This window comes from Lampris incognitus, chromosome 15 (assembly GCF_029633865.1).
Source record: "Lampris incognitus isolate fLamInc1 chromosome 15, fLamInc1.hap2, whole genome shotgun sequence".
In the NCBI taxonomy this organism is placed as follows: domain Eukaryota; kingdom Metazoa; phylum Chordata; class Actinopteri; order Lampriformes; family Lampridae; genus Lampris; species Lampris incognitus.
The window spans coordinates 30603602-30675690 of NC_079225.1; positions in this window are offsets into that span (position 1 = coordinate 30603602).

A 72089-nucleotide genomic window follows, 5' to 3' on the forward strand; every position below is an offset into this window, starting at 1 on the left:
ACATGGGCTAACCCACAGAGGGCCCATGTGGGCTTATTGTGGGCAAGCCCCTCATGGGCAAAACAACTGTGGGCCACGCATGGGCTAACCACATAGTGCCCACATAGGTGCCTCAAAGGGCAAAACTACTGTGGGCCCCGCATGGGCTAACCCACAGAGGGCCCACATAGGGCAAAACTGCTCTGGGCCCCTTATGGGCTGACCCACACAGGGCCCATGTGGGCTTATTGTGGGCAAGCCCCTCATGGGCAAAACAACTGTGGGCCACACATGGGCTAACCACATAGGGCCCACATAGGTGCCTCAAAGGACAAGACTGCTGTGGGCCCCGCATGGGCTAACCACATAGGGCCCACATAGGTGCCTCAAAGGGCAAAACACTCGGGCCCCTTATCGGCTGACCCACAGAGGGCCCATGTGGGATTAGTGTGGGCAAGCCCCTCATGAGCTAACCCACAGAAGGCACATGTGGGCTTACTGTGGGCAAGCCCCACATAGGGCAAAACTGCTCTGGGCCGCATGGGCTAGCCACGTAGGGCCCACATAGGTGCCTCAAAGGGCAAAACTGTGGGATTAGTGTGGGCTTGCCCACATGGGCTAACCCACAGAGGGCCCATGTGGGCTTATTGTGGGCAAGCCCCTCATGGGCAAAACAACTGTGGGCCACGCATGGGCTAACCACGTAGGGCCCACATAGGTGCCTCAAAGGGCAAAACTGCTGTGGGCCCCGCATGGGCTAACTACATAGGGCCCACATAGGTGCCTCAAAGGGCAAGACTGCTGTGGGCCCTGCATGGGCTAACCACATAGGGCCCACATAGGTGCCTCAAAGGGCAAAACACTCGGGCCCCTTATCGGCTGACCCACAGAGGGCCCATGTGGGATTAGTGTGGGCAAGCCCCTCATGAGCTAACCCACAGAAGGCACATGTGGGCTTACTGTGGGCAAGCCCCACATAGGGCAAAACTGCTCTGGGCCGCATGGGCTAGCCACGTAGGGCCCACATAGGTGCCTCAAAGGGCAAAACTACTGTGGGCCCCGCATGGGCTAACCCAGAGAGGGCCCACATAGGGCAAAACTGCTCTGGGCCCTTATGGGCTTACCCACAGAGGGCCCATGTGGGCTTATTGTGGGCAAGCCCCTCATGGGCAAAACAAATGTGGGCCACGCATGGGCTAACCACGTAGGGCCCACATAGGTGCCTCAAAGGGCAAAACTACTGTGGGCCCCGCATGGGCTAACCACGTAGGGCCCACATAGGTGCCTCAAAGGGCAAAACTACTGTGGGCCCCGCATGGGCTAACCCACAGAGGGCCCACATAGGGCAAAACTGCTCTGGGCCCCTTATGGGCTGACCCACAGAGGGGCCATGTGGGCTTATTGTGGGCAAGCCCCTCATGGGCAAAACAACTGTGGGCCACGCATGGGCTAACCCACAGAGGGCCCACATAGGTGCCTCAATGGGCAAAACTGCTGTGGGCCCCGCATGGGCTAACCACGTAGGGCCCACATAGGTGCCTCAAAGGGCAAAACTGCTGTGGGCCCCGCATGGGCTAACCACATAGGGCCCACATAGGTGCCTCAAAGGGCAAGACTGCTGTGGGCCCCGCATGGGCTAACCACATAGGGCCCACATAGGTGCCTCAAAGGGCAAAACACTCGGGCCCCTTATCGGCTGACCCACAGAGGGCCCATGTGGGATTAGTGTGGGCAAGCCCCTCATGAGCTAACCCACAGAAGGCACATGTGGGCTTACTGTGGGCAAGCCCCACATAGGGCAAAACTGCTCTGGCCCGCATGGGCTAGCCACGTAGGGCCCACATAGGTGCCTCAAAGGGCAAAACTACTGTGGGCCCCGCATGGGCTAACCCAGAGAGGGCCCACATAGGGCAAAACTGCTCTGGGCCCTTATGGGCTTACCCACAGAGGGCCCATGTGGGCTTATTGTGGGCAAGCCCCTCATGGGCAAAACAACTGTGGGCCACGCATGGGCTAACCACATAGGGCCCACATAGGTGCCTCAAAGGGCAAAGCTACTGTGGGCCCCGCATGGGCTAACCCACAGAGGGCTCACATAGGGCAAAACTTTTCTGGGCTGCATGGGCTAACCACGTAGGGCCCACATAGGTGCCTCAAAGGGCAAAACTACTGTTGGCCCCGCATGGGCTAACCACGTAGGGCCCACATAGGTGCCTCAAAGGGCAAAACTACTGTGGGCCCCGCATGGGCTAACCCACAGAGGGCCCACATAGGGCAAAACTGCTCTGGGCCCCTTATGGGCTGACCCACAGAGGGGCCATGTGGGCTTATTGTGGGCAAGCCCCTCATGGGCAAAACAACTGTGGGCCACGCATGGGCTAACCCACAGAGGGCCCACATAAGTGCCTCAAAGAGCAAAACTGCTGTGGGCCCCGCATGGGCTAACCACGTAGGGCCCACATAGGTGCCTCAAAGGGCAAAACTGCTGTGGGCCCCGCATGGGCTAACCACATAGGGCCCACATAGGTGCCTCAAAAGGCAAAACTGCTGTGGGCCCCGCATGGGCTAACCACATAGGGCCCACATAGGTGCCTCAAAGGGCAAAACTGCTGTGGGCCCCGCATGAGCTGACCCATGGGCTGACCCATGGGCTGACCACATAGGGCCCACAGAGGGCAAAACTGCCTTGGGCCCCGCATGGGCTAACCCACAGAGGAACCATTTTGGCTTACTGTGGGCAAGACCGCAGTTGGGCTTACCTCAAAGGGCAAAACTACTGTGGGCCCCGCATGGGCTAACCACGTAGAGCCCACATAGGTGCCTCAAACGGCAAAACTGCTGTGGGCCCCGCATGGGCTAACCATGTAGGGCCCAGTAAGCCCAAATAGGTGCCTCAAAGGGCAAAACTGCTGTGGGCCCCGCATGGGCTGACCCACAGAGGGCCCATGTGGGCTTATTGTGGGCAAGCCCCTCATGGGCAAAACTACTGTGGGCCCCGCATGGGCTAACCACATACGGCCCACATAGGTGCCTCAAAGGGCAAAACTGCTGTGGGCCCCGCATGGGCTAACCACATAGGGCCCACATAGGTGCCTCAAAGGGCAAAACTACTGTGGGCCCCGCATGGGCTAACCCACAGAGGGCCCACATAGGGCAAAACTGCTCTGGGCCCCTTATGGGCTGACCCACAGAGGGCCCATGTGGGATTAGTGTGGGCAAGCCCCTCATGAGCTAACCCACAGAGGGCCCATGTGGGATCAGTGTGGGCTTGCCCACATGGGCTAACCCACAGAGGGCCCATGTTGGCTTACTGTGGGGGCTTGCCTCAAAGGGCAATACTACTGTGGGCCCCGCATGGGCTAACCACATAGGGCCCACATAGGTGCCTCAAAGGGCAAAACTGCTGTGGGCCCCGCATGGGCTTACCACATAGGGCCCACATAGGTGCCTCAAAGGGCAAAACTGCTGTGGGCCCCGCATGAGCTGACCCATGGGCTGACCCATGGGCTGACCACATAGGGCCCACATAGGGCAAAACTGCTTTGGGCCCATGTGGGCTTATTGTGGGCAAGCCCCTCATTGGCAAAACTACTGTGGGCCCCGCATGGGCTAACCACATACGGCCCACATAGGTGCCTCAAAGGGCAAAACTGCTGTGGGCCCCGCATGGGCTAACCCACAGAGGGCCCACATAGGGCAAAACTGCTGTGGGCCCCGCATGGGCTAACCCACAGAGGAACCATGTTGGCTTATTGTGGGCAAGACCGCAGTTGGGCTTGCCTCAAAGGGCAAAACTACTGTGGGCCCCGCATGGGCTAACCACATAGGGCCAACATAGGTGCCTCAAAGGGCAAAACTGCTCTTTGCCCCTTATGGGCTGACCCACCCATGTGGGATTAGTGTGGGCAAGCCCCTCATGGGCTAACCCACAGAGGGCCCATGTTGGCTTACTGTGGGGGCTTGCCTCAAAGGGCAAAACTACTGTGTGCCCCGCATGGGCTAACCCACAGAGGAACCATGTTGGCTTCCTGTGGGCAAGACCACAGTTGGGCTTGCCTCAAAGGGCAAAACTGCTGTGGGCCCCGCATGGGCTAACCACGTAGGGCCCACATAGGTGCCTCAAACGGCAAAACTACTTTGGGCCCCGCATGGGCTAACCACGTAGGGCCCACATAGGTGCCTCAAAGGGCAAAACTGCTGTGGGCCCCGCATGGGCTAACCCACAGAGGGCCCACATAGGGCAAAACTGCTGTGGGCCCCGCATGGGCTAACCCACAGAGGAACCATGTTGGCTTATTGTGGGCAAGACCACAGTTGGGCTTGCCTCAAAGGGCAAAACTGCTGTGGGCCCCGCATGGGCTAACCACGTAGGGCCCACATAGGTGCCTCAAACGGCAAAACTACTTTGGGCCCCGCATGGGCTAACCACGTAGGGCCCACATAGGTGCCTCAAAGGGCAAAACTGCTGTGGGCCCCGCATGGGCTAACCCACAGAGGGCCCACATAGGGCAAAACTGCTGTGGGCCCCGCATGGGCTAACCCACAGAGGAACCATGTTGGCTTATTGTGGGCAAGACCGCAGTTGGGCTTGCCTCAAAGGGCAAAACTACTGTGGGCCCCGCATGGGCTAACCACATAGGGCCAACATAGGTGCCTCAAAGGGCAAAACTGCTCTTTGCCCCTTATGGGCTGACCCACCCATGTGGGATTAGTGTGGGCAAGCCCCTCATGGGCTAACCCACAGAGGGCCCATGTTGGCTTACTGTGGGGGCTTGCCTCAAAGGGCAAAACTACTGTGTGCCCCGCATGGGCTAACCCACAGAGGAACCATGTTGGCTTCCTGTGGGCAAGACCACAGTTGGGCTTGCCTCAAAGGGCAAAACTGCTGTGGGCCCCGCATGGGCTAACCACGTAGGGCCCACATAGGTGCCTCAAACGGCAAAACTACTTTGGGCCCCGCATGGGCTAACCACGTAGGGCCCACATAGGTGCCTCAAAGGGCAAAACTGCTGTGGGCCCCGCATGGGCTAACCCACAGAGGGCCCACATAGGGCAAAACTGCTGTGGGCCCCGCATGGGCTAACCCACAGAGGAACCATGTTGGCTTATTGTGGGCAAGACCACAGTTGGGCTTGCCTCAAAGGGCAAAACTGCTGTGGGCCCCGCATGGGCTAACCACGTAGGGCCCACATAGGTGCCTCAAACGGCAAAACTACTTTGGGCCCCGCATGGGCTAACCACGTAGGGCCCACATAGGTGCCTCAAAGGGCAAAACTGCTGTGGGCCCCGCATGGGCTAACCCACAGAGGGCCCACATAGGGCAAAACTGCTGTGGGCCCCGCATGGGCTAACCCACAGAGGAACCATGTTGGCTTATTGTGGGCAAGACCGCAGTTGGGCTTGCCTCAAAGGGCAAAACTACTGTGGGCCCCGCATGGGCTAACCACATAGGGCCAACATAGGTGCCTCAAAGGGCAAAACTGCTCTTTGCCCCTTATGGGCTGACCCACCCATGTGGGATTAGTGTGGGCAAGCCCCTCATGGGCTAACCCACAGAGGGCCCATGTTGGCTTACTGTGGGGGCTTGCCTCAAAGGGCAAAACTACTGTGTGCCCCGCATGGGCTAACCCACAGAGGAACCATGTTGGCTTCCTGTGGGCAAGACCACAGTTGGGCTTGCCTCAAAGGGCAAAACTGCTGTGGGCCCCGCATGGGCTAACCACGTAGGGCCCACATAGGTGCCTCAAACGGCAAAACTACTTTGGGCCCCGCATGGGCTAACCCACAGAGGAACCATGTTGGCATACTGTGGGCAAGACCACAGTTGGGCTTGCCTCAAAGGGCAAAACTGCTGTGGGCCCCGCATTGGCCAACCACGTAGGGCCCACATAGGTGCCTCAAAGGGCAAAACTGCTGTGGGCCCCGCATGGGCTAACCCACAGAGGAACCATGTTGGCTTCCTGTGGGCAAGCCCACAGTTGGGCTTGCCTCAAAGGGCAAAACTGCTGTGGGCCCCACATGGGCTAACCACGTAGGGCCCACATAGGTGCCTCAAAGGGCAAAACTGCTGTGGGCCCCGCATGGGCTAACCATGTAGGGCCCAGTAAGCCCAAATAGGTGCCTCAAAGGGCAAAACTGCTTTGGGCCCCGCATGGGCTAACCCACAGAGGAACCATGTTGGCATACTTTGGGCAAGACCACAGTTGGGCTTCCAAGGACAAAACTGCTGTGGGCCCCGCATGCGCTAACCCACAGAGGAACCATGTTGGCTTCCTGTGGGCAAGACCACAGTTGGGCTTGCCTCAAAGGGCAAAACTGCTGTGGGCCCCGCATGGGCTAACCATGTAGGGCCCAGTAAGCCCAAATAGGTGCCTCAAAGGGCAAAACTGCTTTGGGCCCCGCATGGGCTAACCCACAGAGGAACCATGTTGGCATACTGTGGGCAAGACCACAGTTGGGCTTCAAAGGGCAAAACTGCTGTGGGCCCCGCATGGGCTAACCCACAGAGGAACCATGTTGGCTTCCTGTGTGCAAGACCACAGTTGGGCTTGCCTCAAAGGGCAAAACTGCTTTGGGCCCCACATGGGCTAACCACGTAGGGCCCACATAGGTGCCTCAAAGGGCAAAACTGCTGTGGGGCCCGCATGGGCTAACCATGTAGGGCCCAGTAAGCCCAAATAGGTGCCTCAAAGGGCAAAACTGCTGTGGGCCCCGCATGAGCTGACCCACAGAGGGCGCATGTGGGTTTATTGTGGGCAAGCCCCTCATGGGCAAAACTACTGTGCGCCCCGCATGGGCTAACCCACAGAGGGCCCACATAGGGCAAAACTGCTGTGGGCCCCGCATGGGCTAACCCAGCTTTTCTCAAACTGTATGCCGCGGCACCCTGGTATGCCGTCTGACAGCGTCAGGGCTGTCGTGAAAACATTTGCAAATCTAACATTTTTCATATCAATTATCAAAAATTAAAATACTAATTTATTTTACAAAATGTTACTGAATAAATATGTAGCGCTATCTATCCTTTTTAACTGTCAAGGACAACGCTCCTGAGTTCTCTATACAACTCGGTATCCAATAAACTATTGAAGTATGTTAACTTCGCTTTTTATGTGTTTAAAGTATGTTCTAAAGGCTCTAAATGTCTTACAGTGTCATCTGGTAACTCCAACTAAAATGTTGACTACCCCTTTAAGGCGCTCAAATATGGCATATGACCTTTTTAAGGCAATCTAACATGGTCTAGACACCACAGGAATAAACACACATGAATAATCCACACTCACACAGGTACATAGAATTATATATACAAATGTATTATGATTAATAATTATTAGAATGAATGAAAGTGATAAGCCTCAATGGCTAATGAGCCTCTGCATTCAGATATAAACAAATTAATCAGACTAACACATTAGCATACAGCTCAATAACCCTATAACTAAGCCGGCAATAAAATAAAAGAAAGTCAACCCCCAGTTGCAGGCCTGTTTCTTTATCGGGTACGTTGGGACCCTAAACAGCCCTCTTCGCTCCCCTTGGAAGCCCGCACATCCAGCTTGTACTCACAAAGAATGAATGCTCCTCTTCGTCTCGCGTTTCCCACCGCAGCAAATATCAGGCCGGCAGCCCTCCTAGCTAACTGGCTAGTTAGCCGTTAGCCGTTAGCACCATCTCACGGTCGAACCGTGCGCTCGCCTTGGCAGACCACCACGGCAACAGACGACTCCTTCTGCGTTCCTCGATGGTCGCATGAACCCACCACTACACTGTACTGATAACGTTACTTCGCTAAACTAGAAGACGGCCCGACTCACTGTGGGGAGAGCCCCTCACCGCATCCAGTCCATTCGCCCATCTTGCTGTGCTAACAACGGACACCGACTGGCTAGCTCGCTCTGTAATGTCGCTGGGTCCCCATATGGGACTGACGAGTAGTCAGTTTGTCTCCCAAATCCACACAAACCGTTCCCGGGATGGGTCTCGGTCAGACACCCGCACACATCACTGTTCACTAAACTCCAATTACATTTCCCTCGCCGCAAAATAGCATATAACAACTCGACATCAAACTGCTCCGTTTCGCTCACACAAGGGACGAGAGACCTCCTCCTCCCCGTCCAGTCTGCTCGTGCTGACGTTTTCCGCTGCCCTCTCAACCAATCACAACAATGGTAAGTTTCCACTAAAGCAAATGCATTTCACATTGGTAAACAACTGTTTTGCAGAACAATATCAACAATATAATATAATCATATTCAAAAGGTATACAAAATAACAAACATAGGCCAAACTCTTATCTAATAGTGCAATGTAATATATCTAAGGCCTATAATTTAACCACAGGGTTGCAAATGAATGGATGAATAAATAAATGGATAAATAAATTCATTTCAGATAAATAAATAGCCTACATACTCATGAGAAACTGTCTCGCGTGCCCATTTCCCCTCCCACGTTACATACGGGTCTGTGCAGTGCGCGGTCACGTAAGGTCAGGGCATCGTTGTTATCATTTTACACGTCCTGACATTTTGATGCCGCTAAAACCCAAAACCAAGCCATGGATCGTTTCCTCAAAAGAAAAGTCCCACCAGAAGCTCCAACAGATGGGGATACTTCAACAGACACTGACAGTGAACCGGAGCCTTCTTCTAGCAACAACCGGCTTTTATCCTCCAGTTCGGAGTCGTCTGCACCCGTCGTACCACCGGGAGATGCTAATGTTAGTAAGGGCAAGGCTACTAGCAAGGGCAAGGCTAAAAAGACAAAGACAAAGATTTTGCGATACCACGACAGCTACATTGCACTTGGCTTCATTAGTACCGATGATGCATGCCCTCTCCCGCTCTGCCTCGTATGTGGAAAGACACTGGCAAACCAAACTATGGTTCCCAACAAACTCAAACGACATCTGAAGCAAAAACACCCACACCTTAAAAACAAGGGGAAGGAGTATTTTGTTCGCCTTAAAACCCAGCAATCGCGGCAAGAGAAAGTCATGTGTAAAGCTGCCAAAGTATCCGAGAAGGCTCTGGAGGCCAGCTACCTCGTAGCAGAAATAGTAGCGAAAGCCAAGAAGCCCCACACAATCGCAGAGTCCGTCATAATACCTGCTTGCACGGCAATCGTTACCAAAATGCTTGGCCCACAAGCTGCCAAAGAAGTAGCCAAGGTCCCGCTGTCAGACTGCACAATAGCGAGGCGAATCAATAGCATGTCTGCCGATATTGAAGATGTCGTTTTGGATAAAATCAAGGCCAGTGGACATTTCTCCTTACAACTCGACGAGTCAACTGATGTGAGCGGGCACGCTCAGCTTTTAGCAAATGTTCGCTTTGTTGATGGGGGCCGTATTAGAGAGAAGTTTTTATTTTGCAAACTGATCCCCAACAACACTACAGGAGAAGAAATCTTCCGTGTGACAACTGAGTATCTTGACAAGGGTGGTTTGAGCTGGAAGAACTGTATCAGTATTTGCACCGATGGCGCGGCTGCAATGACGGGCAGTGCCAAAGGTTTCATTACCAGGCCCAAAGCGCAAAATCCTGATATACGAACAACCCACTGCTTCCTTCACCGAGAGGCACTTGTTGCTAAGACGCTACCAAAAGAACTTTCTGACGTACTGAACAAAGCAGTGGACATGGTTAATTACATCAACGCGCGCCCGTTAAAGAGCCGCCTTTTTTCCATTCTTTGCGAGGAAATGGGAGCAGAGCATCAAAGCTTGTTGTTACACACGGCTGTCCGCTGGCTTTCACGGGGTAAAGTTTTGACCCGAGTGTACGAGTTAAGAGAAGAATTGAGGGCCTCCGTGATAGACGAGAAACCTGCATTTGCAGAGCTACTCGCAGACGAGCAGTGGTGCGCAAAACTCGCGTATATGGCTGACATATTTAAGCACATAAACGAGCTGAATATCAAAATGCAAGGTAGACATGAAACCCTCCTATCCTCATCTGACAAACTACGCGGCTTCAGGTCCAAGCTCACACTCTGGCGTTCCTTTGTAGACCAGGGCAGGCTGGATATGTTTCCCCTGTGCAATATGCATACAAACAACACCACATTGTCACGCGTAATAGCCCAGCATCTGACCACTCTTGACGAGCGATTCAATCACTATTTTCCCTCTGAGTCATATGCTGAGTTTGAGTGGGTCCGTGATCCTTGGAGTGCGCGTGCAATGGAAAGTGCAAAGGACTGCTCACTTCCAATACAGGAACAACTGATGGAGATCAGGGAAGATCGCACTTTGAAAATGAGATTTTGTGATGTGGAACTGGACAGCTTTTGGATATCAGTGGGAAACGAGTACCCATTGGCTTCAAGATGCGCTGTTGCTATTCTACTACCCTTCTCCACAACCTATCTATGTGAACTGAGTTTTTCAAGCCTGACGTACATCAAGAACAGGTACAGGGAGTGTCTAAGGACTGTGGACCAGGATCTACGTGTCTGCCTCTCATCCATCCCTGCCAGGATAGGGCAGCTTTGTGCGTCTTCCCAGGCCCATGTCTCTTATTGATGGTGAGTCACGCCCCCTCTCGGCCTCTCTCTCTCCCCTATGCACTCCTGGCTCTCAGTTGTGGCATATTTGTGCGTGAGTGTGTGTTCATGTGCACATGTAGGCCTATCTCACTTTTTAAATGCGGGTTGTGTGTGTGTGTGTGTGTGTGTGTGTGTGTGTGTGTGTGTGTGTGTGTGTGTGTGTGTGTGTACAGAGGCTGGATGGAAGAGTACAGATGGGAGTGTTCCTGCCATTTCTTTGTGTGAAGTTCCTGTCACTTCATTATGCTGGGAAGGGGGATGGCAGTTTGAAGGACTTATTTTGACACTTTATTTTTTATTCTGGAGGGATGTTATCTCTTTACCCACCTTATTATCTGTCTGCCCATCTGTTCATTGATACACGCCGTCCCCTAAAAATAAAAAAGGATATTTGCACTAATAGCGGGATGCAGTGTCGTTTTTAGCTATATTTTTACACTGGGGTGCCTTGAGATTTTAGGCACTTAAAAAGGGTGCCTTGGCTGAAAAAAGTTTGAGAAACACTGGTCTAGTATATAAAGGAGCTTTTGGTATGCATGTTTGAAAACGAAGCACTTACCCCTACACTAACTCATATTATGACGGGTCGAATAAGATAAAGGGCCACGAGTCACTAGGCCAAAGCTGTACTAACAGAGTATGGCTGGCGGGTTCAGGATGGGTAATGGCGGGGAAATGGTGAAAAATCCATCATGGATCATTCTGGTGGCTCAGTGGACGATTTTCGAAAGCTATGTAACAGCATTTAGAAATTGTTCAATTTTGCAGCATCCGGGTGGTGTGGTGGGCTATACCGTTGCCTACCAAAACCAGGATCGCCGGTTGAAATCCCCGTGTTGCCTCCCGCTTGGTAGGGCGTCCCTACAGACACAATTGGCCGTGTCTGCGGGTGGGAAGCCGGATGTGGGTATTTCTGCACTAGCGCCTCCTCTGGTCGGTCGGGGCGCCTGTTCGGGGGGGGGGGACTGGGGGGAATAGCGTGATCCTCCCACGCGCTACGTCCCCCTGGCGAAACTCCTCACTGTCAGGTGAAAAGAAGCGGCTGCAGGCTCCACATGTATCAGAGGACACATGTGGAGCCTGCAGCCCTGCCCGGATCGGCGGGGGGGGGGGGGCAGCGACCAGGACGGCTCGAAAGAGTGGGGTAATTGGTCAAGTACAATTGGGGAGAAAATGGAGGGGGAGAAATTGTTCAATTTTGACCTTTGGTCAGCGGGCTCTGTTTGGACCAGCTGGGGTAAAGTGACAAAGTCAATTTCACCTTCTTGTCCCTTTTTTAATCCTGCTTTTTCATGGCTCTGTGCTGAACCGTTGCAAAAAGACACCCACCCACGTGCACACACGTGCGCTCGTGAATGCAGCTTACTGAAATCAAACAAGTTACTTCGCAGGACCAGGTGGGGAGAACAGACAAGGAAGTAGAACATCAGGAAATAACATTCATGTACATTTCACTAAAATAAAAACGCTGCTCCAGAAGAAACTGCCTTGAAGTCTTCCTGCAGGAGCACAAACATTGTTGTTTTTCCAAAGCCAAAGCGAGCCCTGTTTATGACAAACAGAAAAGTAATATGTCTTATCTGCAGCGATAACTATCTTACAATACCACGGATGTATTATAGGCCATTGACGACACGACAATATCGCTCAAAATATTCATCGTGTCGCAACGCCTCACGAAAACCACCAAACAAATAAATCAGCAGGGCGCCGCCTGTGTCAGGATGCGTTGAGGAAAGACCGGGAGTATGGACAAGTTAATGAGAGAGCAAGGACTGATCGCCGGTGCTCTTGACATCTGCACCAGACGGGGTTCACGCAAACCGTTACTGACAGAAATGCTTGGATGACGGATAGATGACATACGCGCACGCGCGCGCGCACTCCCAACCCTCACACACATACACACAAACCCCGGCTCGCACAGTACAACACACACTACACCCAGACCAGAACATGTCTGCAAAAACGTGACGTGATTTCACATTTGTTGTGAAACAAAGTCGTGCGCCACCTTGTGGCAGCAGGAAGAAGAGTTTGTTGTCTCCTGAGAAACCGCGCCGTTAATTGGTTTCGTTTCTACCTTCCAGTGGAGAGACACAAGCTGACAACTCCATGTGTTACCACTTGTTGTCATGCAGGAAACCTGTATAAACTACCGGCGGGGGCATTAGCGTCAGTTTGCCAGGTTTGCTGTGATAATAGTGGTTACGGGATTCAAACTCAACTCACACGAAGAAGAAAACAAAACGTGCCATGATTGGTGCATGGAAAGTGAATGTTAAACAGGACTGACAAGCACGAGTCAAGGAAAGTAATGCAAGACAGGGGGGGTATTTTACACAGCTTTTAATGGGAGGCACAAAACACGTTGATACCTAAATCGGTGAGTAAATGTCATCGTAATTGAATGCTGGCCAAGTACAGTCACCCAAACTCCCTTTTTAACGAATAGTTTCTCAAAATACGTTCAGTATAACCAACCAAATGCAGCTGTTTGAAGTGCTGGAAATCTAATTTTCAACTGCATGAAAGTGAAGATGCAAAACGCATGCAGTTTTTCAAAGATGAATATGTCCTCTAGTGACTAGAGGACATATTCATCTTTGAAATTATATTAGTTTGAGTGGATTAACGATAAAAAAGATATAAACTAATTTCACTCAGCACAGCTTCCTTTAAAGGAAGACTCTTTGCTCTCTTTTCGTTGGGGTTTTGCCATCGACATTAACCCTTCTTGGGTGTAAGTGATAGTACCCCCCCAGTACCACCCCCCTTCTCCCCAGTTGAATTTGGTCAAATACCCCACTCTTCCGAGCTGCCCCGGTCGCTGCTCCACTCCCTCTGCCGATCCGGGGAGGGCTGCAGACTACCACATGCCTCCTCCGATACATGTGGAGTCGCCAGCCGCTTCTTTTCACCTGACAGTGAAGCGTTTCACCAGGGGGACGTAGCGCGTGGGAGGGTCACGCTATTCCCCCTAGTTCCCCCTCCCCCCCTGAACAGGCGCCCCGACCGACCAGAGCAGGCGCTAGTGCAGCCACCAGGACACATACCCACATCCGGCTTCCCACCTGCAGGCACGGCCAGTTGTGTCTGTAGGGACGCCCGACCAAGCCGGAGGTCACGTTCCAACCGGCGACCCCTGTGTTGCTGGCCAACTGACTCGACCGCTACGCCACACGGACGTATGTAAGTGATATTTCTAACTACACACTCTAGAAAACACATCTAAATGGGTCTCTCGGTTTCCATCTGCATTATGTTGTGTGTGTGAGGTGAAATCCAGGTTCATTTTGTGAGCCCGGCCAGTGAGAGCTGTGTTCATGCAGTCTGTGACCTTCATAGTGGCCATGCCCACTCTCTTACGGACTTGGCAGCAGATTAATGACTTGATCGCACCTTCATTAATCACTTTGAATCATATGCCATTAATGGAGGTTCGTGTTATGGGACTCCGAGTCGGAAAATTAGAACACTGGGCCTTTATTTATTTATTTATTTGGTTAGTTAGTTAGTTAGTTAGTTAGTTAGTTAGTTAGTTAGTTAGTTAGTTATTCCAAAATCACCCCAGAATCACTTTGCTGCAACCGCGGGTGAGAAGTACAGGGGATGCACAGGAATTTGTCCTTGTTAAACTGGTATCGACACATCTAGACACACTATAGGGCTGACAAACACGGAGCAGAGCAAAACACAACATAACATAACAAGCTTTATGATGCAGAGCAGACAAGAAAACACAGTACCGTCTGACCAGAGAAACTAAAACACACACTCACTGCTGCAGCCTAGGTATAGCAGGTAGAAGCAATGACATAATCTCATGTGCAAAACTCAATCTGGCTAATATACAGCAAAAGCATACCTAGCAAAAGAACAATAACGATGGGTTGCATTTATATAGTGCTTTGTCTAGACACCCAGAGCGCTTCACATTGAAGAGGGGAAACTCACCTCAACCAGTGTGTAGCCCCCACCATCTTCTCCTGGATCGCCACCCTGCCGTGGTGGAGAAGCTTGCGTATACCTATGATCCCAAGAGCAATGCCGTCCAGAGACTGGCTCCTGGTAGGGTCACCCGAGGGGGAGGTTCCACACAAAGTGCGATCCAACAAAGATCCAGCAAAAACCTCAACAGTGGAACTGGCGGAAGATGTCTCCAGGTCACAACGGCAGTGAAGGCGGATGACGGCTGCAACAGAGGGTGGTCCCCAGTCGTCTTGGTTCTCTGTGCCATTGGATTCTGGACGCCCCTTGCCAAAGACCGTGTGGTGGCTGCAGGCGCATCAGCCACTCCACGTAAAAAGCTACCACGCGCAGGCATCCTCCCATTATGCGGCTCCGGGATCAGCCTCTACACCCACCTGAGGCCCCAGAGAGATCCAGGTGATACTTGACCCCAAGTGACCGCCGATGAGCACCCATCTAGGTGATGCATGGCGGCAATTTTGCACCAGAATACTCATCGCACATCAGCTTGAGGCGGAGAGGGAGGAATAATTGAGCCAATTACATGGGGGGGGGGGTGATTAGTCGGGCCAGATGGAGAGAGCCAGTTTGGGAATTTTGCCAGGACACGAGGGGAGCCCCTACTCTTTGTGATAAGCGCCATGGGATCTTTAATGATAACAGTGAGTCAGGACCTCGGTTTAATGTCTCATCCGAAGGATGGCATTTCCTGCAGCACAGTCTCCCTGTCAGTGCACTGGGGCATTGGGAGTTTCCTTTTTCTTTTTTCTTTTATGAGGACCAGAGGGAAGACTGCGCCCTGCTGGCCCAGCAACACCACTTCCAGCAGCAACTCAGTTTTCCCGGGAGGTCTCCCATCCAAATACTAGCCAAGCCCACACCTGCTAAGCTTCTTAGTGTCATTCAGCAGAACCGGGGTACATGTTGGCATGGCTGCTCGCGATGACGCAAAACACAACTGGCTGGATTAATGGTCTGACATTCAGGCACGTGTCAGCCATGGAAGGAGGTGGTTTCCTGGCCTTCCGGTGTCTTTCTCCTGGAAAGTTTTGCACCAGCTGCACATTTAATCCCAAATCCTTGGAACATCCTGCCTTCTCTACTTGAACTCTCGCTGGCTCCGACGAGCTGATAGATAGATGGATGCCTGCGCAACTTTAGTTGAGCCTTTTTTCCTTTTTTTTTACTGTTGTCTTTTTCTCGTCTGCTTCCATTAATTTATCGCGGATATTACAGGGGGGGAAAATCTGCAGGCAGTGAGATAAAATGATAGTTGCCGTCATAGATGTTGTTTGTTCTGCCCTCTGCCCCCCTGAGCCCAATTACTGTTGTTTACAGCCTTCAGATTTTGTCACATACCGAGTACAGCAAAGGGCACGAGTAAGAAATGCAGTGTTGTGCAGAGACATTGGCACCCACAGTGAGGGAGGGGCGAAAACAACCTGTAAGATAAACAGCAACGCAAGCGTCGCCAGAAGCCTATCACGTACAGTCGTAAAACTGCTCTGTTTTATGTGAATGCAGTTAGTCTGTGGAGACCAGCATGTGGTCCCAACTAAGCCCTTCATAGTCCTCCAGGATGCTCGTGAGCGCTTATGCATGGCTCTCAAGTCTCGGTCGATCCAGTAGGATGGGGATGGCATCAGAAATAATACAATATCCAGGTGGCGTGGCGGTCTATTCCGTTGCCTACCAACAAGGGGATCGCCTGTTTGAATCCCCGTGTTACCTCCGGCTTGGTTGCCCCCCCCTTACAGACACAGTTGGCCGTGTCTTCGGGTGGGAAGCCGGATGTGGGTATGTGTCCTGGTCACTGCTCTAGCGCCTTCCCCGATCGGTTGGGGCGCCTGTTCGGGGGGAGGAGGGGGAACTGGGGGGGGATAGCGTGATCCTCCCACGTGCTACGTCCCCCTGGCGAAACTCCTCACTGTCAGGTGAAAAGAAGCGGCTGGCGGATCCACATGTATTGCAGGAGGCATGTGGTAGTTTGCAGCCCTCCGCGGATCGGCAGAGGGGGTGGAGCAGCGACCGGGACGGCTCGGAAGAGTGGGGTAGTTGGACAAGTACAATTGGAGAGGAAAAGGGGGGGGATAATAAATGGATGGGTCCTATGTGAGGTAACAGGTAATGAGTGACTCGGGGAGGGAGGGGGGCAAAAGACGTTTGGGCTTGTGGTAAATCAACAAGGTTTTCTGTATTTTTCCACTAGGACTTGCACGGGTCGTGGGATTCATTGGGCGACAGTGGCTCAGGAGGTGAAGCAGGTCGTCTAGCTGCAGGGTCGCCGGTTCGATCGCCAGCTCCTCCTTGCAAAAATGTCGAGGTGCCCTTGAGCAAGATACCTACCTGCCCCCGATGAAATGGTTGTTACCTTGCATGGTTGACACCGCCGTCGGTGTGTGCGCGCGTGCGTGGGTAAATGTGAGGCATTCATTGAATGCAAAGCGCTTTGAGTGGCTATTGCAGCAAGTCCAGCGACGACAAGTGCCATATGAATGCAATCCATTTACCATTTGAGACTGTCTATTCACTGCGCTGCAGACAAGAGGAGTTGTTTACCTGCCAAGTTTGGAGAGTCTCAGGGCGACTCCTCCACTCTCGCCGTGTTTTCTCTCTTTCGCTCATACAACCGAAGTAACTCTCCAGTGTTTGCAGCTTTCTTTCATTTTAGCTAACAGGAGTCTATTGTCAAGCTTGTTTCGAGTTTAAGTACCACATTTATGAGTGCAACAGATGATGGAGGCCTCTTACACAATTTTTTGTGATTCTAATTAGATTCAGTGCACCCTCCACTTGGAATATGATTGTACATACTGTAACGTGCATGGATAAGTACACACGTTGGCCGCTGGCTGACAGGTCGGAACCTTTAGTCCAATGGTTAACGTTGTCGCTTGCGGAGTGGGACACAAGGGTTCGCGTCCCGGCTGTGGCCGTTCCCGGGTTGCTTTCCGAGGTCGCTACAATACTCAGAACAAGAAAGAAACAGTGATATGAATTTGTATTGCTTCGTCAAACCTTTATTGTAGCTTTTTGATCTGTAAAACGCAAATAAATTAAAAAATATATATTTCAGGCATTTTCAGCTCTTTTGTCAGCTGTTTTTTCTGTTTGTCTGGCCCAACAACCTCGGAATATGACCTCAGTCTGTGGTTTTTGTGTGTCTGATTCATAGCGTTTTTTTAACAGTTTTCTCCTTTTCGTGTAAAGTCTGTTGAGACGCATCGTTTCTGATTAATACACCTAATTAATACACCCTGGCTTGTACAAAATAGATGTCCTATGTAATATCAGCTCTGTAGGAGAGCACAGAGAAACCTGACCCCATCACATCGCCTTCATTGCAGATAAAGACACAAAGCAATTTTGCTGATTATCTGAGGAAAATTGTGTATTGTTAATCATTACTCTTTCATAAGGCTGCCGCTAATTGAAGTCATTCTGTATCTCACCTCTCTCTCTCTCTCTCTCTCTCTCTCTCTCTCTCTCTCTCTCTCTCTCTCTCTCTCTCTCTCTCTCTCTCTCTCTCTCTCTCTCTCTCTCTCTCTCTCTCCACCCTCCTCTGGCGGAAGTGCGAGTGAGCGTGCTGAGCAGACGTGTGAGCGTTTTCTATCTTTTTGCTATCTTTGTTTTTCCTTGTAAATATTGTACATAGTGCGTATTGTAGGGTCACTGGTTTGGTGTGTGTGTGTACAGGGAGGTTTAAGGGGTTTTCAAAGAACCACACCCAAGGATGTAGGGTAGCACTCACCAATGTGAAAAAGGGGGACAGTGCCTCCTTTCCACCAGTTTATTTTGGCCAGCAAAATAAATGCCCATCGTAGTGTTTAAGGGGTTCTGTTTGTGTGTGTTTGCAGTCGGCCAGCGTTTGCTGGTCGGCGTGCTTAACGCCGGTATGGAGTTTACCAAACTCACGAGGGAACATGGCTTTAAAGTGTCGCCTGCTTTCCTTTGCTCGGTGGAGGATTGCACTTTGCAGTCGGAGAGGTTGTGGGTTACAGCAGCATTACATCTGCTGCTAGAATGAACGGCGCCGGGGTGATTCTTGTCTGCCAAAACACAATCCTCCACCTGTATTGTTTCGTACTACTGCCGGATGAAGGGGGCGACTACATTACCCATAATGCACTAACCGGATGTAGCTAAAGTGGTGGTCTGCCCCAACGAGTGTGTAACTAGCAGGACGAAATTAAACGAGCAGAAGACTCAAACTCCCTGACAGCTGAGTGCACCTGGCATTATTCTTTATTAGACGGACAGTCACAATTGACCTTTCGCAAAGTACCGCCCCAGGACGGTGCTTGTCCAATCCTACCTTAGCAACGGTCCGTCAAGCTTTCAAACACACAAAATGCTGAAACGGTGTGCCTATGGGATCTGCAAATCGGATACTAGATATCTGAAAAGTTTGGAGGGGGTGTAATTTTCTTTCCCTTCCCGAACCCCAGAACGCAAGAAGCGCAATGTCGGCAATAGATTTCGCAGTATAGCAGACCCCACGGCCAGCTTAATCCATCCAAAATCAACAAAAATACCTGTCTGCTCCAAGCTAAGCTTGCTACTAACTATTATTGATAGCTAATACAGCTAACGTATTATTACTGTTACTTTTACCCACACAATGCGCTGATTTCTTCCTTCATGTTTTTGGTGTTTTTCGGCTACTTCCTAGATAGTTCTGAAACGCTTGACGGGCATAGCAACAGTAACCAAGGGGGGCGGGACTTTGCGAAAGGTCAATACCGCCGAACAAGGAAAGCCAGGCGACACTCTGAAAGTGGTTGAAGCAGGCGTTGTTATTAATGCCAGCTTCGCCGCTCACCACACCGTCGACAAGAATCACGATTTCAAACATTCCGCCGTTTATGTCCCATGACGTTGTGACGAGAGAGCTGTCGACACGAGGAAGAAGAGTTTCATGATCAGGAAACTCTCGTCTGGCTGCAAGTCGCCGCTGGTGCGACGTGTAGTTTCACACAGACGACAGGTTCAAATGATCTTGAATAAAGCAGACAAAGAACTGGATGTGGCTTTTAAGGTGACGGTAGATGGTTTTGATTATGTGATTTTTGTCAACTCTGGGACTTTGAAGTGTTTTGGCTGTGGAGGAGAGGGTCATTTGGTTCGGGCATGTCGTGAGAAACACTCATCTAATGACAAAACGCAGAGTGAAGAAGCGAGAGGAAACAGGAGTCAAACCAGGCAGAGCAGCGAAGAGACAACAGAAAAGGGACCAGAGTCCAGACTATACTGACAACACTGAACCACCCTAACGGAGTGAAAAGTCTAAAAAGAAGAATCTAAATGATGAAAAAGAGGCACAAAGTGAACAGGCAGTGGCATCAAACACTACAGGTAGAGCTGCAAAGGCGTAGTGTTGAGTAGCGATGAGGATTTGATGGGGGAAGAAACAATCCTGCAAGGTTCCTGTACTGAAGAGAAAGCAGTCAGCTAAAACGAGTGGCTCTCAAGCAAAAGAAAGAAAAACAATAGCAGGGGGGAGAAGCAGGCAGCAGGAGGAACAACTGTCTGAGGTTGAGTTGAGTATGGAGGAGGAGGAGGAGGGAGGTGGCTGTGGTATAGACAGCCAGGTAGGTACCAGTACTAAAGAGAAAGCAGCAGGAGGTACAACAGTCTGAAGATGAGCTTAAGGAGGATTGTGGTGCAGACAGCCAGACTCACACTACCTCCCAGTTGTCAGGCTTAACAAAGCAAGAGTACTATGATTCATGCCAAATTAAGAAATTCTTGCAACAGACAAAAAAATTGACTGTCAAAATTGGGGATTTTTTTTGCAGATAAAGAATTGTTTATGTATTATGTTAAATCCAAGATGAGAAAAAAAAGAAGAAGAAAGGGGCTACACCGATCAAGAGATGTACAGGTTAAAGAAAATGGTTCTGAAAATCAAACAAGAAATACAGCATGAAGAGTCAGAAGCAGTATAAGACAAATCATTTGCCGTTCTGGTTAATGTTCTTTTATCATGTGTTTTTTTTTCTCACATCAGTCTCTATTGCCAACTTCCAAGTCTCTACACTTAATCGAAATGGAGCAAGAGAGGTGAGAAAGAGCATGTCTTTTTGAACTTGCAAAGGTAAAGCTCATTGACGTCATGTTTGTCCAGGAAACACATAGTGGTATCATGAATGACTCTGACTGGAAAGGAGTGGGATGGTGAAGTAATTTTAAGTCATTTGAGTAAATGTTGTGGAGGAGTGCTGCTCCTCATTTCTAAAAACTTTTTTCCACAATCATGTGGCAGAGGAAATAGTGAAAAGTAGATTCATGGTAGTTACTTTACTTTGGTTTTTGTAATTGTATGTGCTCCAAATGTAGGGCCTGGCGGAGTTAAGTTTTTAACTGACCTCAGTGTGGTTTTAAATCAGTGTGGACCTGAAGAGGTTTTATTTCTGGGAGGGGATTTTAACTGCACAGAAAATTATGATATAGACAGGAATCATACTGAACCCCATGCTGCCTCCAGACGTGCAATCAAGCAGTTGATAGTAACTCATAGTTTGGTTAATGTGTGGAGAGAGATGCATGAGGAAGTTAGGCAGTACACCTGGTTTCAAAGTAGAGAAAAGTCTTTTACTATGGCACAATTAGATCGTTTTTATTCTTTAAGGCATAATTTTAGTATTTTTAAAGAATGCAGGATTATGTCCGTAGGTTTTTCAGATCACTTAATGGTGACATGCAATGTTTTTATTGCAAAAGTAAAACAAAAGTCTGCTTACTGGCATTTTAACACTGCTGTGTTACTAGATGCACATTTAAAGAAACTTTTATATTTTTTTGGAATATTTTCAAAACTAGGAAAAGGGGGTTTACATCATTGAAGCAGTGGTGGGATTATGGGAAGGTGCAGATTAAGCAGCTTTGCCAACAGTACACTCTCAATGTCTCTCGTGACATTACCAACTCTATGAGGGATCTAGGGATTGAAATAGTGGAGCTGCATAATTCTGCAGGGTCCAAAAGAAACCGAGATTGTGTTGAAGACCTCAAGTCTAAAAAAGCCTTGCTGGCTGACTTGCTGGGCGTTAAGGCACATGGAGTGTTGGTCTGGTCTCGCTTTCAGAGGGCCACTCTGATGGACTCACCTTCAAAGTTTTCTTCAGCCTAGAAAAGAAGAATGGACAAAGCAGGTTCATCCATGCTCTGAAATCAACAACAGGACACCTGCTGACTAAGGCCAGTGAGATCCAGAAGAGAGCTGTGGAATTTTACTCTCTTCTGTACGGCAGTGAGTACACCAAGGCTGAGGGGACATTTGATTCCTTCTGCAGTGGGCTGCCCAGAATCTCAGAGGAGACCAACAAGGAGTTGGAGGGTCCTCTGACTACAGAGGAGCTGCCTACAGCACTGCAGAGCATGGGGGGGGGGGGCTAGGATTGATGGACTCCCGCTGGAGTTCTACAAGGCTTTCAGGACCGAACTGTGTGACAACATCAATGAAGTCTTCACTGAATGCTTTAATGACTTGTTGTTGCCCCAGAGCTGTAGAAGAGCCGTTCTTACATTGTTGCTGAAAAAACTTGACCTACAAGATATAAAGAACTGGCGCCCGGTCTCTTTTTCTGTGTGCGGATTACAAGCTGCTTTCCAGAGTCCTGTCTAACAGACTGAAGAAGGTGATGGATCAGGTCATCCATCAGACCCAAACCTACTGTGTGCCCGGCAGGTCCATTGTTGACAACGTGTCACTAATTTGGGATGTTTTGGAAGTCTCTGGTTCATTGGGCTTTGATGCTGGTCTGGTTTTGATGGCTCAGGAAAAGGCTTTTGACCAGGTCGAGCACCAATACCTTTGGAAAGTGTTAGAAAGGTTTGGCCTCAACCCTGGACTTATTGACAAGATTAAGGTTTTGTACGAAGATATTGAGGATGTACTGAAAATTAATGGTGTTTTGTGTAAACCTTTCAAAGCATCTAGAGGTATACAACAAGGCTGCTCAATGTCGGCATGCTCGTTTTCAGTCGAACCCTAGTTGCTCAATTTTCGCTCTTATATTGATGGTCTATGTTTACCTGATTTTAACACAGGAATTGTTTTATCTGTGTATGCAGGTGATATAGTTGTCATTGTAAAGAATCAAGATGATATAAAATTGATTGGAAAAATTGTGATATGTTTTGGGAATCTCTCAGCCGCTAAAGTAAATTGGGCAAAAAGTGAAGCCTTAGTGGTTGGAAAGTGGTCTGCTGGTCTCCCTCAGCTGCCAGGGGGGCTGAATTGGAAGAGGGGAGGTTTCAAGTACCTAGGAATGTTTCAAGGTGATGACCAGACTGTTGAGAAAAACTGGGAGGGGTTGGTGGAAAATGTGGAGGGGAGATTACAAAAGTGGAGATGGCTGTTTCCACAGATATCTTACAGAGGAAGAGTTTTAGTTGTTAATAATTTGGCAGCCTCCACCCTCTGGCACAAGCTAACATGTATGGAACCCCCCACCGGATTGCTAAAAAAAAGTACGGTCTATTCTGGTGAACTTTTTTTGGGATAAACTGCACTGGGTACCTCAGCATGTGCTATACCTACCAAAAGAGTTGGGAGGGCAGGGTTTAGTGAGTCTAGAGAGCAGAGTAACAGCTTTTAGATTATAGTTCATACAGCGTTACCTCACAAGGACTGATGATGTGCTGTGGAGACCTCTCATGAGCATTATTTTAAAGAAGGTACAGCGTTTGGGTTTAGACACCTTTTTTTTTAACAGACTGTGTTTTTAAGCGTGTGCATGACCTGCCACCTTTCTATCAATGATTGTTTAAAGCCTTGACTTTTTAAGTGGTGCAGACTGGAGCCTACAGCATCTCTTGTTTTGTCTCCTGGAAGAGCCTGTAATCCATGGGGCCAGGCTGGATGTTCAGGATGACAGCAAACCAGGTCTCAGTCGGAGGCTATACTCAGCTGGAACTGATAAATGAAGCACATAATGGATGCTGCAGGTCTGAAGCTTCTTGACACAGAGGCAATGGCTTCACTGCTGGGTTTGAGGTCAAGCAGACATACTAGAGATATTCTGAATGCATGGAGTAAAAGACTCACCAGTGAGGAACTGGACATGCTGCAGGACTATGCTGTTGGAACTGACATCCTGATAATGGAGATCCTTTCCCTGAGTTGGATCTCCAAATGGACCAGACTGGACTAACGGGACCTTTGCTGGTCTCAAATTTGGCTAGTAAAATTGACCTTTACATGTTAGATGGAAAAGTCTTGTGCAAGTGTTATGTTGTAGCCATGAACAAAAGAATGCTGAATGAGAGAAAGGACACTATGGCGAACAATGTTAAAAGTGGCAGATGATTGTAGGCCAGCGTGGAGGGTGCTATAGAAAGCCCCACTGAACAAAAGGTCAGGTGACTTGCAGTGGAGGATCCTGCAGGGAGTGCTGGCAGTTAATAGTTTCATGTCTAAAATCAATCCAACTGTTTCTGTTAAGTGTCCTTTCTGTCAGTCGCCAGAGACGATTTCTCATTGTTACGTGGAATGTGAAAGACTTCAGGTGCTTTTTGAAGCTTCTACAAACCATATTCTCACACTAGTGAAAAATGGAATGAAACTGTTTTTATCTTTGGCGCTGGGCACAAGAGAAAGGATGCAGAAAAATGGCAATTTTTAAATTTTGTAGTGGGACAAGCTAAGTTATCGATTTATAAAAGTAGGTAAAGTCAAATTAATGATGGTTCAGAGGAAGACTTCCTTCTTTTGTTCATCGCAAGGGTGAAGGCAAGAGTTCAAGTGGATTTCAGTTTCTTTACCCTAATGAACAACTTAGATGAGTTTATTACATGGTGGTGTTTCACCACAGCCATTTGCTCAGTCAATGAGGGGCAGTTGGTATTTAATTCTGTTTTTGCATAATATTTTTTGAACCCTTTGGGAGTATGTGACTTGAACCACTTTTTAAAAAAGACCTCTTTGGATGATTTAATGTAAAGGAGTTGCTTATGTTGATGTTGTGAAATGGATATGTCATTAATGAAGTTTTGTTTTATGTAAAATAAAGAGTTGTTTAAAATTCAGTTCTCTCCATCTCTCTCTCCCTCTCTGTCTCTCTCTGTCTCTCTCTTGCTGTCTTTCTCTCACTGCCTCTCTCTCTTGCCGTCTTTCTCTCTCTCGCTGTCCAAATTCAATTTGCTTTATTGGCATGACTATAACAAAATACAGCTTTGCCAAATCATTATAAAAAATAATGAATGATAACAAATATACATACAGAAAGAAAACAATAATATACACATATAATACATAAATAAAAAGAAGGTAACTAAAACTGAGGCCTGATGTAGATCAGCAGGTCATTCTGATTCCCTCGTGCTGGCAGGCGGGGATGAACTGTCCTGCAAGAACCCAACTTTCTTTCATTTCCCCCGGTATAAGTTGTAGTTTTTCGTTATCGGATTGAATAAAATGTGAATGTTTATTGCTGAATTTTGGGAAAAATTGTTCCTTGGTAAGTTTACATTTTGGGCACTGTGTGAGGAAGTGCTGCTCTGTGTCTACAGCAGTTCATCCACACTGTTGGCATAGTCACTCCTCTTTCAGCCACCATGTTTTTTTTTATATCTGCCTGTTTCTATGGCCAGGCTATGAGCACTCAATCTGTACTTTGTTAACATGTTTCTGTGTTTACAGAAATCTCAAATCAAATCAAATTAAAAAAAAAATCTCTCCCCTCTGTCTCCCTCACTCTCTCCCTCTCTCAAACTGCCTCTGTCCCTTTAGAGTATTACTGTGAGAAGGGTTAGCCTAGCATCATATCATCTAACAGAATATGTTAAATGAAATCAAATACTCCATATGGAAAACACTTTTAGAAAAACATGATCCAAACGTGCAAAATTAATGGGAGAATCTTTTTTTATTTTATTTTCCATCTATTAAAGCTACTGGGTTTTTTGGGGTTATTTCTTGGTACACAGCATCACTCATTACCACATACATCTCTGAGGCTATGGGGAACGTTGTGAAGACTACTGACATATCTGGAATACAGAATTTGACCCCCGGTACTGTCCACTACTCGTCCCACCTAGTCTGAAATGTTCGTGTAATTGCAGATACATAAGAATGGTGTGCAGGTAAGGTTTTTTTTTTTTTTTTTTTTTAGTATAGTGTGTAAGTATTAAATGCTCTCTGGCAACCTAACAATTGTAATCTACTATGTTGCGGAACTAAGTTGTCTAACGTTTAACCCCATTATTCCATTACATTTAATAATGTGATGTAGATATTTACCATAATAACAAAGGAATAGCTTTTACGCAGAATTTAAATGGATAAAGCTATGGATCTTCCATCTTCACACCACCCGAAGCGAAGAAGAGGATATCAGATGTGCAGATACCACCTCATTTATCTTTGCCTCGAGGAGTAATTGCCCCAAAACTGAAACACCAATCAATACGCTTAGAAAGATGTTCTGCTGAACCTCTACTTTTGTCTTTGGTTTTCAAATACATTTTATGTGTTAACTTCTTTCTGTGTTTCAGCGGGAGCATAACTAATAGGTTTGTGTTCCCCTGGTACATACTTATCCATTTACACAACTGATCTCAAGCTGATAGTAGAACTTATATACTACGTTATGGGCTATTGCTGTTTCAAGGGTCTCATGACAAAGCACATGCGTCCACTAATTACCCTTAATAAAGACAGCAAACTGCCTTTGCAAGACGCACATTGGATGATACCACTGTAATGCAATTACTTGTGAATCTTGGTCTTTATTCATGCCCCGCAATGGATCCCTTTCAAAGTCCCATTACAACAACAAATATTTCTATCTGGTGATACATTTGGATGGTAATTGGTAATATGATCAATTTAGTTTTTAGTGATGACAAAGAACTCTTTAGTAACTAGGAATTATTATCGAATACATCTTATATGTAAAGATGTGCAGAGCAAACTGACTGTTAGGCTTTTGATTTGTCCGCTAACCCACCAAAGGGCTTGTAAGCACAGTGACCGTTGCCTTTATCTGACATATACATTACTATGTAACGCCCTTCATTGTGTCTACACAATTTGCATGTAGAGATGTAGTTGTGAATGTAGATGTCATGTATGCAACGCTCCATTGCACGCTGAAGGGCCTGTTGCTGGTGTAAGTCCAGGGGCAGGGGAGATTTAGTACTCCCGGGCCACAACCACGACAGTTAAGACGTCAGAAAAATTATGAATGGTTTTTCACTTCTCTTAAAAATCGTATATGCTCACTCACTGTGCTGTATGCCAGAAAGCTGAATCAGTCTACACCCACCTACAGGCCAGGGGCCACTCTTTCAAAGGATGGGGATGTGCACATGCTTGATAAGAATCTTCCAAGTATAGTAGTTCCCGGTAAATTACTGGGTTAACCTTTCAAGCACCGTTAGTGATTTTTCACTATTCACACATGCAGCTACAGTCAGGAACATTTCCACCTATGCATCGTTTTCACACATGCCATGGCAATGCCGGAATAGGTAGGGCAATTTTCAACTATCAATTGCGCGGACTGAGAGGAGCTTCCCTATTTCTGAGGGTTGGTGCTAGAATGCATCGTCCGGAGGGAGGTGGGAAGGAACTCCGCTGCACCTCATCAAATGCTCATAGCGGAAACACGGATTATGTTGCTAGCTAGCGTTAGCTTTATAGTTATTTAGCTGTATGTTTTTTGCAATCTACATTGACATAGAGTTGGTTAGTAAAGGTGCAAGGGCCGAAGGCCCGAGCTGCATCTAAGGAGCGAGGCCGCAGGCTCAGGACCCTGGACGAGCGAACGTACATGAGGGCCGAAGGCCCGAGCTGCGTCTAACGTCAATCTACTGATTCCCGCTGTTCCTAAACTGAACTAGCCCCTACCCAAGCCCCTACCCAGTCCTGAGCCTGCGGCCTCGCTCCTTAGATGCAGCTCGGGCCTTCGGCCCTCTCACCTTTACTAACCAACTCTATGTCAATGTAGATTGTAAAAAACACACAGCTAAATAACTATAAAGTTAGCTAGCAACATGATCCGTGATTCCGCTGTGAGCGTTTGATGAGGTGCAGCGGAGTTCCCTGCCACCTCCCTCCGGACGATGCATTCTAGCGCCAACCGTCCAGTTTCCAGCCGCTGTTATCAAATTACACGCGAGGCAAGGCAACCGTCGCGGATTACAATACGTCCTCAGCGGGGCCTTGTGATTGGTTCGTTCGCTCCACATGAACGCGTCTTTGGTCAGACGGACACGACCCGTGCACTTGCCTGCAATAAACGTGTACGTGAGTACGAGCAAACGGCGCATAAGGTGGCAGACTACAGGGATGAAATGTATCCGTCAATAACTGTTGTCTCCAGATGAACTGATTCAACCTTCTTTGAGCTTCCCTGCAATGTTACTGCTTTCATTCACAACACGGCCTTACTGGCATGTTCTCTCAAATGTTTCATGGTGTTGAGGTGGGAAATTGATTTCCCTGAATATTGATCCCTGCTCCCTGTCACACATGACCCCATGCAGGGAGCGTCACTGAACATTTCAGGAAGAGACCGCGTGAAAGGTATAGCCCCCCCTCTTGGTTCTGGGATGGTTGTTCCATATGACATATGCCTTTCACACATGCAGTCTTTCCCTGAAATGTTGAGGGAGGCTTCCTGCATGGGGTCTGCACGGCCCGAGAGGAGTTCCCTTATTTCTGGAACTATGTTTGAAAGACGCTTAAGGGTACACCTGTCGCCATCTTATAATACTGTGATTGCAACTATCCCCCAATCCTCTGTGAGTACGACACATGGCCATTGTAACTCTAGTTAATGGTCATGGCACTTTGCATCTGAAACCGATGGTTATGCAGCTGTATTGTTTATAAGGGCGGGGATACCTGCAGTCAGCTGAGACTGACGAAGTCGCTCAGATGAGTGATGAAACGGTTTTCCCACTAAACGTTGTGTCCAGATGATCTGACTCAGCTTGATGGTTTCCTTACCTGGATTATTGAGCACGCATAAAGACAGGTGAGGCTTTTGTTTGCCTAATTTAGCAGCAATAATCAAGCATGCGTGAAAAGGGCGGGGGAGACAAAGGGTGAGTTGGAAAACCAATGCAATGGAATAAACACCGATGCGTTTGTTTGGTTGTTTGTTTGTTGTTGTTTTTTTGGGGGGTAAGAAATGTTAAGGATGAGTTATCGTTTGAACACAAACGGGACTTTTATCCACCTATTAGGACGATTTTTATGGGTGAATAGGTATGCAAAGCGTTTAGCCACCAGCGGGGCAGAAGATCTGTTTTAATACGACACCTTCAAGTTACCTTAAATCACATTCATCCCACTGAAGGAAATAATATGCACACCTTTCTAAGTCCATCTCCACTAGAAAGAGTGAATCCTTCGACCCGTGTTTGTGGCATATGAAGTATCTTCCATAATAAAACGTCCATCCACCCATTATCCGAACTGCTTATCCTGCTCTCAGGGTGGCGGGGATGCTGGGGCCTATCCCAGCAGTATAGGTGGCCGGCGGGGAGACACCCTGTCCATGATAAAAAATCATTTGTGTAAATGATAAGTCAGTATAGTAATACTCATGGGGAGCCACATGCATGGAGTTTTTTTCTTCTTCTTCTTTCCAACCCAACCGATGAACCGGCTGATTTAACCTTGAGCCAGACAGGGAGGATTAATTAGTGAAATCAGCTGGTGTGGCGTTGGATCGGAAAGGAAACCTGCACGCACATGGCCCTCCGTGGCTTATACTGGGTATCACTGTGTTAGACAAATGTCACTGTTGGGCCCTACCATGGAAACGAGGCCAATAATCACATTATCCGGGGTCATATGTAAGGACGGGCAACAGCAGGTCCTCAATCCGGTCCTCAGGTTAACAGCAAGTACTGCTGGTTTTCCTGTTCAGTCAGATCAATTACAGTCACGTGTCGTTCCAGGTGTAGATCCTCCTCCCTGACTGGAGGTCGTAATAACTGAGCACAGTAGACAACTGGCGGTGCTGGCGTTAACCCGAGGGCCGGACTGGACCGAGAACCGCTCGCCTTCTAAGTACACGGACGAGGTGTATGCAAATGCGCGGAGTGGCCGGTGGAAGGCGCTGTAGGGCTTGCATGGGAACAACAAAGTAAAAGGGGAGGAGCAGCGTCGGGAGTAAAGTAGCCACACGGTGTGTCGGTCCTACTAGGCATTCGCTTACATCCCTAAAGCCGCCGGTGCGCAGCGGGTAGAGACAGAGGCGCTCAGCGGTGTTTACCAAGTCCCGTCCCTTCCATCCGCCGGCCGGAGCTGCGCACAGACCGGACGCGCCACAGCTGACAGGCAGCCTGCGCTACCAGGCAGTGTGGCACATGTCGCCGTGAAATGCCACGGCAGTCTTTGCAGGATAAAGACAGCGTTTATATATAAAGCGTCGTAGCGAAACAAGGACAAACGCCGGGGGACAGAAAGCGAGCGACTCTGGAGGTAAGTCAAGAGAGAGAGAGAGTCGCTGTGGGTGGAACAGCATGTAATGATGTCGGTTTAGTTTTGACATGCCTCGTTGCGTAAGGTCTGAGTTGTTACGCTACACGCTGGCACCTGTTCCGTCTTGGATAGGGTGAATGAATGAGAGGAGGATGGATCATCAGTGCCACTGCTTTGCCACCCCTTAGCTGAGGACCAGAGCCTACCAAATGGAGTGCGGCTCCGGCGTTGTGCGCAAGCGCTCCGGCTGGATGGAGGGGGGGGGGACTTCCTGCATTAGAGTCGTTGATAGGGAGATTATTACTAATAGTTTTATTACTTTGGCAAAAAATATAATTTACCCTCATGGATGCGTTCAACCGAATACACAACAGCGAAGAACTGAACTGCGCAAAACCAGTGCGTCACTGACTATATTACGCGCACCGATTTATTGCTACATGGAAGATGCTGTGTTTGTTGCACAACCTCTGCAAAAAAAAAATGATTTTTTTTTGGATGCGAGTATTTTAATGTTAGGCTATCACAGGCTACGTGCATCACTTCAAACTTCATCCAAGTAATCCCAACAAGACGACCCATCACATGTCCCATGTGTCTTCTCAGCGGTGCTCTGTTGTGTTGCTGCTTCTTTGGAGAAAGTTCCTGATGCAAGTCATTTCATATGAAATCAATCCGTCTTTAAATGCTGGGCACGTTTTAGTGACAACTTTAGTCTATGCTTGGCCAGCAGAAATAGAATGACACTGACAGGAGAATGAAGCTGGTAATGGCCACTGTCTCGGCACTACATTATCTAATCTATAGTCCACATTAAGGTTGATTTATATTACCCATGTAATGTCTGGATCTGTGAGTTGGCACAAGACGCTTGGGTCAATCCATCCTGCCCTAAACACCATTGCTGCATTGATTTGGTTATGAGCCCACAGTGCATGTAAAGTGCATGATATATTAATTAGTGCTGGTATTTCAGATTTCAGCGGTATCATATCGGGATAGAATTTGGATATTGTCATGCCAAGATGTATAATTTTGTTGTCTAGCTTGCTGAGAACGAGAATCTGTTATCCCACGTTTCACAAAATGAGGTCTGGATTATTTTGAGGGAGTATTGTTTGAAAGCTACTTTTGGATTGATATTACACAGTTATATGTTACATTACCAGAGTTCAATGTGATAACCTCAGTTGGGATTCTTAAACATGGTGCAGATTGCAAGCAGATATCGTGGTGAATATCGATATCATGTCAAATTGCATATGATTATCCTGAGCATGATATTTTCCATATCTCCCAGCACGAATTCAGTTGCCGACTTAAGAATGTTTCTTGCCTTTAAGCCAATGTACCCTAGTGTCTCTGCTCGTATCATCAATCAGCACATGCCGGTCTGGAGCGAGACGCACTCCCATCAATGACATTGGTAAACCTACCAGGCTATCATGAATCAAGGATGGGATTAAGGGCTTTAGTCCACACAGCGAGCGTTGGACTTGATGAGGTGAGACTATGCGTTTGTCTCAGAGCTGGGGTTATTCGGCAGTTTGAGGTAGGGGTGAATCAGTGTAGGTACAATAACCCGTTGCTGTGGGTGGATGATTTATGCATCAGCAGTAGCACAGAGTCTCGTATGCACGTCTCCATCCGAGGCCTGAGCACTCCTGCCTCACCTCAGACGAAGTGCAGGCAGCTACCCTGCTTCCTCTAGTTACAAGCTTATTGGAGATAAACTCGATCGGGGCTAATCCCCCTCCGTGAGACATGAATTAGAGTGGCCAGGAAAGGGGTTTTGTCTTCAGGAATTAATCTAGAAATTGCCCTGAGGTATTTACCCTCCTAACTCATATTGTCATGGTCAGTAAATAAGAATAGCTCTCGGGTGCTCATGTCACGTTTCGTAACGTCACACACATTTCCCCAAACAAAGTCAAATTTTCTCTCAGTTAAGGGATTCAATGCACATCGGGAGAGCCGGGCTTCAGCCGGCGTGCTCGGTTTCTGTATTATTCTAGATGAAAGCTAGGTGAACCGTGGCTGTGTTTGAGTGAAGTGAGTGGATTCGCCCATAGTGATGGGGTATATGCGCCATAGTACAGAGGATTTCCAAATACAAGAGCTGTGTCAGGCTTCCTCACAATGCGGCCGCACAAACCGAACAGCATCTTTTTGTCTCTAAAGGAAGGAACACGTCGGTGACCATACTTCAAATGCAAAGTCCATTAGCATTGTTTGTGCAATTTCTCTTGTCGTGCACCATGTGTCAGTGCATGCCCTTTTTTTTTGTTGCAGAGTTTATATCATGCACACCAAGTCACTAAAGCACAATCCAATTTCATGTAGTTATTTGTGTGCTGATTAAACTGCTTTAAATCTAATTTGGATAGTATTTAGGGCCTTGAGCACAGCAGTAGACACTGGGAAGGCAATTTGGAGTAGCTTAATACCATCAAAAGCAAAAACATGTAAAAGAAAAAATAGTGGATTTTTTTTCTTTTTTAAAAGCTTTTTTTGTCTAATGCCTGAACCCCATTAATGTGTCAGTGAAAGGACACAGTGAGTTTGAGAGAGTGGGGGGTCGGGGCATTTTTTTTTTGTAATTATACTCCAAAGACTCATTATGGCAGTACAATGATTTTTAAACGTTATTTCTATTTAATTCTTGAAGGACTTGAAGTCATCCGTAGACCTTTGCACTGTTGAATCTTTGCACTCGGGTTGCACAGCTGTTTCCATCCCTCAAAAGTACAATATGCACCACTTTACTGATGGGGGATAACAACATAGTGGTGCACAGTTTACTCATGTTGGCACCAAAATACTTTAGTTAAGACGCGTTGTTGAGAATTAGACTGCTTAGTTTACTTACTACCGTTTTAGTTTGAACAGCTAGGGGCCAGAAAATGTTTCGTGCATGCATGCATGAGTACCAGGGTAGCTTTAGTGCAGTGATCAATTTCCTGAAGCCCCTTATATTTTTAGGCAGGTGGTAATTAGGTTAAATTGAGAGAATAATTAAATATAATACACCCAAACGTTAATCATGCAATTTCCTCACATGCAGACAAACGTCATAGCAGCTTCTCTGTCTATTTTATAAATTCTTTGCATGTAGTGTGTATTCTCTACCAAATGTCAAACTTGTCACCTTTTGTGTTTTTCTGTCACACTCATACATTTCTTTATGTGTGGTTGGTTATAGCCTACGTTTCCAGATCCTTGAGAAACACTCATCACGTGCTTAGCTAAAGAAGCCTCGGATGACCCTAATGCAAAAAGAATTGACAAAGAAAAAAAACGTTTTTTTTAATTTCATTTCATCTTTACATGTATTTGCAACGTGAAGATGGTGCTGGTACTTGAGACCACCCCAGTGAAACTCGACTGTGTGGCTTGGCTGGCTCGTACCTCCCACACGAACATCAGCAAATTGATCCATGGCTAATGGTCAAGTCGAGTCAATTTTTATTTGTATTGCCCAATATCACAAGTTACAAATGTGCCTCAGGGGGCTTTACAACAACACAACATCCTGTCCTTAGACCCTCACATCGGATAAGCAACAACTCCCTAAAAAAAAAACAACCTTTAACAGGGAGGAAAAAATGGGAAGAAACCTCGGGGAGAGCAACAGAGGGGGGATCTCTCTCCCAAGATGGATGTTGTGTGGACAGAATAAAACACAATTTACACAATGCAACATTGCATGATACTAAATGCACTGGGGAGGAACATGAGCAGCTGCAACGTGTTTCATAAATTTTGCTGGATCAATAACAACGACCACATTGTTTTTACGCCACGTGGCTATAACGCCGCCCAACTATTTTAAATGGCCCGTGATCGTTCGGCTCATTTGACGCCTGTCGCTTAATTTTGCTAATGCATCTACGGCCATAACCAGAGAATCAAACAATGGATTCCAGTTTAACCTAGCTCCTCAAATATTCTCCTCGACTGCCGGTTTTCACGTGCCTTCACTTTCTAAACATGCCAAATCAACCCCCCCCCCAGTTATATCCCCCTGCCCTATCTGCTGTTGTTTTTTTGTGTGCTTGTGTCCAGTAAGAACTAATTGTATTCCGTCAGTAAGAGATCAGTTCCAGCGTTCCTAATGGGAAATAATAGCTTATTACACAAGTGCTGTGTGTAGGGTGTTAATTTGGCCACGCCTGTTAATACGCCAGCGCTTCTCAGACGTTATTCTGTGGTGCAGAGAGCATCTCTCAAACTGCGGGGGAAAGAAGACGGAGGCTAGATTGCGAACACCCGTTCTCAAGGGTTTCGAGCGGTCGCGTCCGAATGCAAATCCAAATGCCGCAGCGTGTTGATGCCTCTTTAGCTGGTGTCAGTTCAAGTCTGGTCTTGCATCAGATCGTTTTACTACCTCTCACAACTGAAGTGATGGTGTTAACAGACGGTGTGTGATCTGTGTGTGCGCGGCTATCACATTAATTTGTAAAGCACTTTGCTATGAATTATGTAAGATGAACCCGTCCCTCATCTGTTGTTAAAATATAAATCAGGGGTGTTGATCGTGGTGAAATTATGAATGATGATCGCAGTTTACAGAGGAGAACAGTTGCACTGGGGATGATATTTTCTCAGTGCAACGACGGCCTCTTTGTGATGGGTAAAATCCCCCCCCCCCCCGTTTTTCTCCCCAATTGTATTCAGTCAGTACCTACCCCACTCTTCCGAGCCGTCCTGGTCGCTGCTCCACCCCCTCTGCCAATCTGGGGAGGGCTGCAGACTACCACATGTCTCCTCCGATACATGTGGAGTCCCCAGCCGCTTCTTTTCACCTGACAGGAGTTTCGCCAGGGGGACATAGGGCGTGGGAGGATCACGCTATTCCCCCCAGTTCCCCCTCCCCTCTGAACAGGCGCCACGACCGACCAGAGGAGGCGCTAGTGCAGCAACCAGGACACATACCCACATCCAGCCTCCCACCCGCAGACATGGCCAATTGTGTTTGTAGGGATGCCTGACCAAGCCGGAGGTAACACAGGGATTCGAACCGGCGATCCTTGTGTTGGTAGGCAGCAGAATAGACCGCTACACTAGCCGGACGCCCCGTGGTGGGTAAAATCTTAATTTAATTTCTGATGTTACTGAATCAACGTCAGCCTATTGCCCACGGTGCCTGATGTGTCTCATAGAGTTTCAGCTGCAGTGATTAATGTGCTGCTGAATATTCCCCGTCACAAAGGCCATGAACGGACACCATGGTTCCCAAGCTCTTTAGAAACCTGTGAACTATAAAAGGCTTTCTCTCTTCAGCTGCCCTCCTGAACGCAGTCGCTCAAGGGGTATCGGGACACTGGTATCGTATCACTAAAAGCCTGCAGGTTCACTGCTCAGAGACCGGAAGGATCTCCATATGTATGCACAAAGCCCTGCACCCCAGAAAACCTTGGAGACTGCTCCAGCAGCTTACATTCAAAAGCTAGCCGACTACTTTGAAAGCAAGTTTTGTAATTTGAAATGCCTGCTTGAAAATGAAATATCAAGAACTTGAATTCATTTAAAAATGTAGTTAAAGAAAATCATGGGTGTGTTCAGTCTGCTTAGGTTTAGTAGTTTTGTTTCATGCTGTGGAACACACACACACACACACACACACACACACACTAATTAATGTATTCCTAAATTCACACAAATTCATAGTTTAGGATTTTAAGACAGTTAAGCTAATGCTTAATCCATCTGTTGCACCAGGATTCGGAAACACATCATGACGTTGATTTTATTTGATGGGATACTTGACTCCATTTGTTCTACTCAGGGCTAATACATGACTTAACCAACCACTGAGGTGAATCACTGATGCTTATTGCCCCAGATAGTTTGCTTACAGAAAAAGAGAAATACGTCAATAGGATAAAGACAAATTCACCGCGTTAATAGAACAGGCATATCAAAGAAGGTTGAATCAGTTCATCTGGATACAGTGTTTATTGCCAGATACGTTTCATCACTCATCCAAGTGACGTCTTCAGCTGAGCCTTGAATTACCTGAATTATTGAGCATGCGTCAAGACAGAACAGGCATAGAAAACATGGCCGATGATGTTCTTTGTAAAGAGCATACTTTAGCGTAAATCCATCTGTATCAGCAGGCCCTATTGTGCACCGACGTGCTCTAGTTGTCTTGGGCCGTGCCTTTTCTCTAAGCATTGTTGTGACATTAATAATTTTCTGTGCAGTCCATCAGCTCTCGCATCCAGGAAGCAGAGCCAAGGCTACGGTGCCCAACAATATGCTAGGACTCGTCAGGCCTTGAAGCGAGCAAGCCGACACAAAGAGCCAGGGCCAAGGGCCACACTTACCATACAAGGACCCCATTCCAACTTCACCCATAGCCCCCGCCCATCGGCGTTTCATCTCATTTTTGGAAATATTTGGTTTAATGCCAAAACCTCCAGCTGGCCTATTTGAGCGGGGAAATTTAGAGCCATTACCATACTTTGTAATACCAACACAAACCGCTCTGATTCACTTGACATGTTTGGGGATGGGTTTGGTTTGGAATGGGCCCCATGAAGCGTCGTGTCCAGGCCCTCATTTGAAATGGCCCCGCTGTGCAGTGAGTGGCTCCGTAGGGGGCAGGTTAAGCCTGTTAGCCCTGATGATGACACAGCAGATTTGCTCCATGTAGGGGGTAGAGTTTAGAGAGACGTGCACATGGAAAATCTCTCCTACCTTTTGGCTCCTTCTGGCTCATCACAGCAACCACTGCCGCAATGTTTGGTTGTTTATGCGGACTCCCGTTAAGTCGGGCGGCTGTTGTAATTCTGCTCAGTGACTGTTTGACAGCCACAGCTCCCCTGGCACCTTTTATAGACTGCAGTTGCTTTAATAAGGTGTATTTTATTAGCTTATCTGTACCTTGGAATAAACATCATCTATTATGAAATACATAAAATTTATTCCAGGTATATGTGGGCTTTTAAAGAGAGAATGCACCGTCATTGTTCGGGAGTGCGCTGGCCCTTCAGAGGATATGGGTGTGTGATGTAATAATTTGTTTGAAATTGAATAATTGAGTCTGCCTTGAGGAGATGGGGGGGGGGGGGGGGCTTGAAGAGAGGCCTGGTGCAATGGTTCTGAGGTGGAGCGTCACACATATACCAGCTCCAGACCTTCTCAAGAAACAAATTTTACCAGACTCAAGTTGCTTAAACTTACTTCCCTCAACCTCTCTTTTCAAAAAGCACAAGACATTGCAAAAAAATTTAATAATTGAAGTGTGCCATTTTCATGCTATTGGTGGCGTTATACATAAGGAGATTTTGGGTGATGTGCTGCAGCGCTTACAAAGTGGTTTTGCAGCGAGCCAATGAACGGGTGTTGTTAGCATTTCGCCATTTTATCTTTGCAGGGTTTGTTGTTTGGTATTCAGGCGAAGACGAAACGTTATTAATGCACGCGACAGTGTGTGATATCCGTCAGCATCACATCAATCTGGCGGAAGCCTCGCACGACCTGCGAACAGTCAGTATAATAAACTATGGCTAGACTGGATAGGGTTGAAAAACCAAAGAATGAGCTTGTTTGTCGATGTCTAGTGTTGAGAATATTATCCCCATATCGCGCCTTCGAATTCCTCCCTCGTTCTGTAACTGCGAAAGTCTAAACCATTTATTTCTTTCGATAAATGAATATGTAAAGAGTTCGCGGTTAATGGAAGTATACATAATAGTGACTTGCAGCCATGTCTCATTTGCATACCCCGACTGTATAGGCTGAAAGGTGGCTCTTGAGTTAAGAGGACGCATAAATCATGTTTGCCGGTGGTGTGACGTGAATATCTAACAGGAAGTGGGATCTGCAATCGCGTCCCATTTACAACCTCCTCGCATTTCCCTTTGTGACATGTATTATTCCCGGTAGCACAATGGCGTATAAAGCGTCCGCTCCCCCCCAAACCAGCCAGTGCTGTGAAACATGTCCTGTATAGCTTTGATCAATTCAACCCGTCAGTAGATTTCCAGTGCCCTGCATCAATATGTGGAAGACAATGACTGTAATAAACTCCCTTTGGCGTTTATTATTAAAATTAGCCAATGTTCAGTCTTAGGATGTTCCTTTTGTTAACTTTCACTCGGTGTAACGCAACACTCACCGTTCTTGCCAGCGTCCCACCCATTTACGTCTGTCCCGTTCCGCTCTACGACACTCACAACACTGTCGCAACGAAGCATACCGTTACAATGACCAGCGTCGTCGTCGTCGGGTGGATTTATAATTACAAGGTAACATCTGGCAGAAATTGTTAGATAAATGAATAGGGACCGGCGTTCACTGGTTTCCGAAATTGTCCGCCGTCTATGTTGTCTGCGTCGCCGATGCCATTGATGTACGGCGAATGGCGAAAAATTGCCCTGCCACATTCATTTAAATATTTTGCCAGCAGGCTGCACAAATATGAATGTGAACACGGCACGACCGTCTTTCAATATTACGTACCACGAGCGGAGCAGCGGCAGTTACTGGGATTTCCCCCACAGTGTTGCCTCCCTACAGCCGAACCGCGGGTCATTCGAGTTCTCTTCTGTCCGCAGCTTGGTGAGGGCGTTGAGGACGAGCTGGGGGGAAAGAACGGTGCAAGTGGGAGAGAGGCGAACCCTTGTTTTGGGGGGCAGGCATGGAGAGCTGTGTGTTTTTTGCCTTGGTGTCTTTTGCGGCCACCGTATGTAACAACAAGGCGTGTGGCCATTCTGCTGTGATAAACCTGACCGAGGCGTTAACAGAGTTGGGCCCGACGGCACCGCGGTAGAGCGCTCATCTGGGTGCACGTGGGCGTTTCGGTTTGTAGCCCAATTTAAGCTTTCCTGTGAATACGTCTCTTTACCAGCGTTGGCTGGATGGGTGTAGTATTTCTACTGTTGGACCACGAATCCATTGGAATTTGGCAAAGTGTGGCCTTTGGATTTCACTAAAATTAAAATCTTTGAACTGTGCTGTAGCTTGGTCAGTAGTTGTTTTTTTTTGGCAATTGCCATTTTGTTCCTGATCTAACATTTATTCAAGTTGTGTACTCGGGAGTTTTAAGATTCTTTACGGTCTCTAAATTAATGGTTCACTTGGAAAAAAAAAAGAAAGCCTTGCCGACCTTTTTAGAATGGAGCCAACGTGATGTCAGCCAAGTTCATTATTAATGGCGGGTCTCTATCTCTTAGGCCCTAATTGGTCTCCACTGATTACTGAGCATTTTGATTAAGAAATGCCATTAAAATTGATGTATTATGCCTCCAAGTCTGTTTCGCAGTTAGAAGGCAGCTTCGGTCAATTGATAATTTCACAAATGATTTATTGCCGAGTTCATTTTGATGAGTTTACGGAGGGTTTTTCTGTGCGGCCTGAATGACGGACCGATGGCTTCTGAAGCAAAATAGATTAAACATTTTCATTTAAATGTGCTGCTCCACGTCCGAAGAGGGTCCATACCACACAATCGTCACCGTGAATGATAAATAACTTCACTGCTTTTCTCTCAACCTAAAATGCATTTCTGAAGAACTGCACTGTGTTTGTCCTGAGAACGTGTATTTTCTTGCACAATATAAACTCTATCGGCTCTTGATTTTACACAATCATAACTCAATTAGTGGGATATTTTTTCATCATAAATGTCACCCACTGGTGAGTTATCACACTCTGTGTGTGTGTGTGTGTGTGTGTGTGTGTGTGTGTGGGGCATTTAAGATATGCAAATGCATGCCAGCAGCAAGAGGAGATACACAGCAAATCTATAGGGAGACGTCACTGAGGTTGTTAATGAACTTGCAGTGGAGTAATGGAAAAGACATCTTTAATTTCATGGCAAAGTCAACATTTTCCTATGGTGATTCAATTGTTTGGGTGTCCACGTGAGATAATAAATGATCATAGTCATACGTTTTCTTTTGTTTCCCTTTTTTTTTGAAGCCAAACATTGGTTTACTATGTATAAGAACTGCTCATACATTTATCAGCATAATTTTTTGTGTGCAAATCTAGTCGTTATTTCACCTTTCATAGCAGACAGGTGACAACAGCACAGCATATTGCATTATAATATCCATTAGACGTATCAAATTTCATAGATAAAATTTCATAGACATACGAACTTAAGTACCTGGAGGCCAACCAATAATGTCACACATATTGTTATTAATGTGAAGGAGGATCAATAGTCCAACATTTTCAAGATTTTTTTTTTCATTTATTTATTCGACTGTGTTCCCGGGCTGGGCAACAATCAATTCAACTGCTGACCTTCTTTCAATGGTATTGTATTGGGATGAAATTGAGATTGTGGTGATGTAATAGACAATTTTGTTGTTTTACATCAATGATAACAAGACTCTGTTATGTAAAATTCTTGCAAAATTTCCTCTGAAATATTTGAGTATAATTTGAAAATTGGTTTTGGATTGATGTTATGCTTGCATATTACCAGACAGTTCAATATGATGAATTTCAGTTGGATTCTTAAGCGTTGTATTTTTGAATATGTAAGCAGATATATCATGTGATATATGCATGTATATATTTATATCAATACCGTGTAAAAGGTCCTATGATTTTCGTGATATTTTCTATATCGCCCAGCAGTACTGTGTCCCCCTAGCAAGAGACAGAAAGAAGTGGGGAAACAACAAAATTTAACATGAATGTGATGCAACATTAGCTGGGAGTCCAACCAGTACAATGGCTGAGAGGGCTGAACGATGCCCCATGTCATTATTGACTTCAATTTGGATTGCAGTGGTCTGAATCCCATTGTCTCAACTGTGTCACCCATCATTCATTTCTCTTGCCATTTAGAGGTGTAAAAATCACTTAAGTCTCCCTGTTGCACAGTGTGTCTAAATGAATGTGGTATATCATAGTCTTCCTGGGTTAAGTTTTATTCAGGTACTGTGAAAAAAGTCCACAGCCCATTTTCCCCCACTTGCTCAGTAATTTGATGGTCAACAGCTGGTCTGAGGATTCAAATGTACAGTCATATTTTTGTACACAGTGCAAAGAAGGAAGGCCAAAGGGCATCCGGGTAGTGTAGCGGTCTATTGCTTAACAACATGGGGATCGCCAGTTCGAGTCCCCGTGTTACCTCTGGCTTGGTCAAGCGTCCCTACAGACACAATTGGCCGTGCCTGCAAGTGGGAAGCCAAATGTGGGTATGTGTCCTGGTCGCTGCACTAGCGCCTCCTCTGGTTGGTCGGGGCACCTGTTCAGGGGGCAGGGGGAACTGGGGGGAATAGCGTGATCCTCCCACATGCTACGTCTCCCTGGTGAAACTCCTCACTGTCAGGTGAAAAGATGCACCTGGCAACTCCACATGTATCGGAAGAGGCATGTGGTAGTCTGCAGCCCTCCCCGGATCGGCAGAGGGGGTGAAGCAGCGACCGGGACGGCTCAGGAGAGTGGGGTCATTGGCCGGATACAATTGGGGAGAAAAGGAGGGATAATTAAAAAAAAAGGGGGAAGGGGAAGGGCAAAGAAAATCTGTATGCAAGATCTGCATACAGGGGGTCTTCACAAAATTCATGTTTAGCACTGCACCGGTACAGAACATATTGCATTGACCAGAAAACTAACACTGTGGTCCAAATCCGTTTTGATTTCTTTGGTCGGCATTTGCACAAACTGTGAATTTGCCTAGGCGAGTTGGTGCAAGCAGAAGGAAAAGAATGTTACCTAGTTGAAAAGAGAGGGTGTTTTTTTTCCCACAGCATACTTTATGAAAGTATGAATGGAGACTAAGACAGGCATTCTTTTGTTTGCCACATTGATTTTTCAAGTCGCTCTGAAATAAAATTCCTTCAGGATACTTTTTACGTGTACTGTTTTCACTCTGAAGACTGTTTGATTCGCCCTTGCACATCAGAACGCAATATTCCAAACTGAAGCGCCCACAGTGCGCACACGCACACACAAACACACGCAAACACACACACACACACACACACACACACACACAGACGGGGTCATGCTGTGGCGTTTGCAAAGGCTGTTGATTATAGCACTACTTTCCGCTCCGAAACATTAAACATATATCAGTGTCATTTTACATTTTATGTAATTTCTTTTTTTTCTCTTAAATTCACTCATGTAATCATTTACTTTCCCCAAATTTATTTTTCAATTGCAGCATTGCGTTCACCGTGACCTTAACATGGCCGCCTTATCTGACATTGACCTCTAATGTGTTCTCAGGACAGATGGAGTGGTGGTAATTGATAGGTCCAGCACAGCAGCACATTTCTCCGTGGAGTCATTTGTCTGTTCTGCAGACCAAAGATTACACTAATAAATCTCTTGATGGAGATCATGCCTCAGTTCGATGGATTTTTCTCTCCTTTTCTATTTTTTTTCCCCGTATGATAAGACGGCCGGTTTTTTGTCGTCAAACCGGTGGTGGACGTGCGAACGATGGAAGCAACGGGACTTTTCATTTGGAGTCCAAGTGCATCGCTTTATTCACCAACGCTGCTGTTATTGTTTTTGCAGGCGTAGACGGCAATACTCAAAAGATCTAATTTGTCTGTGATGAGCATCCCCATCCACCAGAGACCAAAGGTACGGTAAGCTATCAAACGCTCATTATCTCATGTCCCGATAAACATTTCATCATGCCACAGAAAAACCAACCACCCAGGATGTTAAGAAATGCCTATGAGTCATGAAATAGGTAGGCGATGTTCTGCCTGATCTTAGTTTGGATTTCTGATGGGTTTCCCTCTGAATCTGCTGGTGTATTTTATTTTTTAGTTTTGGCAAATTGTTCAACACATTTTGTTGTAAGATATGCCATGATTTAAAAAAAAAAAGAAGGCAAAAAAAATGTTTTAATATGAAGTGGATATATTGGACACTGCTAAATTTTTCAATTTTGGGATATTTAGCATTTTTGAAATTTGGAATAGGCTCCAGCAGCCCTGCGACCCTGAGAGCAGGATAAGCGGTTTGGATAATGGTGGGATGAATTTTCCATCCAAGCGTGACTTGCAGTAGCAGAAATGTTTGCCGTGGATTATCGGGTGTATGATGAGATTCCCCCCCCCCCATGGTGCTGCAGTAATTTGATGGGTGGGGGTTGATTTTGACTCCCTGCGATCATTTAATTCATGACTCACGATGTCGTTAATCCCGCTTGACTTCCCTACCATGTCCAAAAAATGACCCGTGTGGCTATCTTTGTTTCTCCACCCTCAAAGATCTTGCAACACTCTCTGCAAAGCAGCAAAAAAAAAAGAAAAAAAAAAAAGAAAAACTCAGTCACCAGGCAATTATGGGGTTAGAGTCTGATCTTGGGTCATTAAGAGATGGGATTACTCCTGGATTGAAGGACCCCAGGAATGTACGAATCCCTCTGGTGGTCTGCTCACCACTGATGAAATAGAATTGAATTAATGGGGTTACCCACTGCGAAGACTGATTAAAATGACACACTGTCTTTGATCCTGGAGCGAGGTGACCAGGCTTGGGTCCCTGGGGGCACGGGGGGGTTCTGTGTGTGTGTGTGTGTGCGTGTGTGTGTGTGTGTGTGTGTGTGTGTGTGTGTGTGTTATTCTTGGCTGTGCCCGTCCCAGGTCATCGCATCACTGATTAACAGAACTCATTATGTGTGCTCTTTGCTGTGGTCCGACCCCTTCCTTCTAGTGGGGGACGGGGCATTCAGGCATTCAGTTACAAAATTGTCCCCTGTCGTATGATCAATGGACTGTGTATGGCTGCTGCTATCATGGCTTCTTCGGCTCAAAATTGTGTGTGTGTGTGTGGGGGGGGGGGGCAAAGCAGTTCACATGAACATGCAACAAAACAAGTTTGCTGTAGGGGGCGTCGGGGTGACGTAGCGGTCTATTCCGTTGCCTACCAACATGGGGATCCAGGTTCGAATCCCTTTGTTACCTCCGGCTTGGTTTGACGTTCCTGCAGACACAATTGGCCATGTCTGCAGGTGGGAAGCCGGATATGTCCCTGTCCCTGGTCTCCACACTAGCGTCTCCTCTGGTTTGTCGCGGAGCCTGTTCAGGGGGGAGGGGGAACTGGGGGGAATAGTGTGATCCTCCCACACGCTACGTCCCCCTGGCGAAACGCCTCACTGTCAGATGAAAAGGAGCGGCTGGCGACTCCACATGTATCGGAGGAGGCATGTGGTAGGCTGCAGCCCTCCCCGGATCGGCAGACGGGGGTGGAGCAACCAGGAAGGGTTGGAAGTGTGCGGTAATCAGCTGGATACAATTGGAGAGAAAAAGGGGAAAAAAAATCTGAAAAAAAAAAGTTTGCTGTAGTGCTTGATAAGACTGCGACAGATCCATCTTGATCGAAAATGTGCTGTTGTCTGTTTGTTTCGTTTTGTATTTTTCAAAATACTTTGGAAAATAATGGTCATCGTTCCTCTTCGCTGGCCAGCTGAGTGCTGTTTACGCTGAGTCCCCAGACGGTCTTCTGAAATCATTCTTATCACCGTCTTGTGTAACGATAGATGACAAGCTTCTGTGAGGAGGAAAACTGGCCTCCTGGAAGCAAGCAGACACACTCAGACAGAAGTGGCGTCGGCGATGTCGAGGGCGGAGGGGTTGCAGTATATCGTAGCTACCGTCGGAGTGGACAGATCCTCACACCTACTTTTTTAGAACGAAACTTAGAACACCACTATTAAGCACGGCGATCACAAATAATGGATTTATATGGAGTGGATCATCTTCATCACCGGCGGTCACTCGGGGTTGAGTATGACCGTCCTCCCTCTGGGTCCTCAGGTGGGTGAAGAGGTCAAGCCTGGAGCTGCATAATGGGAGGACGCCTGCGTGTGACAGCTTTTTACATGGAATGGCTGATGCACCTGCAGCCACCACACAGTCCTTGGCAGGGGGTGTCCAGAGTCCAATGGCATTGAGAACCAAGACGATTGGGGGACCGCCCTCTGTTGCAGCCTTCACTGCTGTTGTGACCTGGAGACATCTTCCACCAGTTCCACCGTTGACGTCTTTGTTGGGTCACGCTTCATCTGGAACTCCCCCCTTGACCTGTCTGCCTTGGGTGACCCTACCAGGAGCCAAGCTCCGGGCGACAGAGCTCTTGGGATCATTGGTACACGCAAGCTTCTCCACCACGGCAAGGTGGAGATCTAGGAGAAGATGGGGTGATTACTAACAAATGAAATGTGCACTTTGTCCGCAAACTAGTTTTATTCTTGCCCTGGTCAACAAAAGCGGCCTTATAAGACCCGCATCATTCCTCTTGGACGTGGCTTTAATTGAAATGCTCAGTTGTGTTTAGTCCACAGAGTAGAAAGTCGTTCTACACTCTCAGCATCAATAGGACATACCACCTTAATCAGTCACGTTTTTTAACCTAGGAGATGAAGGTGTCAATTGCACCCCTGATTCTGTGGGGGTGAGCGATGGCCTCCCATCTCTTCGGTCCACAGCAGAAATGAATCTCAAGCAATTCTAAATGGCTTAAAAAATAATAATAAAAAAAAAACAACCCAGCATTGGAATCGACTTGGGAAGGAGTCTCTGCCTCCTCCTCATTAAAGCAACAAGGTGGGCTGCCCTCGTCTGCTGACAAAGGGAGAAACCTGCTGCTGCCCTCTTGAGAAAGACATTTAACTGCATGCAACCAAGTGAGGTGCTGAGCTGCAGAGACAGAACATGGTGTAGGCTGTCTTGGGTAAAGATGTGTGCTAAGCAGATATGGAACAGTACTAATGAGTGACCTCTGACACGGCAGCCCTGAGGTGCGTGGCTGGTATTGGTCGGTGCTGCTGTGTGCAGTGAGTTAAGGGAGGAGGAGGCAGAGTGGGGAAAAGAGGGAGAAGGGCAGTTTTTTCCCCCACCTCTCTATCATTCACGTAAAAGCCTCTTTCCCTGGCAACAGAGCCATTGTTATAATGATAAAATGGCTTCCACCAATTTGAAGTGGAGCATAGGCTCACATTCAGTATGACGAACGTAAACATATGCATGCATATGGTACTCACAGACGCGGACCACACTACTCGCTCTCACGCTTTGTTATATTGCTTTAACACAATGGTGATGCATTGTCTCCTACAACCCCCCCACAGGGCGATTAATATATATAGATGGCTGCAAGGGGTAAGACAGTGTTTTTAAAGGAACACGGATTCCCAAGTGGCTGATAGAGAGAGAGAGACACACACACACTTCCCCCAGGGTAGCCTCACCGCAGGGGTCACAACATGGCATCTCATTTGGGCCATTGAGCCTAATATCTGTGAATGGGCTACACTGGCATGCAGGGATAATCGGGAACAGCGTCAACACTAGCCGGCCTCCTTTAGAAGCAATTAGGGACCATACCCAAGCATAAATACATCTTACAGGGGAGAATCAAACCCAAAGGACTCGCCAAACAATATTTTTTTTTGCGTGTGACCACTTGTATGCAGTGGGAGTGTATGTTTAATAGAGCCCTCATGCTTTCTTCATTTTGGATGAGGTAACTGTCAGGCTGTGCTAGAATGCGCTTCACCACAGCAAAAGACTGTCCTTTGGTCTCAGTGAATTCCATGTGTGGACTTTTTTTTTTGCTCATCCGAATCAGGGATTTAATGATATACTGTATATACCTGTTCCTGGCCGTGTAAAGCTGATTTAGGGCTGCACAAATAGACCTGACTTGACCTATGATGTCGCCTGCTTCAACTCCGTAGCATCAGTATGGTATTTAAGTACTGTCAGTGATGATTGATACTACCTGGCGCAGTTACATCGTGCAGCTCCTGTAGGCTGCAGATATAGACCGGTCTACTTTCAGTTAAGTAGTGGATATCATTTGCCATGCCACTGGCATGAAATGTAAAGATCTGAAGCCTCGGTCCTGTGATATAGCAGGACAAAGAAGACCATTGCCTGTGACAGTGACTCATGCACCTTATTGATTACTCCTGGAGTACATCAGGAATGAGCCTATATTGAAACTGTAGCAGCTTCAGGAAATGCCCCCTTATGAAATCATTGATTTCAGCAGTCAAATATCTAAAAAATGCAAAAAATGCTGGTTTTGTTATCAGGCAAAATTATATGTTATATATGTTATATATGTGCTTTATATATATATGTGTGTGTGTGTGTGTGTGAGTGTGTGTGTGTGTGTGTATATATATATATATATATATATATATATATATATATAGTGTTTTTTCCAAAACCGTCAGTGGTGTTATAAGTGCTCAACTAATGAGGAGCGGAATATCAACACGGATACAGGAAAAAAAGTTTTAATGTATTGCAGTTTTAATCCAACTGCAATGCATTAAAACGTTTTTTCCTGTGTCCGTGTTGATATATGTATATATATGTATATGTATATGTACACTACCGTTCAAAAGTTTGGGATCACATTGAAATGTCCATATTTTTGAAGGAAAAGCACTGTACTTTTCAATGAAGATAACTTTAAACTAGTCTTAACTTTAAAGAAATACACTCTATACATTGCTAATGTGGTAAATGACTATTCTAGCTGCAAATGTCTGGTTTTTGGTGCAATATTTACATAGGTGTATAGAGGCCCATTTCAAGCAACTATCACTCCAGTGTTCTAATGGTACAATGTGTTTGCTCATTGGCTCAGAAGGCTAATTGATGATTAGAAAACCCTTGTGCAATCATGTTCACACATCTGAAAACAGTTTAGCTCGTTACAGAAGCTACAAAACTGACCTTCCTTTGAGCAGATTGAGTTTCTGGAGCATCACATTTGTGGGGTCAATTAAACGCTCAAAATGGCCAGAAAAAGAGAACTTTTATCTGAAACTCGACAGTCTATTCTTGTTCTTAGAAATGAAGGCTATTCCATGCGAGAAATTGCTAAGAAATTGAAGATTTCCTACACCGGTGTGTACTACTCCCTTCAGAGGACAGCACAAACAGGCTCTAACCAGAGTAGAAAAAGAAGTGGGAGGCCGCGTTGCACAACTGAGCAAGAAGATAAGTACATTAGAGTCTCTAGTTTGAGAAACAGACGCCTCACAGGTCCCCAACTGGCATCTTCATTAAATAGTACCTGTTAGAGCCTGTTTGTGCTGTCCTCTGAAGGGAGTAGTACACACCGGTGTAGGAAATCTTCAATTTCTTAGCAATTTCTCGCATGGAATAGCCTTCATTTCTAAGAACAAGAATAGACTGTCGAGTTTCAGATGAAAATTCTCTTTTTCTGGCCCTTTTGAGCGTTTAATTGACCCCACAAATGTGATGCTCCAGAAACTCAATCTGCTCAAAGAAGTGCCCATCCAACCAATCCAACTTGTGGGAGCTGCTTCTGGAAGCGTGGGGTGCAATTTCTCCAGATTACCTCAACAAATTAACAGCTAGAATGCCAAAGGTCTGCAATGCTGTAATTGCTGCAAATGGAGGATTCTTTGACGAAAGCAAAGTTTGATGTAAAAAAAATCTTATTTCAAATACAAATCATTATTTCTAACCTTGTCAATGTCTTGACTCTATTTTCTATTCATTTCACAACATATGGTGGTAAATAAGTGACTTTTCATGGAAAACACGAAATTGTTTGGGTGATCCCAAACTTTTGAACGGTAGTGTATATATATATATATAAAAATGAAAAAAGGAAATATATGTATGTGTATTTTCATTCCCATGTGCACTAAGGCTAGTGATTCAATGGGTCAATGCAATGGCGGTGCATAAATATGATGCAACGAGAAAGCTGAAAAACATTCAGTGTCAAGAGCTGTCCATCTAGCCGTCATCCAAGCATTTCTGTCAGTAATGGTTTGCTTGAAGCCCCTCTGTTGCCCATCCCTCACTTCCCCTTTGGTGCAGATGTCAGGAGCACTGATGATTTCAAGCAGTAGGTTGTGCCTTTGCAGTACTTGCTCTCTCATTAACTTGTCCGTACACCCGGTCTTTTCTCAACGCATCTTGACACAGGCGGCGCCCAGCTGATTTATTTGTTTGGTGGTTTTCGTGAGGCGTTGCAACATGATGAATATTTTGAGCGATATTGTCATGTCATCAATGGCCTATAATACATCCGTGGTATTGTAAGATAGTTATCGCTGCAGATAAGACATATTACTTTTCTTGTATATATCATAAACAGGGCTCGGCTTCGGCTTTGAAAAGAAATGTTTGTGCTTCTGCAAAAAGACTTCAAAGCAGTTGATTTTATTTTTAGTGAAATGTACATGAATGTTATTTCACGATGTTCTACTTCCTTTTCTGTTCCCCCTCACCCGATCCTGCAAAGTAACTTATTTGATCATCCAGGAAGCTGCATTGCATGATTTTGTGTGTGCATGCGTGTGTGTGTGCGTGTGTGTGCGCGTGCGTGTGCGCACGTGTGTGTGTGTTGGGCGGCATGGTGGCCCAGTGGTTAATGCTGTCGCCTCACAGCAAGAAGGTTCTGGGTTCGAACCCTGGGGTTGTCCAACCTTGGGGGTCATCCCAGGTCGTCCTCTGTGTGGAGTTTGCCTGTTCTCCCCGTGTCTGCAGTTTCCCCCACCGGTTTCCCCCACCATCAAAAAGACATGCATGTTGGGGGTTAGTACTCCTGTGTGTGCCCCCGACCGAGGCATGGCAAGACGAACCGGAGTTGGTTCCTGGGTGCTGCATGGCGGCTACCCACTGCTCCTAGCTACACTACACAGCTGGGATGGGTTAAATGCAGAAACAAATTTCTCCACAGGGATTAATAAAGTATATATATACGTATATATATTATATATTAAAAAAAACACTAGCATTTGCTCTAATACGGAGAGGGTGAACATATCTGATATCCAGTTAAAAGCCAAACGTCTCATTCATCCTTACATTCTTTGCATGCAATGTCTGACCATGTTTGTCGTAAAAAAAAAAAAAAAACATTAAAAAATTCTCAGTGGAATCTTTGATAACGTTAAAACGTGGATTTCACACATTACAGTTGTCCTTTGTCCAGCGTCTGTGACATTGGGAATGGCCATGGTCAAGTCAAGTCAATTTTATTTGTATAGCCCAATATCACAAATTACAAATTTGCCTCAGTGGGCTTTACAGCAACACAACATCCTGTCCTTAGACCCTCGCATCGGATAAGGAACAACTCCCTAAAAATCCCCTTTAACAGGGAGAAAAAATAGGAAGAAACCTCAGGGAGAGCAACAGAGGAGGGATCTCTCTCCCAAGATGGACAACGTGCAATGGATGTTGTTTACACAATTTACACAACACAACATTGAAAGAGGATAACAGAATTATAATGGAATTATAAAATATATGAAGAACATGATGAGGATGCCAAGCAGTTTTCAGATGCCACCGGAACAGCCCAGGACCCGAGCCACATGTCCACCGTCACCCAGCACGGGGATCGCCGGCCCGAAAGTGTTTTATTATGGTCCCCGGTTTTCACCTCTGTCATCTGAAAGGAAGCGATTTCCATGCCATACCCGGTGTGCGAGTTCCCTTTTAACCTTCATTACAGTCCAGCTCCTCCAATTTGTACCATAATCTCTGATGAAATTAGGTGCCTTGTGAAGGAATTCGAGGGTACCGTCTCAATTCATTCCTGGTCAGCGCGTCTGAGCAAAACACATTTACACTGAATTATTGGGTGGTATCATCTGCCAAAGTTTTATTTGGATATCTCCCTAATGTTGACATAAGCCTTAATGGCCAACTGCGGGGTGTAACTCATTATGCCACATATCTCTACCCTACATATGTAGGGAATGTCTCAGATGTTTTATGGCATTTTCCACTGCTGTTCATGAGCGTGACTAAGGCGCCAAGGTTGGCCTGTACACTAGTTCTGCTAGAGGCGGAGACGAATTATAACAGCATTTTCCACTAAAACAAGGGCTTGGGAGGCTGCAGTCATCTATCTTAATGGTTATTGCTTCAGTCCTTCACCAGAGATGAGCATCCTAATGCAGACGTTAAACAGCTGGCAGGTTCTTGGCATACTACAGGTCAGTCAGCAAAGGTTGCACGGTTAGTTAGGCTCTTGAGAACGAGATTTGGTCCGTAGCATCCATTTGCTCCAACAAGGCAATAGGGGAAACACACCAATAGTAATTGCTCCTCGGGATCTAGTGGTTGTCTATTTGGTACACGTGTAACGCTTTGAAAAGGATCCCTGGTTTTATGGATGGGGCCGCATATGTAGTGCAGATGTCAAGCCGATTCCACAGGGGCGAAATTAGGAGCGCCGCAGGCCTGTAAATGTGCATTCCCACAGCGTATGTGTATCCACTAAATTCTGCCCCCAAAGTTTATGCCGCGCTCACAGATTAGTCAGGCAGAACAAATCTTCCTCGCAAAGTTAACTCCCTCCGCTCACCCGGTGCTCCACGAAAAACACAAAATCAAACTTCACATCTGTTTAGCTGCTTGCAGAATTCGTCCGTCTTTGGCTCTAAGTTGTAAAACTGAATAATGAAGGTGCTGCTTGTAAAATTGATTTCGAGATTGAAGCCAGAAACTGTCGCTGATAAAAACCAGACACTTGGCGTTGAGTAGAGAAAGACAGTGCAATATTCTGTTTTGAGTATGAAGCTGGACATGTGTCGCATTCTGCAATATATTACTGCGATATCAAGCAGGCAGGTGTTCTTGGCTTTGGAGAACAGCTCAAAAAGAAGCACTCAAATCCATATACTGTGACCTTCTCTGGCTAGACAGACCGATGAAAGGAAAAATACGGGATACCACAGTGAATAGTCAATATCTAAATGCTGCACTTCGCTTTGTAATTCACTCATTGTAGTCGCTCTTGGTGAAAGCGTCAACAGATTTCTCTTCAGTATAGCCTGCCAATCCGACACCGAGACTAAACAAAAGAACATTGCAAAATGTATTGCATCATTCGTGTGCTGTATTATGTTCTTTCGGGCGAACCCCTCATTTATTTTTGAAACATTTTTATTTCGTCATATCGTGTATACTGTGCTCTGTGGTTCTCCGGACAAGTGTTCTTCAGTATTTCTACCTCTTACATTTTGTGTCAATCTCATGCCCACCAGGTGAGATCAGATTGAAAGAGACGTGTTGAACATATAACGCCTGCGAATGGCATGCCTGAGGCGATGCATGGTGGGATGGAGCGACGCTTGCCCTGCACTGTGACAGCTGACTGATCTGGTGATTTTTAAGAGCATTTGTGTCCTGTAATTGTGTCCTCTAAATCTGATTTGGGTGTATGGTTTTTGTGCTATTCTTGCACAAGCATACTGTAATGTGTTTCTATGAGATTCCTCATAATCTTGTTTTGTTCTGCAACTGCTTGTGCACGTCTGCCGTTCTTTCCATGCCCCCCTTGTTTCCCTGTGGAAGAGGGGTTTATACCCATCAGTGCTAGAGACAGCTTCATCAGGTAACTTAAAATGACTGAAAGCTCCCTAAATCTCTACATCAAGTATAAACAGTGATGGAAATTTCTACGTGAATATCAGTCAGCATGCTCACATTCATAAAGAGGTTTTGCATTTTGAAGCATGTGGTGGACATATAAATGTGTAGCTGTATTCTTTTACCTCCATTACATAGCTTTTAACATCTTGTTAACGTTTTGAATTTTTTTTCTTCTTCTTTTAATCATTCAGTCACCATCATCCTTCACACAGCCAAAGAAAAGACAGTTTTGAGTGCTTTGCCTTGTCCCAAATACTGCAATATTAATCCATACCCTGGAGCACAAAAAGAAAAAGAAAAAATCTCTCTGCTATCATCTCATACTTGGTTGTGTTGAACTTGCTGCGGCCATGTCAAAAATTTTCATTCCCCACTGAGCCAAAAGGGTCATGAACCTGTGAGCCTTTGCCCTACCTTTCACACCATACCCATCCATGCCTGCCCATTTTCCCCTCTCTCACTACCTGATCACCCCCTCATTCCCATCCCCCGGCCCTTTCTTTTTAAACTTTTCATCTTTTTTTTTCCATTCATTCACTTCTGAGATTGTGAGAAATCGATAGCCATTATGAGAGAGAGCAAGAGCAAGCGAGAGAGAGAGAGAGAGAGAGAGAAAGAGAAACAAGGTTTGGCGGGAAAATGAGACAGAGCGAGCGAGAGAGAGAGAGCTATCCCTGTCAGTCCATCCCTGTCTGACGGCTGTCATCTCATTTAATTGCTTTGCTAATATCATCCCACTCAGCCTGGATCTAGGTCAGCTAGGCCCAACTGGAGGCCGTCCCTCTCCCTGATCCTTACTCTCCTCTTCCTTGTACCTCCCTTCTTATTTTACCCTTCAGGTCTCACTCAATTAGAAGATTGGAAAATTAAGAGACATGGTTTTGTTTTGTTTTTTTGTACTGAAATGGCCTGGGTTGGGATTAATTTAAGCAGAAAATGTTTTTTTCTCTTTCGTCCTTTTCTTCGAGGTAGAATCGGTGTTAAATGTTTCACCTGACAAGTTTCAAGGTGCTATGTGTAATATTTCGGCTTTCCTGAAGCGTAATATGACTAGGGAACGTCAGCAGGCCTTTACTGACTGAAAGAAAGTGAGAAGAAATACACCTAGAACCCAAAAACAAAGCTGGCAGTGTCTTCACATTCCAGATATCTCCGTTCGGCAACACACGACCCAGGCTGAAGGAGTTGTTTTGGTCGTGTTTCGACAAACCCGTTGCCTCCCACTTGGCGTGCTCTGACAGCGCTTGGCGGATCAAGCAGCGAACGTTATCTGCTGAGGGTGTTCAAGAATGGCAGATGTTGGAAAATGTGCTGTAGCTTGCTGCTTTTCTCAGTTTGTTTTTGTTTGTCTTGCTTGCTTTGGTTTGACGCCGTTGTTCACATCGCCGAAGAGTAGCAGTCAGAATTGGCGTAGAATTACATGTAGCACCTTTAAAGGTTGTTATTTCAGGGGGTGTCTGGGTGGGGTGGCGGTATATTCCATTGCCTACCAACACGGGGATCGCCGGTTCAAATCCCTGTGTTACCTCTGGCTTGATAGAGCGTCCTGATAGACACAGTTGGCCGTGTCTGCGGGTGGGAAACCGGATGTGGGTGTGTGTCCTGGTCCCTGTGGGGGAATAGCGTGATCCTCCCACACGCTACTTCCTCCTGGCGAGACTCCTCACTGTCAGGTGAAAAGAAGCGGCTGGTGACTCCACATGTATCGGAGGAGCCATGTGGTAGTCTGCAGCCCTCCCCAGCGCAGCAGAGGAGGCAGAGCAGCAACCGGGACAGCTCGGAAGAGTGGGGTAATTGGCCGGATACAATTTGGGAGAAAAAGGGGGGAAAATCCAAAAAAAAAAAGATTGTTTATTTCAGCCAGTGCTGTTTCTTTTCCCATGGTGCACGTACGCACGGGGCTTTTAGCTACATTTTTAGGGGCCCTGTATGGCTGATGTATGCAAAATGCAAAACAATGACAAGAGTCAAAGTCTGTCCCCCTGTTTTTTCTCTCCCCAAATACACTCATTATATAAGTTTTTTTTTCTCAAGTCTAGCGAGCTAATTACATTCTTCCACAAAGTTGCATCCTGCCCAGTGTTTTCATCAAAACACAAGGCTTAGCATGAAAGAACTGACTATAAAACTGATGCCAGTGGCAGAGTTCCTGTCAACGAGTATTTCTGGGCTGGGCAGTAAAAATCATGCCTGGAAAATTTAATTAATGAAGTCTGGAGAATTAAAGGCCTCCTGGACACACTGGTCACCAGGCTCTGCCTTCATTTTGTCTAAAAACCATCGCTGCTTTGGTTTAATTTCACTTTTGCTGTGTGGCTGGGATGCCAAGACAAGATTTTAAGATGAAACTTGTTTTGCACTCTCAAATTTGTTTGACAAACTGATCACTGATTCAAGCAAGTAGGCTGTTATGGAGCTTGTGGTTGTGTGGCTCGAGTATGAGGTTGGTGTCAGGGCTCAGGTGGTGACCATGTGTATACAGCATGTGTTTTTTCCGTTTGCCCAGTTTTGCCTGTGCAAATGCCTGTTTCACTCTCATCTTTTCAAACACCTTTTAGCCTCATCTAATGCTGCCCGACACACACGCGGCAAACAGGCATCGATAATAAATCAGAGCAGACTATTTGTCCGTTCACCTGAAAGACAATTCCCACACTCTCTCTACTATTAAGGGGGGGGAATCCATATATTGGATAGTTACTATACTGTAGATGGGTACAAACCACAGCTGATTAATTCACACAATACCGATTCTGAATTGTGGGCTGTTAGGTAAACTCGGTCCTCTCAGCTGTGGTTTGTTTACCTCGGCAGCAGTGGCTACAGGCAACCATTTTAAACAAGGTCGCAGAGCATGGGCGAGGGACGAGGGGCTAGTAATTGTGTCGACTGGGAAACTATGAGCCAACAACTGTCAAGATCTCATACTCCCCCCCCCCCCCGCTTCAGGTTTAATGGTGCATGTGAGGGGCCAAGGTGTGCTGCATTGGCCCAAGCCAGGGCTGTGTTCAAATGGCCTCCCGTCCTCCTCAGATATAGGCACAGTGGCGCAATAAGGCTAAAGGTGGAGCAGCTGGAGAAGACATTAGAGTGAGAAACTTGCTGCAGGTTGCCACTCCAGCCTCAATGGCCCTCCACTTGCTTCCACAAAAAGACCCCTCTTTTCGCTGCCTAGAAAAATACCACGCGCTCTTTTTTTTAATTTCTTTTTCTCTCCCTTGTCTTATGATTCAATTGTGAAATCTCATGTGGGTCAGATCAATGCCTAGACGGAGTTTAAACACCCCGAGGCTCCAGCTTGAAGGAAAATTTGCAAGACCTAGCTAACACGCTGCTGAACTGTGCCTCTTGAGACCAGGCGAGGCTTTAAGAAATACCCCCTTTATCTCCCTGGCGGGTCTTAATCTTGTATCTTTTCGGCAGTGGTCCCAAATTCCAAAGACAATCCAATCTATTGAGTGAGAAAATGTAAATGTACAATCCAAATGAAGCTTTTTTTTTTCATTAAGTATGAATCTCCAGCTGTCACCCAAACTGTTTGGATTAGACGATGCAGGGAGCTGAACAGAAGCAAGACCCTCTTGATAGCTTGATGGCTGTTGTCTTGGAGCTGTTTTTCATGGGAACACTGCCCAGATCTGCAGTATCGCTATTAAAAACTGAATCCAAGGTTGCAGCTAATGAGCTTTGGACTCCAGAAGACGCATTTCTAATTCAGTGAATTTCTTAATGTGTCCTCCACCATTTTACTTGTTTCCAAACTAGCTTCATTCCTCCTCTGAATTTCTTTTCTGTGCACATCACACCCAATAAAGAATGGTGAGCAGAAGAATGGTCTGCAGAGAATTCACAGGTACCTACTCTACATTGATTTCTCTCATTTTCTACTTCCTGTCCACCCAGCAGATGGGCAGATGCATGCGCACGCACGCACACACACACACACACACACACACACATACACACGCAGAAATACATGCACACCACTATGCCATGCTCTCATGTTGATTAGCCACAGCGTGTCTGGTGGTAGGATTTTATCCAGTCACTTGTGTGCTTGAGCACCATCTGCAGCTAGCTGCCTCAGTGTTTGCCTTGCTCTCCATATCCTATTTAGATGTGAATGCCAAAGCAATAAGATTGGAAGACACTGACATGAACACTTTTTGGTTGAATTTGTGAGTCAAATTTCTCCCTTTGCTACTACACATCCTGGTAAACAGATTTTCAAGATGAGCTTGTCGAGTGGCTTCTTTTTCACTGTGCAAGGCTGCAGCCACCTAGGCGTTGGAAACAAAAAAAACCCTAAGAGGGCAGAAATGATGACAAAGATGATAATTTCCTTGCTTTTCATAGCACGGTTTGTATTCATGTTTCTATAAGTCTGTTGATAGTTTGTGTGTATGTGCAGCGATTTGCCAATGTGCATCACAATTGACATCGCCATTTTAGTTCAGTCAGTCTGAGAAAATGAAAGGGGTGTAGTGCTTTGACGAAAAGCACCTTTTAAAGATTTGTGCCTTTTGTAGGTGATTCTCGGTGGTCCAAGGATTACATCAAACCAGGCCCTATCTTGTACTTTAACATCCTTATGAGAAGAAGGAACTAGACCTAGTAGTATATGTACCCCTGTGGGGAAAAATATGGGCAGAATAATTTACACTTCGCAGCCTGGATGCAGAAAGAGACATCAGCGCTGCCCTCCTTATATCTTGGTCTTTACTTTTATGAAAGGGTAAATTCAGGACTCATTTCACAGCTGGCAAGGCTGCCTGTGAAGTGTGAACCCTCCAGAAATATTATAATAATCCGTGAAACAATGCACAGCCTGAGGTGAGATACTATGAAGCTCATGCTGGATAATGGACACATAGGGGAGATACCATTGATGAGATCAAAACTATCCAACCGTTAATAGGATGCTCATGGGTGTTTGGGCCAGAGTTTGAGGTAATATGTTCCCAAGCGTCTCGCTCCTCGATTCCCAGTGATCATCGTAGCGGGGGGGGGGGGGGAGCACCAAGGTCACGATGTTAGCGTGTCATGTAGCCTCATGGCACCAGTTACCCTAGCCCCTCACCCGTCCACTTGTTCCTCTCTGCTGTCCCAAATTGGGGATTACAACGGACCTAAATCGGAGAAGGTTTACTTTTGTGTAATCTTTTAACAGTTCCTGGTTTATATACTCGACGTGCTGATCGCGGTGGTCAGGTGGTCAGTTAAAATTCGTGGCGAAGTTATTTGCTGATGCCCTCTTCTCCCCGGATATCAGAAACCCTGAGGGGAAAGAAGCGCCCCACCGGAAGTAAACAAGTCGCCATTACTGCGGTGGCGTCTCCCTACGGTACGCGCGCGTTTGAATGCAAGCTGTCGTAAGAAGTGTACAATTTTCTCCTTTTACTTTCTATGTAACGTGCAGAAGACCAAGATGTTCGCCAGAAGTGGACCAAGAACAACAGTGCGGTAGGTTTTGGTTAACAGCAATTAGTCGATTCATCTAGGGTTAGGTTTACTACTCACGCTGCTGACTCACTACGTACGACTTGCCATGGCGGCACACGCGAATCGGTGGCGTCACGTGACGCAGGTCAAATCAGGTCCAGTCACAACTGAGGAAGAGGCGCGAATACACAACACAACAATCGTGTTTGACGGAATTGTCGGGTAGAACGATATCGATGTATTCCTAGTGTAATTATCATTCATTATCACTGCATTGGTTTAAGTAACGCCGTGTTATTTTTTAACGAAAAATGAGCTGATCGGCCGCTAAGCTCTGCGTTGTTATCGAGTGAGTCCTCTTTTCATTGGTCTCTCAGCCATTTTGTTTTGTGCTACGCTGCACAGCCTCAGCTACATATTGTATTCAAAACGCTCCCTTATATGTTTCAACACGATTGAAATATACATAAGAAGTAAAATTGACCTGTTTTGATTTTTATAAACCATCAAGGCACATTTTTCTTGAATAAAAGAGTAGACCCCCTTTTGAAATGGTTTTTTTCATGGGCTGTGTTCCCAATGTTTATTCCACCTTTTTTTCAGTAGCTACCTGATAAAATATCATTGAGGTTTTTTTTCTTATGCAAACGTCAGTGTATCTTCACATTACCGGGAGGAGAGTGGATTTTCTGTGACAGTCGAGACATTTTTAACAAACGCACATGGAATCATTCCCCCTCAACATTAAATTTCAATGTCAGATCATAAGTCACGCAGAGCACGACGACAACCTCGCTATTTATAATACATGAAAATCCAGAAGAGCTCTCTCTTCTCTTTGGCTTTTCAGGCCGCGTTAGATAGATGTGTCTCAAATGATATTTTATGATTTGGCTAATTGGAGTGGCTCGTCATTCTTTATGACCATGGTAGACAGCGTTAGTGCCTCCTTTGAACTGAATGGAGCGTGAATCCTCATGGAGAGACAAGAGGCCTTGCTCGTTCAAGTCCTCAACATAGCATCCTGTGTGTGGCTGGACAAATCAACCTTTAAGTTTAACCTCCAAATTGGCCAGCTTTTAAGTCCCCTTGGCAATTTTCAAGAGGCAGCGATCTTGGGATAAGGGCATTGACACTTTCTGACAAATCTAAATGTTTTCATTTGGCACTATGACACATTGTGGGGCTTATAAATAATAGTGTGAATAATAAAAGTGTGAATAATAATAGTTACAGCTATTAAATTTGATTATTATTATTATTATTATTATTAAATAATTACATTTTATTATTATTGGTTATTGTGGCAACCCCTGGGGAATGGGGAACAAACCAAAAGAGGGAATAATAATAATAATAATAAATTATCGTGCATAATGATTGGACTTGATTGAGGGGCTATGCTGGTTGCCTCCCGTGGTGGAGATGTGTTATGAGATTCACTAGACAATTTCAAGTTTATTACATCTGTGACCAGGCAGTCCCTGATAAGATTAACCAATGTCTATGAGTCATTGTTGGAGATTGTTTCAGGCAGTGGTCAGTGGCTGAGTGTGTGTATCCAACATTGTGCACTGAAAAGCAATACAGTGCCCTTGTGATAGGGGCAGTTCTTTGAGGAAATTGCCCCTAACCACTGATCCAGGGTCCTGATGATGTTATGTTTCTATTTTCCTATTGGTTGAGGTTTGGATTGAGGGCAGGGTGAGATGATCCCAGATCTGTGGAGAGGGACCATGATATGCCTGAAAGGAAAGGCTATCAAGCCCAAAACCCAATTTCCACTGAAACATTGAGGAGGTCTGATGTAGGTCTTCAGGGCTAACTTGCTTCAGGTAAAGTGCTGAACTCTCGCCCTTTTTCCTCCTTTCCTCTGTTTTAATCGTATTAGGCTTTTAATTCTTTCATGAACTCTTCTCAGACCCGTTCATGAGGTAGAGAAGAGATGGGGGGGGGACTGAGATTGCCTTTTGGTCTCCAGAATTGCGGTGTTGTGCTTATTTTCTGAAGGAGGCTTTTCTTCACCCCAGCGACTATGGCAATTCTGTAAGGGGAGGTTTTGACTTTGATTGATGGTGTTATGCACCAACACACACACACACACACGCACGCACGCACACACACACACACACACACACACACACACACACACACACACACACACACACACACACACACACACTGAGTTAATGAATTTACTGGTGCATTGGAAGTAATAATCAACTAAGAAATATTAAATGTCTAGCTTCAGTCCCGAGGAGAAAAGCGATATACTTTGTCACTAAAAAGAAAGATTAAGAAGTGACCAATGCTGTAAGTTAAAAACATATTTTCTCCATTTTTATTTTCTGTAACATAGTTTAAGAAACGTCTCAGCACCCACGGACGGACACATATTATGTAAGAAATGTGTGTTTGTGTCACTGATATGAGTCTGAGCACTGTGAGGCAATGATATCTGATGCGTCTATAGCTTTGAAGCCACTGGAAGTCGTTAGCGACATGATGGATGACGCAAGTGACATTGTGTGTATGTCACTTATGGGTACGGGTGTGTACAGGGTGTGTATTATACATCTCGTGTTTCTATTGAGATTGGCGATTGGCTTTGAAGAGCTTACCCTGACAGGTGGAAGTGTTTTCAGTGCCGTCTGTGTGGGCTGCTGCCTGTGATTCGGATAAACTGACTGAAATCAATAAGCCTTTGCTGCCAGTGAGCCTCTCCCCACCTTTATACCTTCAAAAGGTCAGAAACAGCCAGATCTTTTAACCTGACTCGGCTTTGCTGGTCGTGGGTCTCGGGCCCCTAATGATCTGCATCTGGCCAGTAACTCCCACCCACAACCACCAACCCTGGTTTCCCTCTTTTGATTAGCCCTTTTCCTCTTTGATTTTTCTCAGAAAGATGCATGATCCTTGACAAGCATGCAATATGTGCTAACATACCTTTCCACTCCGTCCCACATTTTGAATCGCTGTCCTCTGTTTGATGGGACGCGATTACTTCAGATGGTTTCTCTTCTGTCGTCCGCACTGGTTGTCATGGTGCCTCTCTTTGTTCTTGAAAAATCTTGTCAGTTTTTGGGATTTGACAGATGCACAAAGCCTAATGATCAATCCAAGAGTGTGGTTTTTATTGGCCAAGTCAATTTACACAAACAAGGACTTGGTGGGCATTGGTGGGCGGCTTATATGAAACGCATACTATGACACAAAGTTATAAATTTGATCTATATCTACATGAATGTATATGCAAGGTATATAAGGTGATCTCGGAAATGATGCGAGTCTTTGATACAATATGTAAATAGTAGATAAATAGAAAATAAAAAATGAGCATTTCCGAGTGCACAGAGATGGGATCTCTGCCAACTCTAAATATAGCCGGGTAGTTTGTCAATGATGTCAACAGTCACTACCAGGAGAAGTTGGTTGAAACTGGCTCCTTTGTAATATTGTAGCCATTCCCTATCATGAAATGTAAAAACGTAAAGTTACAAGAAGGCCTTCTCAGACCTTGAAATTGTATTTTTTAAGATGGGTAATCACATCCTAGGAACAGTCCTGAGATACTCAGTTATTTCATAGGACAATAGTGTTTATTTGAGTTTTTGGATATCCAGTTATTTTTTTGTTTTTTGGGTTTTTTTTTTAGAATTTTAATCTATTGAAATGTTTCCCACTTTTAGTGATATATGTATGGGGAATTAATACCTGTAATTGTTTACAAATCATTATTTCAAATGATAATATTTATTGAATTATTTCGCAAAGCAAAACAGCCAATTTCACACCGTTATTCAGATTTTTATTTTTTTTTGCCATTCACTGTGGATTAAGATGGTTACTTTGCTGTGTAATGGTGCTGTTTACCAATAATGCTTCAGCTGCACATGAAGGCTATTTGCATTTTATAACAGCCTTTTGTGGAAAAGAACCATAACCATAATTTAAACCTGTCATGAAGCTAAACAAACACTGCCAAGGTTGTTTTTCTTCTTCAGTTGCCGGCTTGAATGGTGGTCCTCTTTCTCTGTCAGGGTACAAGATGTCTGCAATCATGTTCAGTTGCCCTGAAGTGGGGCTGAATTTTTATGTTTGCACTTCCATAATTTAGTAATTAAAATGAGACTTCCATCCGCTAATTGAAGAGAGAGAGCCATCTGAGAGCATGTACCTCGCTAATAAGTGAGGGTCTAATTCGAGGTACAGATGGCTTGAGGAGCTCGACCTTGACATGTCTGAGGAAGATTTAGGATACGACCGTGATCCCCCCCTAGTTCCCTATCTTCTGCATGGTCTCGTCAACTGCACAGCAAATATAACCAGAAAAGCTAGTTTCTGGGGAAACTGCATGGGCTAGCTGAAAGCTGAAATCATTTGCCAAGTATTGCTGAAAAAAAAAGCAAAACCCTGAAATCTGAGCTAAATTAGCGGAAAAGGCTGACATGCATTATACTGCTTTACTGAAAATCCTGCAAGCTAAAGTGTAATAGCTGCAGTTGGAAGCTGAAGTCATCGCCTAAAGATGCTGAAAATGCTGAAATCTTAACTGCATTCAGCGAAAAAAGAAAAAAACGAAACGCATCACATCACATTGCTGAAAAAAACTGGAAGCTGAAACATCATCGCCTGCTGGCAGAATCGGGAGCTGAAGTGCATTCCCCAAAGAAAAAGCACTTTGGAACTTGAAGAGCTGAGAACTTAAATGTTTTTGCATGGGCAGGGAGCTGAGTGGCATTGCCTGAAGAAGCTGAAAGGCTGAATGACCCGAACAAGTATGCTCCAAAAAAAAAAAAAAGGATAAATACATGAAAGAAGAAGCAAAAACACAAGGTAAATTTCAAGCAGTTGATTTGAAAATCTATTTGACCTGAAATTCCCTGAAAGGTGTTGACATTTCAATTTAAAGTAAGCGGGTTTACATTGAGCGAGTGCAACATGAATAAGAAAAGAAACTCAAAAAATAGTTTTTCAGTTGTTTATTCCAGTTTTCAGAACAGCTGACCTTGACTGCAGGTAACGGTGCAAATTACTGACATTGGCTGAGTGCCAGGTAAGGAGTAAAAATGGTTTGAAGTGTTGGGTAAATTGTTAACACAGGAGTTAGAAAATAGTTTCACTATTTGATTTGATTCGTAACCACTGTTCTCAATGTTTTACCATGTACGTATGAAGCAGAAAGGTGGCTTCATTGCAAAGATTTTTAATAGTATAAAAACAGTTTAATTTTGTCAATCAGCAATTAAGTAGCAACACTCAATATAAATTTCAAAGAGCAGTTGTAGTAAAAACCAATAAATTACTAAGTCATATCAGTGGAACCTACCAACATGTTTCTACAAATCATAATGTATTTCAAACATGATTTTTTTTCTTCGATAATTTGAAATCTCTCAATATATGTAGCAATAATAGTTGTAATATATTATAAATACGTAAATAATAACTTTATTTGTAAAGATACCACTGCTCTTTATGTAGTTACAACATTTCTTTAATAAAGGCTTGGCAAGAATGTAACAAACTAGACAATTCCTGCAGAAATTGTGAAAAATGAGCAGTTTCCTTTTCCACCATTCGTATGGGAAGGGGAAGAGATGGAGCCAGATAGACGACCCGGAGCGGCGGTCAAGAAGCAGACGAACACCTCGATGTGTCATTTGTCCAAATGGAGCAAGAAATGACGAAAGTTAGAAGTTCAGTCACAATGTGTTGTTGAACAGTACTGAATTCGGGGGGGCAGCCCGGTCCGGACTGTCACAGACGGGTCGCGAACTCAGATCTCCTGCGCCGCGGGCGACAACGTTAACCAGTCGACCAAAGGGTCCAACCCGTTAGCCAAGGGCTAACGTGTCTACTTATTCGTGTACATTACACTACCCCCCCCCCTTCGGGAAGCGCATCCGATGGAGGGGACTGCCACACCCGGGGCACGAGCTCATATCTCCTGCAGCCCGGGCGACAACGTTAACCAGTTGACTAAAGGGTCCGACCCATTAGCCAAGGGCTAACGTGTCTACTTATCCATGCACGTTACACTACCCCCCCTCCCTTCGGGTAGTGTAACGTGCATGGATAAATAGGCTCGCTAGCCATTGGCTAACAGGTCGGTCCCTTTAGTTGAGTGGTTAACGTTGTCGCCCGTGGTACGGGTGACCCGGGTTCCTTCCCTGCTCCGCTGATACAGATCCTGGATGACAACACTGCCTGGCCCACCAACAATGACGACGACCCCCATCGAGGCTACCATTCCTCAAACACCCTCACCGGACACTGTTGCCGCCATCCAGGATCTGTATCAGCAGAGCAGTGAAGGGCTGGACCCTCAGCAGAGCCAACAGCTGAGAGACCTGCTCCAACAGTTCACTGAGATTTTCGCTGCACGTGAGGAGGAGTGCACCCAGACCAACCTGGTGCAGCACACAATCGACACTGGCACAACTCCGCCCATTAGACTGCAACCCAACCAGTTAGTGCTTGCCAAGCGTGAAGCTGCAGAGCGGATGATTCTAGAGATGGCTTCAGCCGGGGTGATAGAGCCATCCAACAGCCCTTGGGCTGCCCCTGCCATCCTGGTCAAAAAGAAGGATGACACCTGGAGGTTCTGTGTGGACTTTCGTCAACTGACCAATGGCCCCAACTCGCAAGGACTCCTACTCCTTGCCCCGCATTGACGACGCTCTGGACCACATCGCAGGGTCATAGTGGTTCAGCTCACTTGACCTAGGGAGCGGTTACTGGCAGGTGGGGTTGGCACCAGAAGCCAGACCCAAGACAGCCTTCACCATCGGCCAGGGACTCTGGCAGTTTCGTGTGATGCACTTTGGTCTCTGCAATGCCCCCGCCACGTTCGAGAGACTAATGGAGAGGGTGCTGGCTCACATCCCCCACAACCGGTGCGTGGTTTACCTTGACGACCTTCTGATTCATGCCACTGACTTTGAGCTGGCCCTAGAGAACCTCCGTCAGGTCTTCCAAGCCATTCGGGGGGCGGGCCTGCACCTGCAGCCCAAGAAATGCAATCTCTTTCGACGTGAGACTAAGTTTTTGGGCCATGTGGTGGGGGCAGAGGGCGTAGCCGCTGATCCTACTAAGGTGGAGGCGGTCGAGAAATGGCCAGTTCCGCGAAACGTTAGCGAGGTGCGCAGCTTCACGGGGCTCGTCTCCTACTACCAACGTTTTATCTGCAACTTTGCCTCCATTGCCAGTCCCGTACACTGTCTCACCGAGAAGGGACGGGAGTTCAACTGGGACGACAACTGTGCAGCCACCTTTGCCTGGCTCCGCAGCGCCTTGATCACTGCACCCATCCTGGCCCTTCCCGATCCTAAGTCCTGTCTCAGGAGGTTGCTTGGGGAGAGAGAGTGGTGGCCTACTACAGTTGTGCCTTGAGCACCCCGAACGCAATTACTGCGTTACACGATGCGAGCTCCTGGTGGTGGTCGCGGCATTTTGATCATTTTTCCCCCTAACTCTATGGCCAGACCTTTCTCCTGCGGATGGATCATGCGGCCCTGATCTGGCTGCTCAGCTTTAAGGAGCCTGAAGGCCAGATGGCTAGGTGGATTGAGGAGCTGCAGAGCTACGATTTCGAGACCCAGCACCAAGCCAGTCCTTGCAACCAAGTCTGCAAGGACTGCAGACACTGTGAGCGCCAAGAGGAGCGAGACAGAGCAATCCTCCAAGTGTCCACCACGCGGCAGGTTGAGCCAGAGAAGGTGTGGCTGATGGCAATGGACAAGCAGGAGTGGCAAGCAGCATAGGATAGTGATCCCACCATGGCCAGGGTGGGACAGTGGGTCGACACCAAGGCATGCCCCCACTGGCAAGCTGTCTCTGCCATGTTGGTGGAGACCAAGGCCTACTTTTCCCAGTGAGCCATCTTGGCCTGGCGTGATGGACTGTTGTACTGGGTCTGGCAAGCACCGGGCCGGGGAAGAAGTGTGTGGCAGTTACTGGTGCCCAAGGACTGGCGCCAACGAGTGCTACGGGCGGCTCACGGCTCGGTGGTGGCGGGTCACTATGGGGTGGCCAAGACGCTGAACAAACTGCGTCAACGGTTCTACTGGGCCGGATGCAGGCACGACACTGAACTTTTTGTGCACTGTTGTGATGCCTGCACTGCCAAGAAAGGACCAACCAGACGCTCCCATGCCCCTCTACAACAATACCAGGTGGGGGCCCCAATGGAGCGGGCCAGTGTGGACTCCTTGGCCCATTTCCCACCACAGACAATGGAAACCGCTACGTCCTTGTGGCCATGGACTACTTTACCAAATGGCCAGAGGCGTATGCAGTCCCAGACCAGAGCGCTGCCACTACAGCCGAGCGGCTGGTGTGTTAGATGTTCTGTCGGTTCGGTGCACCCGAAGAACTACACAGTGATCAGGAGCGGAACTTTCAGGCAAAGGTGTTCGCTGAGGTATGTCAACGCAAGGGGGTAAAGAAGACCAGGACAACACCCCTCCACCCCCAGAGCGACGGATTGGTTGAGAGGTTCAATCGTACGTACGCTCACAACACAACTTGCTATTACCTCACGGCACCAACGAGACTGGGACTGTCATCTACCACTGGTCCTGTGGGCGTACCGGTCGGCAGTACAAGAAAGTACTGGGTGTACACCGGCCACGCTCATGTTTGAGAGAGAACTGTGGACCCTATGTGGACTTAGCCTTTGGCACGCCCCCTGGCACTGACCTTCCCAAGATACCCGGATTCGAGTACCTGCAGAACCTCCAACAACGTCTGGCCGAGGCACACGAGTTTGCTCGGCAGCATCAGGAACATGCAGGTGCGAAACAAAAGTGGGCGTATGACGCTCATTGTCAGGGCCACCTCCTGCCCCCCGGGAGCGAAGGTGTGGGTCTTCAACCCAACTCGGAAGAGAGGAGTCTCCCCCAAGCTCGCCAGCCAGTGGCCCTGTGAGGTGTTGGAGCAGCTTTCGGATGTTGTGTACTGGGTAAAACTGTGTGTCCGGGGTCGGATGGTAGTTCTGCACCGGGACCGTTTGGCACCTTACCGCCGCTTGGCTGAAGAACCTGCAGATAGATCAGTTTAGCCCACCCGGGACAGTCCCTCCTACACCCACAAGCCCTACCAACCGGATGGACAGTGGGGAACAAGGACCCGTGCCTCCGCGGCGGCGGAGACAGTTTCCCCTTCGCTATAGGGACTTTGTTGTCAGCTGAGGACAGGTGACACGCTGGAGGGGGTAATGTAGCAAATTTGGGGGGCAGCCCGGCCAGACCGTCACAGCTGGGACACGAACTCGTATCTCCCACATCGCGGGCGACAACGTTAACCAGTCGACTAAAGGGTCCGACCCGTTAGCCAAAGGCTAACATGTCTACTTATCCATGCACGTTACAATACGTTGATGGTAGCAAGTGCTGGTTGACAGCACTGCTGCAATAGTGGCTCACTAGTCAGCAACATAATCCATTAGTCACTCTGTTTGACTTGTTGAGTGACAACCAATGTTTATGCATGTGGGTAGCCTGGCATGCGCTGCAATGATTAAATCTATTTGAACAGTCAGCATGGAGACCCATTCGGCCGTATTGATATGGAAAGCCTGTGCTATTCAGAGGCTCTGATTCATTCCCATGTGGTAATAATGGAAATGGTAGTGTTAGGTGGAGGAAAATAACTTTGTAGTTTCTTGTGACCATTCCACTGCCGCCGACAATCCAATATCTGCACACCGAGTAAGGTCTGTCACTGGTCTGCTTAATGTCATTAGTCTCAAACGGCCCATGTCAAATCTTTTCGTAATACACATGTGAATAAGTTACTCGTTGTTAAATCAAATTTCGGTGGCCTTACGCATACGAAATAGGTAGCGATTGTATAGAAAACGGCTTGTGTTCTATTATAACAGGTGTCTGAATTCAGATTTGACCAGAAATGTAAAGTGCTTTGAGTGGCTGTTGCAGCTAGAAAAGCACTGTATAAAATGCAACTTGACTGATTGATTGATAAGGCAAACCTGTGTACGCTCATATATAAAACCTTCTGAAACGCTTATGCATACATATGAGAAACGTTCACTGATATATACTTATGTCATGTACACACATGAAATGATTGCGCACAAACAAGTGAAACATACGTATCGAACAAGTGAAACATATGTATCGATCAGAGATGACAACCCTTGGAGAACAGCAAAGGTAATAACAGCACTGCTCAAGCAGGGAAGAAAGCTGAAAGGCACCAATGTATATCTCAATGAGCACTTGATGAAAAAAAAAACACAGACATCGCCAGACAAGCACACATCTTGAAGAAACAAAACAGGATTCAATTTACATGGACAACAAACTATAAAGTATTCATAAAACTGAATGGCTCTCCAATGGAAGCTAAAGTGCTGGCCATCAAGGACATTGCAGAGCTGGACAAGTATCAGAGATGACAACCCTTGGAGAACAGCAAAAGTAATAATTCTGACACCCATGACAATTACAACCCATGACAAGCCTCCTTGACACATGTCATTCATCTCCAACTGGAGATATTAATCAATAAGTACTGATCTCAGAATATGAAACAGTTGGACTGAAAACCTTTGAATTCACTGAACATAAAGGACTTGAGATGGAGAATGATATTGATCCTGAGAACAATTTCTACATCAACATACACAACCATTATGAATACTACATCGATCTCTCAGAATATGAAACTGTTGGACTGAAAACTTTTGAATTCACTGAACATATTTTTACATCAACATACACAACCATTTTGAATACTATACTGAGGAACAGTTTAACAAATTCAAAAATTAATGGATTAATATCAATCATACATTTAAATAGTTGGAGCCCGAATTCAAACCTTTCAAAGATCCAAAACCGTTTAAGACAGCTGAAGAACCAATTCACTGCAATAACAATCTCTAAGACTTGGCTTAATGAGGAACAAACTGCCATGGTCGACACTGAGGGACATGAGATGTATTCTATGAATAGGAATAAAAAAAAAAGGGTGGAGGGGTGGCTTTATACATTGACAAAAATCTATAATTGTAAATCTATCAATAGTATGTCACAAATAGTAGACAATATCATGGAATATATTACCGTAGAAATAGAACTAGAGAAATAAAAAAAAATACTGATAAGCTGTGTATACAGAACTCCAGGATCATGTGTTGATACATTTAGGGAAATATTATTGGAGATGTATGAGAACATAAATAATAAGAAAATGGTTTTTGTTTGTGGGGACTTCAATATTGATTTGTTAAACCCACTTGAACACAATAACACTACAGAATTCATTAATTCAATGTACAGTATGAGCCTGTATCCCTCAATCACACGCCCGACCAGAATAACAACTCACAGTGCTACACTAATTGATAATATATTCACTAATGTAATTGATAGGAAAGTAATAAGTGGGTTAATAATAAATGACACAAGTGACCATCTGCCAGTGTTTGCAGTCATTCAGAGCTGTACAGGGGCAAATAAGGATGTTACAACACACAAAATAATTAGACAAAAAACAAGGGACAATTAATTCTTTTAAAAACGATCTGATGGTACAAGACTGGAATAAAGTATATGTGGAAGATGTAGACGAAGCCTATGACACATTTTTGTCAATAACAACGGCTCTTTATGAAAAAACTGTCCTCTAGTTAAGGAAGTAGTAAAACTGAAAATTACGGAAAAGCCATGGTTAACTAAGGGATTATTTAACTCAAGTAAGAAGAAAAATGTATTATATAAAGACTTTTAAAGAAGAGAACAAAAGAATCGGAACACAAATACAAGACGTATAAAAACAAACTGACAAAAATTATGAGAAACAGCAGAAGGGATTACTGCACAAAATACTAGAGGACAATAAAAACAACATAAAAAAATACATGGATGGTATTAAATAATGTTATTAAAAATAAAAAGGGGAAAACTGGATACCCAAATTGCTTCCTAACCAAAAATAATAACACTAAAGGGAACAGATGAAAAAGAAATTACTGACATTGTCAAAAGATTTAAGAGTAAGAAGTCAACAGACTGCAATGGTATTGAAATGTCACTAGTTAAAGATATTATTGAATGTGTGGTGAAACCTCTTACATACGTATATATGCATTCAATCTCTGAAAACTGGTGTTTTTCCATGTAAAATGAAAACAGCTAAAGTCATACCCATATACAAGGCTGGCGATAGAGACACTCTCAAATTACAGACCTGTTTCTTTGCTTTCACAATTCTCCAAAATACTGGAAAAAATATTCTACTCAAGGTTGGATGACTTTATCACAAAACGTAATGTACTGTGTGAACAACAATATGGACTTAGAACCAATAGGACTACATCATCCGCACTCATTGATTTTGTGGAAGAGATAACAACTGCTATAGAAAAGAAAGAATATGTTGTCGGAGTATTCTTAGATCTAAAAAAAGCATTTGATATGGTTGACCATGTCTTATTATTAATAAAACTACAAAAATATGCAATCAGAGGAGTAGCTTTTTCTTGGCTATCCAGTTACCTAAATAATAGGAACCAATATGTGCAAATTAATAATTATAAATCACAATTAATCATGGTTAAGTGTGGAGTTCCTCAAGGCTCAGTGTTGGGTCCATTGTTGTTTATTTTGTACGTTAATAATATATGTGAGGTTTCAAAAGCACTAAAAATAATGTTATTTGCAGATGGCACAAACCTAATTTGCAGTGGGGACAACTTGGAACAACTTTTGGATACAGTAGGAAATGAATTGAAAAAACTAAAGAGCTGGTTTGATTCAAATAAGCTAACACTAAATATAAGCAAAACGAAATTCATGATATTTGGGAATTGTTCAACAAACTCAAACAAAAATCTCATGATAAATGATGTAGAAATCGAAAAAGTGTCGGAAATCAAATTTCTTTGAATAATAATAGACAATAAATTATGTTGGACACCACATATAAAGTATATTAAAGCAAAAATATCGAAGTCAATTGCAATACCATGTAAAACCAAAGATCTCCTGCATCAACCAGCTCTATACACCTTGTACTGCTCCTTCATACTTCCATACATCAGCTACTGTGTCTAGTTATTACTTGTGTTGCTACAGAGTTTGCAAAATATGTTCACTGTTATTTCCATTTGTTCTTGTATTCCTGCCTGTGTATTTTATTTTAGCATGTTCGAAATAAAAATCAATCAATCTGAAACACACGTGCACATAGGAAAAGGTTGTGTGTGTGTGTGTGTGTGTGTGTGTGTGTGTGTGTGTGTGTGTGTGTATTATATAGTTGAACACATACATTCATAACTGAATCTCCGGCATATGATTACAGAAATACAAAAAGTTAAGACACAGGCGCAAGTTTTTAATATATTTATAGATGTTTCAAATGTGTTTATATGTTTTTCAGTTATGTATGTATGCTCTTATATGTAGACATGCAAGCGTTTCACATGTATGCATACAAGTAATTTCAGTTTAATTTCACTAGCATACGGAAGGCACCGCTCAAGGTCGCCAGTTCGACCGGAAGGCGGAAGTAAAGAGTGCACGTGCTGAACAGCAGCTGTATTAGCAGATTGCTAATATAATGGTCGATGCTATGGCAGCGGACAATAGGGGCCGTATTCCTACTGAGGAACTTGCTTCATTCAACTAACTACGCTGATAAGTTCCGTATCTTAAATCTGTATCACCTACGCTGATAAATTCAATATCTAACTCTGACACACATGCGAACGCAGCAGTTAGTTCTGAAATAAGAGCTCGTCAACAAACCGGGATCTAGCAGCATTCAACACGCACCAGTTACAGGCAACGGCATGCAGAGCTATTGTCCTCGCTGTGAAACGAGGGCAACTTTACAGCATACGGAACGCTAAATCAAGACAAAGGTTAGTAGAATTGTTTTTAATGTTAACGATAATTGGAGCATATCATTTTGTAACTAGTCGAACGCCACAGAAGATGACTTGATAGCCAATTTGGCGAGCTAATGGAACTAATGTTGCGTTGATATTGTAACCTTCTAAAAAGACTCGCTGGCCGGTCCGGTCGGCCCCCTGTAGTCGAGCGGTTAGCGTTGTCGCGTAGTGGTGCAGTACACGTCTTATCGAATCCCGCAGTGGGCGGAATATATGCTCGGTTCCGTTGGTGGCAGCGGTGGGTTCTGGAAGCGTGCAGATCGTCATACGGTACGTCGGAGCGCGGGTTTAACGAAGCGCCAGCTTCCGGGAGAGGGTGACTTCTGTAACCTACGAAAAGACTCACCGGCCCATCGCCGGGGGGGTTCGCTCCCTTTAGTCGAGC